Raw genomic sequence first — 67,803 nt, 5'->3', positions numbered from 1 at the left:
ATACGGAGGTGACGAACTCAATTTTCCACCAGTGGGGATGGCCATTGATAGACCTCTTTGCTTCTACCCAGAACACCAAATGTCCCCAGTTCTGCTCACGTGCGGGGCTTGGCAAACACTCTCTGGGGGATGCCTTCCTAATCAAATGGACAGCCCCCCTACACTACGCCTTCCCTCCCATACCACTCATCCCAAGAGTCCTGCGCAAGATCCTGAGAGACAAAGCCCTAGTCATCCTGATTGCGCCATCATGGTCTCGCCAAACCTGGTACCCATACCTTCACAGGCTAGTGGTCCAGCCTCCCTACCCACTACCGTACCGGATACATCTACTACCTCAGGACGACGGCAGGATATTGCATCCACAACTCAATACCCTGCATCTTCAGGCATGGCTTCTCTCTGGTTCTCGGAGGTAGAAGATCGCTGCTCCCAGCGAGTAAAAGACGTCCTCCTCCACAGCAGGAGACAGTCTACTCGGAAAACTTACCAACAGAAATGGACACGTTTCTGTCAGTGGTGTCAGCAAGCCAAAGTGGAGCCCCGTGCCTCACCACTAGATACCATCCTAGACTACATTCTGGACCTTAAAGCATCAGGACTGTCAATCTCCTCCCTAAGAGTACACCTCTCTGCAATAGCGGCATTTCATACGTCAGTAGATGGCTTCTCCATTTTTAACCATCCTATTACAAAAAGATTCCTCAAGGGACTCCAGAATGTGTACCCACCACATAGGGCCCCACCCCCTTTGTGGGACCTAAATCTTGTTTTGAACTGCCTCACCAGACCTCCCTTTGAGCCACTGGCAACTGTACCAGTTCCTTTCCTTTTTATGAAGGTCTGTTTCCTCTTAGCCATCACCTCCGTCAGGAGGGTGAGCGAACTCGGAGCATTAATGTCAGAGCCTCCTTACACAGTTTTCACAAAGGATAGGGTCATACTTAGACTCCACCCCACGTTTTTGCCAAAGGTCTGTACAGAATTCCATCACAATGAACCGATCGTGTTACCTACCTTTTTCCGAAAACCGCATTCTTCGCAGACAGATGCCAGCCTGCACACTCTGGACATCCGGAGGGCTCTGGCCTTCTTCCTAGAAAGAACAAAACCATTTCGTAAATCTGAAAGACTTTTTAGCTCCATTGCTGAACGATCCAAAGGGACACCAATATCATTTCAACGAATCTCAAAGTGGATATCGACATGCATAATTAAGTGCCACTCTCTGGGCAATAGACCGCTGCTACGCCCACCACGAGCGCATTGTCCTCGAGCCACGGCTGCTTCTACAGCCTTTCTGGGCAATGTCCCCTTAAGAGACATTTACCAGGCAGCAACATGGTCTTCAGATCATACCTTTGCTAAACATTACGCTATTCTTCCACAACTTAAGAGTGACTCAGCAGTTGCCACGGCAGTGCTCTCCACCACTGCCAAACATTGACTCCGGCTCCCTCCAGCCATATACTGGATACTGCTTTGTAGTCACCTACAGTGGAGCACCCACGGGGACACTACTCGAAGAAGAAAAGGGAGTTACTCACCTTGTGCAGTAATGAGTGTTGTTCGAGATGTGTGTCCCCGTGGGTGCTCCACGACCCTCCCTGTCTCCCCTCTGCTCGGAGTCGAAATTACTTGGGCGGAGATGAGGAGGGGGTTGAGCCGCGCTCCTCAGGAGGCGGGAAGGGCTCGATACGCCTCCTGGGCATGCGTGGCTCAACAGGGGAAACTGCTATACAAAGCTCCGATCTGAGGCTCAGGGCGACCCTTCACCTACAGTGGAGCACCCACGGGGACACACATCTCGAAGAACACTCGTTACTGCACAAGGTGAGTAACTCCCTTATCCTAAATCTTACTTAAATCTGATTACAAACATCTGGTTTAGCAAATATAACTGATCACACCAGGCAGGGTCAGAAGGCTATAGCTAGAGATAGATAGCTCTCACCACGCACTGAAGCTTAAATCAATCCGCATTCCCAGGTGGGGGTGGTGGCTAAGGGTAAGGTATGCTTACGGGAATGCAGGGGCAAGATTAGAAAGGCAAAGGCACAAAATGAGATCAAACTAGCTACAGGCATAAAGGGAAACAAGAAGACCTTTTATAAATACATTAGAAGCAAGAGGAAGACCAAGGACAGGGTAGGCCCACTGCTTAGTGAGGAGGGAGAAGCAGTAACAGGAAACTTGGAAATGGCGGAGATGCTCAATGACTTCTTTGTTTCGGTCTTCACCGAGAAGTCTGGAGGTGTGCCTAACGTAGTGAATACAAGCAGAGAGAGGGAAAGTTTAGAAGATAGGATACACAAAGAACAAGTTAAAAATCACTTAGGAAAGTTAGATGTCAGCAAGTCACCAGGTCCTGATGAAATGCATCCCAGGATACTCAAGGAGCTGATAGAGGAGGTATCTGAGCCTTTAGCTATGATCTTTGAAAAATCATGGCAGACAGGGGAGATTCCAGAAGACTGGAAAAGGGCAAATATTGTGCCCATCTATAAAAAGGGGAATAAGAACAACCCAGGAAACTATAGACCGGTCAGTTTAACGTCTGTCCCAGGGAAGATAATGGAGCAGGTAATTAAGGAAATCATATGCAAACACTTGGAAGGTAATAAAGTGATAGGGAATAGCCAGCATGGGTTTGTGAAGAACAAGTCATGCCAAACTAATCTGATAGCTTTCTTTGATAAGATAACGAGCCTTGTGGATAAGGGAGAAGCGGTGGATGTCATATACCTAGACTTTAGTAAGGCATTTGATACGGTCTCGCATGATATTCTTATTGATAAACTAGGCAAATATAACTTAGATAGGGCCACGATAAGGTGGGTGCATAATTGGCTGGATAACCGTAGTCAGAGAGTGGTTGTTAACGGTTCTAAATCCTGCTGGAAAGGGATAACAAGTGGAGTTCCTCAAGGGTCTGTTTTGGGACCCATACTGTTCAATATCTTCATCAATGATGTAGATATTGGGATAGAGAGTACGCTTATTAAGTTTGCAGATGATACCAAACTGGGTGGGGTTGCGACTTCTTTGGAGGATAGGGACATAATTCAGAATGACCTTAGCAAGTTAGAGAAATGGTCGGAGGTAAACAGGATGAGGTTTAATAGAGAGAAATGCAAAGTGCTCCACTTAGGAAGGAACAATCAGTTCCATACATACAAGATGGGAAGCGACTGTCTAGGAAGGAGCATGGCAGAAAGGGATCTAGGGGTCATAGTGGACCACAAGTTGAATATGAGTCAACAGTGTGATGCTGTTGCAAAAAAAGCAAATATGATTCTAGGTTGTATTAACAGGTGTGTTGTAAGCAAAACTCGTGAAGTCATTCTGCCGCTCTACTCTGCACTAGTTAGGCCTCAGCTGGAGTACTGTGTCCAGTTCTGGGCGCCACATTTCAAGAAAGATGTGGAGAAATTGGAAAGGGTACAGAGAAGAGCGACAAGAATGATTAAAGGTTTAGAGAACATGACCTATGAAGCCAGGCTTCATGAACTGGGCTTGTTTAGTTTGGAAAAAAGAAGATTAAGGGGGGACATGATAGCGGCTTTCAAATATCTAAAAGGGTGTCACAAGGAGGAAGGAGAAAATTTGTTCCTCTTGGTTTCTGAGGACAGGACAAGGAGTAATGGGCTTAAAGTGCAGCAGGGGAGGTTTAGATTGGACATTAGGAAAAAATTCCTAACTGTCAGGGTGGTCAAATATTGGAATAAATTGCCAAGGGAGGTGGTGGAATCTCCCTCTCTGGAGATATTTAAGAACAGGTTAGATAGACATCTGTCAGGGATGGTGTAGACAGAGCTTGATCCTGCCTTGAGGGCAGGGGGCTGGACTCGATGACCTCTCGAGGTCCCTTCCAGTCCTATGATTCTATGATTCTATGATTCTATGCTGGAGACGGCAGAGCCCTCAACAGGATCAGTCAGAAAGTAATGAAGTCCCAATGGAACTGACGCAGATGTTTGATCCAGGTATTAGATCTCTTTCTAGAGCATGAATAGGGTTTGTTTTTAATGGGGAAACAATAATGGTTCCAGGAAGAACAATAGGTTTGTTTATGGGTAAGCTCATGGCTCATAAGCATATATCAAAATTGTTTTGTTCAGGGTAGACAATAGGAACTGATCTTCCCTGGCTATGGGTGGTAGTCCTTCAAGAATGCTTGCAATGCAATTAGGCAGCTTATGTATTTGGAATACCAATAATTAGAGGGTGCAGGCTTGCAGAAATTTTGGTGGTGCCCAGAATGCCCAGAGCCCGCATCCCTCTCCCACTTACATTCTCCCTCCACACACACACACACACACACACACACACACACACACACACACACACACACACACACACACACACACACACACACACACACACACACACACACACACACACACACACACACACACACACACACACCTTCCTAAAGCTCTGGGAGGGAGTTTGGGTGCAGGTAAAGGTCTGGGGTACAGCCTGTGGGAGTTCGGTGCAAGAGGAGATCTGGGGTGCAAGCTCCGGAAGGAACAGTGGATACAGGAATGGTAAAGTCTGGGTGCTGGTTCTGGTCTGGGGCAGGGGGTTGGGAGCCTTTGTGCAGGATCTGGGAGGGCATTTGGTGGCTGGATGGGGAAGAGGGTGCAGGCTTTGGAGGGAGTGGGGTGCACAAGGAGGTGGGGGGGGTGCTGTACTTACCTGGGGCATCTCCCTCTGGCAGTGGTTCACAGGTGGAGGGCTGGGTCTCTGGGCCCTCCTGCTGCCCACCTGCTGCCCCTGTATGATACTCTCTTGTGGCCCACGGTGATTCTCCATGCACTGCTCTAGCTGCTGGGAACAGCACATGGTACAGGGACGCACATGCCAACAGCCACAGGGAGCGAGCAGCAGGAAGCCACTCTAACCCCACTGTCAGTGGCATTTTAAGTCACCCAGGGTAGCAGGTGGGTCTGGGGGATATAGGGAGCAGCAGGCAGTAAGTGTTGTGGAGCTTACCCCTGGTCCGGGAATATTCCTGGTGTTTGGACATCATGGGTCCATATAACTTATCTCCTATGCCACTAGAGGATTTATTACTAGAATTAGTCTGATAATTATTGAGCTGGGTGTGTGCAGTGATGGTTTCATTGACATCTACAGCAGATACTCCCCATCATACAATGCTTCCTTGCATTCCTGGTCCCAGTATGCAGTGCAGTTCTTGTCTTGGAATCTCTGTTCTTCATTCTGTAAGGTAACAGAGGTATCTCCTGGTTGCATCTTTGATACAAATGAGGCAAGGAGTTTCCTTAATCCTGTCACCATTGTTTGGAGAGGTTTAGGTGCATGTCTCACTGCTTTTTCATTAAAAAACAGCAAAAGGTCTGGTGGTACTTTATAGACAAAATCTTATCTACCAGGCTTTTTTGGGGATAAAATCTCTGCTTCCACCACCCAAATATTAATAAAGCAACCAGGGAGAGACTACTTGGGAAATCTCACCCCTAAAGTACAAACCAGGACACAAAAATTAACCACTACCAGGTTAATGATAAAAGTTCTCTTTTCTTTTTACCACAATATTCCCATTGCAAGCATAATGACTAGATGGAACAGTAACAAAATAATAAATTCATGGAGGAGAAATTTACCATGGGCCAGGAACTTAGTTACAAAGGAGAGCAAAACCCATTTTAAATGCACAGATGAGATCCCATTTACCAAACCATAAAACAATAAAACCTAATGGATTTATCTAAACTTTATCCTACTTACAGACTGTGAAGAATATTTTCTTAGAGGGAACAAAATACAGGACTATGTAGCACTTTAAAGACTAACGATGGTTTATTAGGTGATGAGCTTTCGTGGGCCAGACCCACTTCCTCAGATCAAATAGTGGAAGAAAATTGTCACAACCATCTATACCAAAGGATACAATTAAAAAAAAAAGAACACATATGAAAAAGACAAATCAAATTTCAGAACAGAAAGGGGATGGGGGGAGGGGAGATAAATGTCCGTGAGCTAATGATATTCGAGGTGATAATTGGGGAAGCTATCTTTGTAATGGGTAAGATAATTAGATTCTTTATTCAGACTCAGGTGTAAAGTGTCGAATTTAAGCATAACAACAGTTCAGAGGATTCTCTTTCAAGTGCAGTCTTAAAAGGCTTTTGAAGCAGGATGCAGGTATTAAGTCATTGAGACAATGTCCTTTCTGGCTGAAATGGCAAGAAACTGTTTTTTCTTTGTGATTCTGTCCAATATCTGTTTTGTGGGCATTGAGCCTTTGGTGAAGTGTCTGAGACGTTTGTCCAATGTACATAGCAGACGGACACTTTCGGCACATGATAGCATAGATTATATTTCTGGATGCGCAGGAATATGTGTTCTTGATCTTATAACTCGGTTAGGTCCAATAATGGTATCAGCAGAGTGAATATGTGGACAAAGCTGGCAATGGGGTTTGTTGCAAGGGAAGGTACCAGGGTTGGTATTAGTGTGGTATGTTCTGTGGTTGTTGGTAAGAATCATCTTGAGGTTAGGAGACTATATGGTTGTGACAGTTTTCTTCCACTCTTTGATATGAGGAAGTGGGTCTGGCCCACGAAAGCTCATCACCTAATAAATCATCTTGTTAGTCTTTAAAGTGCTACATAGTCCTGTATTTTGTTTCAGCTACACCAGACTAACACGGCTACATTTCTATCGCTATTCTTAGAGGGAGACATCCTGTCCCTTTCAATAGCTTCAGAGAGACTACACAGGACAAAGGAGAAGAAAAAAAACAAAAATTCTTTTGTCTCAGTTTGAAATTCCTACCTACATTTCTATTGGCTGCCTGCCACCTGGTTTCGGTAAGGAACTTAGTTAACCCCTTATGATCATGACATGCCCCCCAAATCATAAACGGTGCTGGACAGCTTCTGGCCACACTGGCTGTGATTTCTTCCTGGAGGTCTGAGATAAAACATAGTAAATAAGTACATGTCACCTTAATATACCATTGAATACATGAAAAAAACAAAATTCTTTCAAATCTGTGGAGTACCATGACAGAAGAAGTCTAAACAGAAAGAAGGCTAATACATGAACTGTGTAGCAGTAGATATACTCACATTTCAGTGTATTCTAGTAAAAAAAAAAAAAAAAAAAAAAAAAAGCAATTAGATTCACTTAGGCTACATCTAGACTGCAGGCTTCTTGCCCAATAAGCTTTTTGCGGAAGAGATCTTCCACAAAAACTTCTTACGCAAGAGTGCGTCCACACTGCATGGATGCTCTCACAAGGAAGCTCTGCTTGCCACTAATAGAATGGCCACCAGGGCACCTGTGCTTCTTTCGATAGGCTTTTTTTGCACAAAAAAACCCGTTTCCCGTCCACACACACCTTTTTGCACAAGAGCTCTTGCGCAAAAAGGCTTATTCCTCGTAGAAAGAGGAATAACTATTGCGCAAAAACCCTTCTCTTCTGATTTACTGTAAATTTACTTGTGCAAAAACATGCTTGCAGTGTGGACGCTCTGAATTTTTGTGCAAAAACAACTGTTTTTGCGCAAAAACTTTGCAGTCTAGATATAGCCTTACTGTTTTAAGATACTTCAAACTCTGGGGAACAGTATTTGCTGTTAAAACACTAGAGGGTGCCCCAGTGCTATTATCGAATAATTTCAGGATGAAGAATTATTTGGGTACTTATCTGGTTAAATGAGTTGAATTAAATTGAGATCCTTAGCTTTGTATCCCCAGTGACGATGATTTTATATTTCAGGGGAGCAAGATCAATTTTATAAAAACTACTCTTCTACTAAATTCTGTGGAGGTTTTTTCCCTTCTTGACTTTTCCCTCTAACTAACCAGAGAAGAGCATTTGTGGAGCACTGAAGAGCTGTGATGATTGATATTTACATGTTGCTCAAGAAAAATTAGAATTCTGATTGATTCATAGATTGTTACCCTTCAAGTCTGAAATGTTAATGGAAGGCACCCCAGAGCACACACATATTCTAAAAGGTGAATCCTCTGGACATGCTGTGTCTGTTTCAAGTGCCTGCACAAAACATTGAAGCAGGAGATTGTTATATTGACTTATTCAAATATAGAGTGTTTTCCTTGTGACTGGAGATACTACACTGCCATGTGTGTACTACATTCTGCAGTTCAGTGGTGCTATGGCAGGATCAGTAGTGATTCCACAGTCCTATCTTGTACTCAAAACAGGGATTCAAAATCTTTGTTTTTTTTTTTTTTTTTTTTTTTTTTTTTTTTTTTTTTTTGAAAAATAGAAAATACTTTCTCAAAATTTGTATCATTTGTCTCCTTTGGGCACAAAATATATATTTTGATTATTTGCAAATAAATCTAAGTTTCGGTTAAAATTAATTAAAAACAGATTCCTTTAATATGTGTAACACTTAGCATTCTTTTTGTCCCGAATGATCTTAACAGAATAACACACACACTCCACACGTTCCATGTAGTTAAAATGCAGTTAACTGAAATCTTCTGCATAGGCTATATTCGAAGAAACTAGGTTATAATTAATCAAATTACTGTATCTAATAGCTGATTTGCATTACCGTATTTCCTAGGGGCCCTGGTCATTAACCAGGATTCCATTGTGCTAGGGATGCCCAGAGAGGTGACAGGGTCAAAGCAATGGGCTAGAAAAATGATCTTTGAAGCAATATTCTGAGTGGATACAGAAGATAGCATCTGTCAAGGCCAAAGAAAAAGATACTGCAGTAATCAAGACATGAGAATGAGCACCTGAAAGAGAGTTTTAGCTGCATGGATGGATAGGAAAAGTCATATCTTAGAGATGTCATGCTGAAAGAATCATTGCAATTCAGATATAACTTCAATGTGCAGACCTATAGATGTCTTGAGTCAAAGATGATGCCCAGGTTATGGGTTCATGAGAGGTGAAATGATATCTAGTCCACAGTGATAGAGAAAGGAGATAGGTGTGTATGTGGGGGATAATGGTTTTTTGGGGATGGGGCATGGAGATAAGGTTAAGGTTTTAGCCATGTTGAGCTTTGGCTGCTAGACGTCCATAGGGAAGTGTCAGAGACACAAGCCTAGCTTTTAGTTTAGACAGAAGAATCTAGGTCTACAATAGAGAGTTAGATATGCTGTGTAGTTGAATTAGTATTTGCCAGTTACCCAGAGATAAGGTGTATATGGAGAGGAGCCCTGTGGAATAGAGCCCTGTGGAAACCTGACTGAAAATTGAAGGGGAGATGAGGAGGATCCTTGGAAGAAGTGATTAGAGAGATAGCAGAAGAACCAGGAGAGGACAGTCATAGAAACCAAGGGAGTATTTGTATCCTAAGATCACTCTGAGAGGCTCAGGTAATTCTAAAGGGTGGCACTGTGACATTAGAACTCAACCAATGACCACCCTTCTTTAGAGCTAATCGGCATGCAAAACGTGGCGGTAATGATTCAATGGTATGAGACAGGATGTCACTAGTAGATGACTTGCCCAAATGTCATTGTTCTTTAAAGATTCTGTGGCTGCACATTAGCATGGACATGTGTCCTTGGAAAGCTCCCTACCACACTGCTCTCAAAGGCAGATATGCAGGGGAGTCCTTAAAATGCAGAACCACTGGGACATGCACTTTTGGCTCTCCTTGCTCATCCTGCACCTGTACATGGCCCTGTAAACCAATAAACCAATTGCAAATTAAGGGCCAGAGTCACCACTATTTTTGGCAGCCTTGTTCTGCTCTAGTCTAGTGCTGTAATTCAGCTGTTAAGCATTATGTGACATTTATTCTAATAATTAAAAAATGGTATGGTCACATTCTTTTTAGATTATTTGCTCAATGTTTGTGTATTACACTTTTAATTAAAACAAAGAAATTCCCAAATTACACTTAGGGTATGTCTACACTACCCCGCTAGTTCGAACTAGCGGGGTAATGTAGGCATACCGCACTTGCAAATGAAGCCCAGGAAATTCAAATCCCGGGCTTCATTTGCAAGTGCGGTATGCCTACATTACCCTCCTAGTTCGAACTAGGAGGGTAGTGTAGACATACCCTAAGAAAGGTAAGTTTGAAAGTGTGAATCAGAAATTTGAGTTAAAGAATACAGGTATGATTTAGTAATAGAGATGTAGCCGTGTTAGTCTGGTCTTGCTGAAACAAAAGACAAGACTATGCAACACTTTAAAGACTAACAAGATGGTTTATTTGGTGATGAGCTTTCGTGGGCCAGGATGTGGGTCTGGCCCACGAAAGCTCATCACCTAATAAACCATCTTGTTAGTCTTTAAAGTGCTGCATCATCCTGTCTTTTGTTTCAGGTATGATTTAGTTCTCCCCAAACCATTACAAATTGAGGAAATTTAGAATTAAGGTTCCACTTAAAGGAAATTCAGACATGTTTGGTACTTCACCTGTGCATTTCTTGCCCTAGCATCCTTAATTCCACTGGTAGTGATGCCATCAGAAGGAAAAAATATGAAAAAAGTCAAATCTTTAAAAATCAGTTTTATCTAATGGCATTGCAAATAAATCTAGTTCAGAAAATTTTGAATCATTTCATCAGAAAACGTTGGTTTGTTTAAATTGAAACTTTTCATAGGAAGATACCAGTTTCAATGAAACTTTACTTAGGAAAGGCTTCTCAGATACAGGATGTATTTTCAAAGGGAAGAGGAAAGAGCTCTCCAACCCAACATGTTTTGGGACTGGAAGCTGTTTTCTGTTTTTTTTTTGAAAGAACCCGTACTCCTGAAAAAAATGAGTACAGGTTTTTTCGAAAAAGGGTTGGTTTTTTTCCCCCAAAAGGATGGTCTCTAGACTGCACTTTCACTTTTGAAAAACTCTTTTAAAAAAAAAAAAGTGCTCGGACGCGAATATGCAAATGAAGCACAGGATATTTAAATCTGCGCTCCATTTGCACTTTCGATTTGCCTCGTTTACATTCCTCTTTCGACAGAGGAATGTAGTTTAGACGTGCCCGGAGATTCCACCACCTCCATAGGCAACCTATTCCAGTGCTTCAATACCCTCCTAGTAAAGTACTTTTTCCTAATATCCAACCTAGATCTCTCTCACTGCAGCTTGAGACCATTGCTCCTCATTCTTTCATCTGTCAACTTACGTCACTCAGGGGTGTGAAGAAAACATCATCCCTGAACAACATAAGCTACACTGACAGAAACACGGGTGTGCAGAGCACTATGTTAGTGGGAGAACGTCTCACAATATGGGTCAGCCCCCTCTATAAGAAACAAGGTCTATTTCCATGTTAGAACAACCAAGGACAGAACAACGTTGTTTCCTAATGTTGTTTTTATCTATTTTATCCCTCCATAGCTCATTGTATACCCTTAGCTCTCTCCTGCCCTTTAATATTTAGTGATTTTTTTCTCTTTTCTTCACAATCTACACCCCACTCTTATTTAGTTTCCCTTGTTCGTTGCTTGTTTCTCCTTTTTTCTTGAATTTAAAAACAAACACATTAGCAAAGATTGCAGTTTAGATCAGTTTATGTTGCTAAGCAACAACCTGCCTTTCAGTGCAACCTACTTTCCATATAAGCTCCCCTGTGTTGTATCGTGATCCATGCTCCTCATCTATAGTTATGTAGCAGTCTTACATGTCAGTTTCACTTGCCTGTTTTCAGATGGTGTCCATGGAGCTGGGTGAGAATTTGCGGACGGGGCAGGAATCTTTCATTTATGCTGCTGATTCACTTTTGAAGTTTTATGACCCTCTTAGGTGCAGACATTGGGGCTGGGTGACTTCATAAGAATCTTCTGAGAAAGCAAACATGCCATGAACATTAGTACAAACCTCTCTGCCAGTATTTGCTCTGGAAATGCTTTTTCATCTCTTCACAAAAAAAACCCCTCTTTTGGCTTGCATTATAGGTTTGTCAAACAACTAAACTGTTCACAGGCAACTTGTGACCAGAAAGAGGAGACTCTTGTTTACAAAACATAAGCAGTCTGAATCTGGAAAGAGACAGAACCACAGGATTTAAGATACCACTTATACCGCACAAATTGTGAAAACTCCTAGGGGAAGCATAGATCAGAACTTACTATGGCAAATTATTTTACCAATTTGATCATTAGTCTCCATTGTTTAAAATTACCTGTTTACAAGTGGAGAGGGGGAAACTTAAATGGAGATAAAATACTTGCAAATTTGATGAGTCCTGGTCACCAACATCTGCTGAGGAATCCTTACCTTACTAAAATACATAAAATGAGTCCCTTTATGTTTAGGATTTGACCCAAAGAATTAACCCCAGAAATCTCATGCTGCCTTGTGCATACAAATGTGATCATGGCACACAGTATTATAGTTACGTGGGGTATAGTAAAATATCACTTAGCAGCCCCCCTCAAAAACTGCTAGATGTGTACAGGAAAGGTTGAGTTTCTAATTGTGGGTATGTCTACACTACCCTCCTAGTTCGAACTAGGAGGGTAATGTATGCATACCGCACTTGCTAATGAAGCCCGGGATTTGAATTTCCCGGGCTTCATTAGCATAAGCGGGGAGCCGCCATTTTTAAATCCCCGCTGCTTCGAACCCCGTGCAGCGCGGCTACACGGGGCTCGAACTAGGTAGTTCGGACTAGGGTGCCTATTCCGAACTACCGGTACACCTCGTTTCACGAGGAGTAACGGTAGTTCGGAATAGGCACCTAGTCCGAACTACCTAGTTCGAGCCCCGTGTAGCCGCGCTGCACGGGGTTTGAAGCAGCGGGGATTTAAAAATGGCGGCTCCCCGCTTATGCTCATGAAGCCCGGGAAATTCAAATCCCGGGCTTCATTAGCAAGTGCGGTATGCATACATTACCCCGCTAGTTCGAACTAGCGGGGTAGTGTAGACATACCCTGTTTGAGGAAATAACAGGCTTTCTCTCAGAAACCAAGGAGGAAAGTCTGTATAGCTGGAGCAAGGAAAGACAGGTGGCTTCACACTATGTACTAAGCTACATGCCACCTAATGAGAAAGATTTAGTCTGATTGTTTTACCAAAACAGGAGTAGTAAAAATAGACTATCAAGGACACCTTCAAAGCCTTGTAGACTTTTTAAAAAGGGAAATTTTTCCTCATGGAAAATTTAATGGGAAGAAGAAAAGCCTGGTTTTAAACAATCTCCCTTTAAAAATGCATATAATTTAACAGATAATGATATCCTTTCTATAGAAAGCTAGAGTATGGATAGAATTAGATCCTAAATTCAGGTCCTTATTAGCTTGCCAATCAAGTAGTGTGCACATTGAGTTATGGTATTGTCAGTGACCGTTCAACATGACAATCTTGAATTACTACGCACTCTTGGCAAAATATGTCCATATCAACTCGTGTACTTTTACAACAGGGCATTGATAAGCTGACCCAAGGGTACAAGGATGATTTCCAAACTGTCTGAGCCAAGGTCATGTGGTAGCCAGAGTCATGTTGTGGAGCTCTTGGATGCAGTAGATTCTGTTTCCAGGGCAATGGCTACAAAAATCACAATGCACTGCTTTTCCTGGTTGGCTTTGGTAGGCAGGAATTACAAATGACAATGAAGGGACCTCCCTTGTGAGGAGTGCTCACTCTTTCATGAGAAGACTGATGAGGTGGCCAGGAGATCCCTCAAAGATTCCAGAGCAACACTCAGATCCCTTGGTATCTACACCCTGGTCTCCAGATAAAGCTATTTCAGATCCCATTTCTATCACCAGCAGACATTCTTTCAGTAAAGACTACCTGAACCACTAGGTCCCAAGCAGAGGGAAGAGAATAAAATCCAAGGAGTGGGTCTACCTTCTCTCATCACTGATTTGACTTTGACCAGGCAGTAAAATGTGATTTTTCACTCGAGGCCGAATACCTTTCATTCCATGTTATTCACTCTTTTCAGCAATTTCTGGCTCACTTTCAGTGCACCCACCTGGTCCAACATCACCTCAGACTGCTGGGTCTTGGTTGTGGACTAGAGAAGCTATGCTATGCAATTCCGCTACCCTTCCCCCAACCACTACCCTTCCTTGTCCCTCTTCAGAGACCACTCCCACAAGATTCTACTTCAATGAGAAATGCAGTCTCTCCTTGCTTTCGGCACTGTAAAGGAAGAAAGAAGTTTCTAGTCACAGTATTCCCTCACCCTAAAAAATACTGGGGGATTTCACCCTATGTTCTACAACTGACCCCATAACACTTAATTCAAGATGGTCTCCCTTACATCTATCATATCCTCCCTGGACCACAAAGACTGGTATACTGACTGCAGTGACGCACATTCCATATTGTGATAAGCTCAATAAGTTTGTGTTGAACAACCCCTTCTATATTGGGTTTTGCCCTTCAGACTTTTGACATTATGCTGGGTATCCACAAAGTATCTTGCAGTTGGGCAGCATACCTCAGAAGATGGGCATCTGTGTTTTATTATACTTATGTAACTGACTGTTTAGGGGCTCTTTGCAAATGCAAGTCCAAGCCATCGGTGTGTCCATCTTTCAGCTTTTCACATGTCTGGGCCTGCTAGTGAACGAGAACAAATTCCCATTGATCTCTATGTGGTAATAGAATTAGTCAGGTTCCAAACATGGAGGCAGCGACTGCCTACCTACCAGGGGCAGATGACTGTTTTGCAGGGCCCCCCTTTGCCACAGCGCATGCGCCGTGACGCCATGCGCATGCGCGGTGGCGCCACGGCGCATGTGCAGGGCTTTTTTAAGTGCGGGGGCCAGGGCAGCCGCCCCATTCCACCCTATATCCGCCCCTGCTACCTACCACTTGCCAGGTTTCATACAAAACAAGATCTCTGTTCCCACAAATGGCCCAACCCCATGATGTGCGTGAGAACTTGTCCCACCCTTGCAGAGTCACATGGCAACTATACATTTGTCATCCCATTTGTGGGGTATTGGTCCAATTGCTATCAAAGATAAGGGATTGGCCCATGAAATTTACTTGTTGCCATATGTCTTAACAATTTCCTAAATTATTCCAATGGAAATTGCAGGGTATCTGTCCAGTGCTACCAAATTGTGTCAAAAAGACCTAGAAAATCTTTAGATCCTTTTATTGGCCTTATGAAAAAGGTGTCAAACAAGGAGGGAAGACATTTAGGGCAGAATTGTGCACTGGAGCTCTAAGATCTGATCTACCTCCCATAGGACTTCTGCTACTGAAAAACGGGGGTTTCCGCCCATCCTCCTGAGTTCTGCAATGAAAAAGAGGCACCAGGTGACAAACAGAGACATTTCAAAATTATTAGGGATTCTTTCATGTATCTTGTACATGGGGAGTACAATGTTAAAAACATGCACCCAGCATCATCATACACAGAAGGCTAAGGAGGAAGGAATAGATAATGTGCTGGGACAGAAATGGATAACAGAAGTATGTTTTGATACTGATGCAAATGCTGGTGAGTGACACTGATGAGTCAGCACAGTGGGTGGAAGTAATTTTTATATAATAACAGTATCATCCTTTTTCTTCTACTGCAGTGTCACACAGAAGCAAACACAGGCACTGTACAGCAACCAGTGAGTCAGATCCTGTGTACCAAACTGAAATAGATGAAACCAAAATATTTACAGATATTTCCTATATTTTGTGCAGTAAAGAATTAGTAGTTAGTTCCAAGGGACCTCCACCTCCTGCTTTCCTATGAGCTGACCACATAGCAACCAGAGCTTGTGTGGAAATATCACAGAACAGATGCTGTGGATTCAGCCAGTGTTCAGAGAGAGAGAGAAAGGAGAAATTATTGAAGCTTAAGGGAAACAAAGGCTATTCCTTCATCAGGTGGTGTTTGTTCTTTAACAGCAGTGAGAATCACTACAGTATAGTAAGTCCCCAATTCCATCTACCCTTCCCCCCCTCCCATCCCCACACACCTGTTAAAAGAAGCAATAGATTGCAAGGTGAAGCACTTTAGACAGCAGGAAATACCAAATTAAGGTTTTATCTGCAGCTAGTGCCTTATTCCTTATGCACCTGATGGTTAATGGAGCTATGCTGACTACACTCACAGAGGCTCTGATGCCATACATTTCCTTCAGAAATAAAATTTTCACTCAGGAATGCAATAACGAGAAATAATGCATTGAAACAACAAATCCGACATAACTTTTAGTTTAAAATATGTGCATAAATAAAGTCTATTTTTAAACCATTAGATTGTAAGGCCTGAAGGGATCCATAGGCTGTCTAGTTTCTCTTCCTGCATATCCTTGTACCATAGAATTCCATCTAGGGATGCCAGGCCTGTAACTACTGATGGAGCTAATGCATGACTTTTATAAAGACATCCCACTTGCTGCAGACTCCTAAGTTAAACAAATCTGTTAAATCCTAATGGATCTTCACTAATCACAGACCCTAGGTTTGGCCAAACCACTGAAACACTAGAGCGGCTCAAAAAAAAAAAAGGTTGCACATTTCTTTTTAAGCGCACTGTTGTTTTGTTTTCCTTCTCTTGTATTCAGAACTGGGTTTACTCAAACTTTCAAAAAACCTCACCTTCAAGTAGAGACTGGTCCTGGAAAAAATTCAGTCATAAAAGTGAAAGTTTCAGAAAAGACTTCAGAATGACAATCCCTAATGATACCTGGTCACGATTTTTCAGAAGTAACTAGTGATAGGGGTGATTATATTTTGGTACCCAATCTGAAATACCTTAAAGGAGGGAAGCTGATTTTCAGAATATGTGGAGCATCTGAATAACAGAGCATCTTTAAGAATCTCAAGAAGGGAGATGAAAGAATTGAGTTGTCCAGAACCAACAGTATACACTCAACCTATAATTAAAGCAGCACAGTTACTTGGATTGATGTAGGAGATTGTAGAAGCCTTGTGATGTTTGTCACATACTAGACTAAAACCAAGACACAAACAAGCATCCTTTTGTTTCACAAAGTGACCAAAAGAGTTACAATGTTTTTGAATTATTTTAATTGGAAAAAACCACTCTGCTAATACAATATTAAATCCACCACAGAGTCAAGGGGAAAAAATGGTCTTGAGAAGGGGAACCACACAGCCAGGAAGTTCATGCAAGGGTCCAAAATCTGCCTTAGCCTTCTTGAATATATGCAGCACGTTAGGGTCTTTTCAATACATTATCACCGATGTGACATACTGACATACTACTGATTAAATACAATTTGCAATGGAAATAGAACTGGCTGAGATAATGGAGTATGGATCCAAAGATAGTTTAGGTTAATATTTCTTTTCCAGATTAAATGAAAACTAAGAATCATAGAATCATAGAGCTGGAAGAGACCTCAGGAGGTCATCAAACCAGCCCTCTGCCCAAGGCAGGACCAATCCCAACTAAATCAACCCAGCCATGGCTTTGTCAAGCCAAGACTTAAAAACCTGTAGGGATGGAGATTCCACCACCTCCCTTGGTAACCCATTCCAGTACTTCACCACCCTCCTAGTGAAATAGTTTTTCCTAATATTCAACTTGGACCTCTCCCACTGTAACTTGAGACCATTGTGCCTCGTTCTGCCATCCATCACTACTGTGATCAGCCTTTCTCTATCCTCTTTGGAACCTCCCTTCGGAAAGCTGAACGCTGCTGTCAAATTCCCCTTCACGGTTTTCTTCTGCAGACTAAACAAACCCAAATTCTTCAGTCGCTCCTCATAGGTCTTGCGCTACAGCTCCCTAATCATTTTGGTTGCCCTCCGCTAGATCCTCTCCAATGCGTCCACATCCTTTCTATAGTGGGGGGGGGGGGGGGGGCCAGAACTGGACACAATACTCCAGATGTGGTCTCACCAGAGTCAAATAAAGGGGAATAATCACTTCTCTAGATCTGCTGGCAATGCTCCTCCTAATGCACCCTAACATACCATTAGCTTTCTTGGCTACAAGGGCACACTGTTGACTCACATCCAGCTTCTCATCCACTGTAATTCCCAGGTCCTTTTCTGCAGAACTGCTACTTAGTCGGTCCCCAGTCTGTAACTATGCTTGGGATTCTTCTGTCCCAAGTGCAGGACTCTACACTTGTCCTTGTTGAACTTCATCAGATTTCTTTTGGCCCAATCCTTTAATCTGTCTAGGTTATTCTGGACCCTATCCCTGACCTCCAGCATATCTACCTCTCCCCCTAGCTGAGTGTCATCTGCAAACTTGCTGAAGGTGCATTCCATCCCCTCATCCAGGCTATTAATAAAGATGTTGAACAAAAGCAGTCCTAGAACAGATCCTTAGGGCACTCCGCTAGAAATCGCCCGCCAACCTGATATCGAGCCGTTGATCACTACCCATTGGATCTGACGGTCTAGCCAGCTTTCTATCCATCTTACAGTCCATTTATCCAATCCATGCTCTCTTAACTTGCTGGCAAGAATATTGTGGGAGACAGTATCAAAAGCTTTGCTAAAGTCAAGGTATAGCACATCCACTGACTTTCCTATATCCACAGAGTCAGTTACCTCATCATAGAAGATAATCAGATTAGTCAGGCATGACTTGCCCTTTGTGAATCCATGTTGTCTATTCCTGATCACTTTCCCCTCTTCCAAGTGCTTCAAAATGGATTCCTTGAGGATCCCCTCCATGTTTTTTCCAGGGACTGAGGTAAGGCTGACTGGTCTGTAGTTCCCTGGATGATCCTTCTTCCTTTTTTTTAAAGATGGGCACTACATTTGCCTTTTTCCAATCATCCGGGATCTCTTCCAATCTCCAGATAATGGCCAAAGGCTCTGCAATGACATTTGCCAACTCCCTCAGTACCCTCGGATGCATTACATCCAGACCCATTGATTTGTGTATGTTTAGCTTTTCTAAATAGTTTCTAACTTTTTCCTTGCTTGTAGTACTATAACCCGCTCAGAGCCTTAGTTGTGGAAGAGGACCCATTGTCCTAGATGCAGTATAAGGGCTTACACTTACAATTGAATTATAAGACAAGTGACACCTGATGAATCCAGACAAACAGAGTATTACAAAGAAATGATGAGACAATATTTGGCAGCATAAAAGGAGTGATCTCAGATCCCTATAATTTAAGAATTGTCAAGTTTTGGTAGGCATTATGGCAAAAGAGAATGTTAAGGAGGGATCTGAAGGAGCTTGAGGTAGTGAAGGTTGACAGGGAGCTCCTTACAAGGAGAATAGTGATAGAGATGCAGCCGTGTTAGTCTGGTGTAGCTGAAACAAAAGACAGAACTATGTAGCACTTTAAAGACTAACAAGATGGTTAATCTTGGCAAGACCCACTTCCTCAGATCAATATGTGGAAGAAAATCGACACCACCATATATACCAAAGTGATACAATAAAAAAAAGAACACATGTGAGATTGACAAATCAAATTTTAGAACAGAGTGGGTGTGAGGGGGGAAGGTTAGTTTCTGTGAGGTAATGACATGGGGTGATCTTAAGATAGCTTCCCCAGTTATCACACCTAATGTCATAAAAGCAGGACCAACCCCAACTAAACCACCCCAGCCTGGACTTTGTCAAGCTGGGACTTAAAAACCTTTAGGGATGGAGATTCCAGCACCTCACTAGGTAACCCATTCCAGTGCTTCACCACCCTCCTACTGAAATAGTAAAACAGTCAAGCCTGCATGAGCACGGCCATGACCATGGATTTCCCCACACCTAACTGGTTCCCCACAGAGTGGTAGCTATCCAGCATGGCAAGCTTCCAGAGCACAATAGCGATGCACTTCTGCAGGGGCATGGCAGGTTGCACACAGGTGTCCTGTCACCTGAGGGCAGGAGCGAACCACTTGCAGAGCTCCAGGAAGGTAGCCTTCCGCATGCAGAAGTTCTGGAGTCACTGCAAGTCATCCCACCATTGCAGGACAATGTGGTCCCACCAGTCAAAACTGGTGTCCCTCCACCAGAAATGGTGTTCCATGGTGTGCACAGGATGGAGGAGAAATTGGTGCATCAGGAGCGCTAGGGCCTGGGTGAAGTGGTTCCCCGGTCCGGGCTGGTCATCGTGGTCCTGAAACACCACATGGGTAGCCTGCATGAACTGCACCATGAGGCACAGCATGAGGCCCAAGAGCCTAGCACTGCTTTGCAGCAGCTCTGGCTCCATGGTGTCAGTGCTGTGGCATCCGCAAGGGTGTAGGCAGTTGAGAAGTGGAGTGTGAGATGCGGCTGTAGAGAGGAGCCCCTTTAAGCATGAGTCTCAGATAGCCTCAGAAAGCAGCTACAGGAAGTGAGTGCTCTCCTGATGCCCTCCCCGGAGTGCTTCCAGGGAGCTTTAAATGCATTTCAGGCTCCAATTGGTGTGGATGCACTAGTTCTAAATTATTCTGTGTTATTTCGATGGTGCCTTGTAGTGAGGATACTCTATTTCAAAATACTTATTTTGAGAGTTATTTCAAAATAGGTTATTTCTAAATAATTTCCCAGTGTAGAAATGCCCAAAGAAACTATATATTGCTTCCAAGGGCTCCTGAAGAGAGAAAGGGCCCTGCTAAGACATCTCTGGGCATAAGGTAGTGCCTGCAAAATGGCACCTGTGCTACAGCAGAGAGTTGAACAGGAAGCATAAACACATATGGCTAAAAGGCTATGAAGATCAGATTAGTGTGCAGTATATGAGATGGACTTGTGCTAATGGCTCTGAGAAAGAAAACACAATATACTTCTGCAATAGCCTCCTAGTAGCATGACAACAGGATGACAAATGAAATGTGAAAATGAGAAAATTTTACATTCTCGATTTCACTTTCTGGTCTGTTAAAACACCTGGGGCACTGAAGCAAGGAGAGAAAACAAGCTGTGAGCTTTCTCCACCACTCTTCTATATTCATGAGAGTCTCCATTCTTTTTATGCTGCCCACCTCTTTACAGTGGGTCAGTGGGTCCACTCCATGAATCTGGCTCTATATTCAAGCAGACTCTCTTTTTATGATAACAGTGCATCTCCTTTCTCCATTAATACAATTGTGATAAATGCTCTTACTTCAGAAGTGCGAGTTTGAATGTATAAGGTAATTCTAGAGGACTAACTCACTTGTCCCATTTATCACACTATCACCTTTTCCTTTTTTACATAATACAAAAGTTATTTTCCCACACTTCTCAAGATAGTTAGGATTATTTTAGTACTTGTTTTTCAGGCTGGAATAAAATAAATGTTCTTGTATTGTCTTATTAAGTATCATTAAACTTTGTCATTATGCTATGTCTCAATCAACTAAAAGACTACATTTGCTTTTGATATGTTTCTGTGCTTTCCAGCCATGATCATGGACTACTCAGAAAGCTGTATTTATCTCATGGATTAAATCAGAGGTGCATACAGTGGAAGTTCTGTTTTAGTTCCTTCCTATGGGCCAGAAGTATGATTTTTGCCAGATTTTTTTTTCCTTGCCCAATAAGAAATGAGTTTTGATACAGAGGTGCTTGATTCCTATAAGTCAGTTTATTAAAAGAAGGCTACTGCTGAATGTACAAAACTTAACATGTTATTTATCTTATTTAACAGAGTTAGTGAATGCAAGTTGTTAGCTAAGGTTGTCTAAGTTTTTCCATTTCAATTTTTTTAACTGTTTATGATAACCAAATTTTCATCGTTTAGTCTGAAAGTTAGCAGGTCTTGTCTGTCTTGTTTTTTCTTTTTAAATTTGGGGTAAAACTACTTAGACTTGTGAGTTGGCGGGCAGTGAGAGGAAAATACACTTTTACATTATAAAAGAAGTCTGAGGGGGTATCCCTGTTAGTCTGTAACTTTAAAAACAACACAGTCCTGTGGTACCTTAGAGACTAACAAGCATAAATAGTCATGAGCTTTCATGGGTAAAACCCACTTCATCAGATGAATTGGAGTGGAAATAACGTAGATCGATATAGATATAGATATATATCAGCAGAAGAAGTACCTCTCAATTGTAGGACCAATGCTAATGAGGCTAATTAAGTGAACTGGAAGTATCCAATATTTAGCTTTTAATGTAAAAATGCAGTGTTAAAGGCAAGGGAGACTGGCTTTATAATGTGACATCCAGATAATGTATTTGTTCAACCAGAGAAACTGTCAAATTTGCAGATGAATACCAATTCGGCACTTTCTCTCTGTAGTTGGCTGGTAAAAGTCCTTTGTAGAAGAATGGTTACTTTTAAATCCATGATTGAGTACCCAGGCAGGTTAAAATATTCACCTGCAGGTTTATGTGCTTTACCATTTCTGATGTCTGATCTGTGTCCATTTATGTTTTGTTGTAGAGATTGTCGGGTTTGGCCAATATACCTGGCAGACGGGCATTGCTGGCACTTGATGGTATGTATCACATTAGATGAGGTGCAGTTCTATGAGTCCCTCATGTTGTGGCTTATGTGGTTAGGTTCTGGGAAGGGGTCGCTTATATAGATATGTGGACAGAGTTGGAAATGGGGTTTATTGCAGGGGGTAGGTTCCTGGGTGAGTGTGTCTGAGGTGTGATGTATGGCTGCTGGAAAGAATTTGCTTCAGGTTGGGGGGTTGTCTGTAGGTAAGGATTGACCTGTCTCCCAAAGCCTGTGAGAGTGAGGGATGGTTTTCCAGGATAGGTTGTAGAACTGTCAATAATGCACTGGAGGTTTTAAGTTGGAGGCTGTAGATGATGACCAGTGCTATTCCGTTATTTTTCTTGTTGGGCCTGTCTTGAAGTAGTTACTTTCTGGGTACTTGTCTGGCTCTGTCAATCTGTTTTCTCATTTTCCCAAGTGGGTATTTAAATTTTAAGAATGTATTTTAAGTTTTAAGAAAAATGCAGACGTTTTTAAAAATAGCTTCACAGACTTAATAAGGGATGGTAGAAATCTGCAACAGAGTAAGGCACCTTTAAGTGGTCCAGTGAAAATTCATTTTGATATGACCAAGTCATAACAATTAGAAACCTACTCCACATATACACACTAATTCTACCCTAAAACAATTTTTGTTTGTTTTTAAATAGCCTTAGCTCTGTCCTGTCACTGATTCTTTTGTGTTGGCAAACTGAGTGAAAAAATCAGCCTTGGAAGAAACATATAGAATAAGGATGATTGAACACACTATGGAATGAGCTAGGGATGGAAGATGTTTGAAGGTGAATATGGAATAAGGCAGGACTTACAAAAGATTTTACCTCAGTGTGCACCTTGTTCAGGACCCAGCACTCTACTGCTGTCTAGAAAGTAATTCCACCTGAGCGGAAACAAGATTAAAATCCACTGTTTTGCACAAATTTTCATCCAAAATCTTGAACATTTCCCCAAGGAGCCTTTCCCTGGAACTTCCTGGTTAGTTACTGGACTTCACTATTCTGGATAGCTAACCTGAACCACAGGCTAAGACAATGAGTGAAAGGGGTCCTCTTTAATGGTACCTGCTGGAAACAGAAATGTCTGCAATGACATCCTGTATCAGATCTCATGAGTTAAGCAGGACTGTAATGAGTCAGTACTTGGATGAGAACTTGCTAAGTGGTTGGCTTCAACTGGGACAGTTGTGTGTGATTCAGTGGTGCTCTTCATTCTGAGTCACTTCTAAAGCAGAAGGCACTGTTGGAGGAGATGTAAAATTGAATTCTTTAGTTTATTTAAGAGCTCATACCACAGTTTGAGAGCTGCTAAATTAAGTGGTTTTGTGTGTCTAATTCCAAATGTTAATTATATTCTGGTGACCTAAATTTCCCCAGTTTTTATTGAAGATATACCTTTGCCTACAATTGTGTAGCTTTTCTGAGTGCATTTAAAAGGTAGCTCCCCCTGCATTTCTATAGTGGATGAAGTGATCCCTGTGAATAATTTGCACACCCTCTTATTAAGATTGTTAGAAGAAAAGGTGATCTTTAAATATAAGAGTATCCTATGCCTGGCTTTCAGTCCTGTACTGATAAATCGTTATGCAACAGATACATTATCTAGGGCCATACCGTCCAACACTTTAGCCACTAGCCACAGGTAGCTATTTGACCAGTTGAGTGTGGCTAGCTGGCTCACAAAATTATTTACATTTTCAGAATGTGCCTAGTTCACTATAGCTTCAGAAATGGTGGATACAAGTGTTTTTTGTATCTAGGGCAAAGACGGTTCTCTCCTAAAGCTCCCCACACAATGGGGCATCTGAGAGCTGTAATATAAACATCAAATAACAATCATGAGCCAGAAACATATTACTTTCAGCAGTCCCCTCCTTTGTCAGTATTCACTATGGCAGATTTTCTTTCTGGCTGCTGTCAGTGAAAGTCTTAATGGCCTTTATTCATGAGTGTAGTGGCTTGTTCTCCACTGCTTTGAGAGCAATGGGTTAAAGTGTACATTCCAGTACACGCAGGAGCTGTGGAGGGGTGGCTGGCATTACAGGGCTAAATAGTGTGGGCTGAATTACAAACGGTGGCCGTTCAAGAGCAGCACCAGAGTTAATGCAGCAAGCCGGAGCCAGTCGCTGTTGCCCTCGCACTGTAGGAAAATGAGGGGGCCGGCGGGTTTATGAAATGGGCCGCCGGAACGGGCCAGATTTGCCCTCAAATATTAACGCTGCCTCACCTGTGAACGTAGGGACCCGGCAACTCGGGGACCGCTTCCTCCGCTCTGCCCTCAAATGTGGGCGATTGCTGCTCTCTCCCCGCCCCGGCCGCGCTGGAGGCTGAGGACTTGCGCGGGTCAGACAAGTCGCTGAGGAGCTTTTTCCACAGGCGCCCTCGCAGGCTGTGGCGGGCGGGCAGGGCTGCGCTAGCGAGTCTCCCGCCAGTAGCTCCGGGGCAGAGCGAGGAGGGGCAGGGACCGGACTCGCGGAGGCAGCGGGGCGGGAGAGCGCAGGGCCGAGCAGCGGCAGGGGGAGGCGAGGAAGGGAGACGCAGCCGCCCGGCAGGGGGCACAGCGGGGAGGACGGGAGCGGCGCCCCCGGACCCCTGGCTGACCGGGAGGCGGGATGCAGCGCTGGCAGTGAGCAGCCGGGCGGTCCGGGTGCCGGCGGCAGGATGGGCTGCGGGGGGAGCCGAGCCGATGCCATCGAGCCGCGCTACTACGAGAGCTGGACCCGCGAGACCGAGTCCACCTGGCTGACGAACACGGACACCGAGCCCCCGCCGCCGGCCTGCGGCCACGAGAGCGCCCGCGCCGAGGCCGGGCTGCGGGAGCAGAGCGCGCCGCCCCCGGGTGAGTGATGGGCTGGGAGGGGGTCCGCGGGGCCGCAGCCAGAGCCCCTCATCCCCCGCCGGCTCTGAGCTGGGCCGGAGGGCTCCCACCCCCCAGCCCAGGAGCAGGCGCAGCCCTGGGCCCGTGAGCCGCAGCCCCCGAGCCGCCAGGACAGCCGGCTTTCAAACAGCGGCGCCGACTGCTTTGCTGGGAATCTGGCTGGCAAACAGCGCCTGCTGGAGCTCGCCATGAAACATGCGAGGGGTCGGGGAGATGTAGTGATGTGCGAGTGGCCCTTTCTGTCCCTCCTTACTACGCCGCGGCGCTCGGCCCCGCGCGGCTGGGGGCGTACAGAAAATGTCCTCATATGTGAAGCAGCAGGCATTTGAGTCCACTACCCCCGCGATGGACGGACATGCCTATCTGAATCTCTTTATTCTCTTAGGAGTTCAATCAAACGCGTGAACACGGGATTGTGATTAGCACCAAGTCACTAGTATAGGTTGCCTATTTCTTTTTTTCCCGGGAAACGATTTTTCCCCCCAGCTATTAAGAAATGCAGGCATCTAAGTCTGTACTTTAAAACTTGTTGGTTACAGCAGCACTGCACCTCTCATAAAAAAAAAACCCAAACAAAATCAACCAAACAAACAAATGCTTCACGGGTCCCATAATATGCTTTCTTGTAGTTCTTGTGGACATGCATAACTAGGAACTTTCACATCCCTGCGCTCTTATTAGAAAAGAAGCTTGTTCTTTACCTATCATAATAGTTTTTTTAGGGAGAACATATAAATAGCATTAGTTTTGTGATAATCTCACTGGAAAAAAATGTGGCTTTTTGGTTTCTTGATGCAGAATAAATAGCCTTGCAAAACAATGGATAAGAAGTAGCACCAAATAGCCAAGCCTCCCCCACCCCAAACTGCTCATGAAAATAAAATTCTATGGACCATGACATTGCAGAAAATGAAATCGACCAGATCCAACTGTGTGAAGTAAAACAAATAGCCTAAAATTTTGACTTTTTTATGCTTGTCACATTGTTAACCAGCAATGAATCTAAGAATTTACAGTGGGGAAAAAGAGTGTGAGATTCCAAATGCAAGTGTTAGATAAATTTGATTCTGAAGGCATTTCAATCTGCCTATAGATCATAGAGAGAAAAGAGAAAACAGTTAAATTATTGCTTCTGTTTTTCTGGCAGATTGGGATTGTTCTTCCATTTGTTTGCATTGTTGGGACTGTGTTGGTCCAAGGATATTAGTGAAACGAAGTAGGTGGGGTAACATCTCTTATTGGATCAATGAAAAAAGCTTTCAATCTACATGGAGCTCCTCTTCAAGTCAACTATAATTTCACCCATCTTGTCTCTCTAATACATATGTTCTTGTGTTTCTTCCACTCACGTTTTTAAATACTCCAGATGATGGAAATGCCTAGTATGATGGTCAATATTTCAGGGTGGTCAAATATTGGAATAAATTGCCAAGGGAGGTGGTGGAATCTCCCTCTCTGGAGATATTTAAGAACAGGTTAGATAGACATCTGTCAGGGATGGTGTAGGTGGAGCTTGGTCCTGCCTTGAGGGCGGGGGGCTAGACTCGATGACCTCTTGAGGTCCCTTCCAGTCCATATTCTATGATTCTATGATCAGATGTCATGTTTTTAAAGGGCCAGTCCCATACATGAGCCCTCCTGCAGGTGTCCTGTCTTTTTCTTTAAAAGGGGCAAATTGTCCCATATTTTCTGTCTCCTCCCCCTGCCCCTTACCAGTACTGGCAGGTCCTGCTTCTGGCCAGATCCTTACCAGCCACCTGCCCTCTAGCAGTGAGTGAGGTGAGAGTCCAGTGGCCAGCCATGAGAATAGGTGTGCAAGGCTGGTGGCAGGGTAAAGACACAGTGCATGGGCCAGATGTTTCCCCACTGGTCCATCAGTGGAGCCTCTGCTGTGTGCGTGCTCTCAGTCAACAGGGTCCTGTCCTCCGTCCTGTTTCTAGCTGGCACTGGCTGTTCACCACTGCTGCACATCCATCAGCCCTTTATGTGCTTCCCTTCTCACTGTCCTTTCCCTGCTTTGCCCCTCCAGACTCCTCCACCAGCCCTGCTACTCTTCCATATCCCTGCTAGGGATGTTAAGTAGCGCTTCATTTGCTAGTTGAGTAGTCAATGGAATTTCTATTAACTACTCGACTAGTCGATAAGCACTTCCACATTCCACCTTTGAAATGTACAAGAGCCCTAGCAGGGATGCCGCGGGGACTTGGAGTGCTGCGTGAGCCCAGGGTCAGTGGGAAGCACATAAGGCTTCATCATGCAACTCCTTGGTTCTCTTCACTTGAGTTGTGTCACTGATTTCAGTGGAACTACTAGTACGAGTAAGGGTTTAGAACAGGAGTGGCAAATATTTTCAGAATATTCGCACATCTTTTCTCTCTGCCAGTATATTTAAGTCTGTTTGTGTACTTGCACTAGAAATAAATATGTGTGTAGCCAAGCCTATGGTATTTCATAACATTTTGGTGTAACTTTTTATGAAATAGAATTGCAATACAGTACTTTATGTCTAATTTCATCTTCCATCTCCCTCCATATTTCATCTTTCATTTCTTCCTGTTTTAGTTTCTTTTCTTTAGATTATTTCAGTCTTTTACTTCTTTTTAGCTTGAATGTTTAAAGAAATTAAAAATTTAAACATCTCTGTACTTTTCCCAAGAGTACACATAGAATAAGACTAATTGTTATAAACCAGTAAGTGAAATGTTGAAACTGTAAAAGAACAGATCTTTGACCAGGATCATAACAGAAGTAAAATATACTTACTAAGTAATTCATTGAAGTCCAAAACTGAGCCTTTGATAGCACCAAACAGCCCTGCATATTGAAGAGAGAGAGATGAAAATACAGGCAGCATTATGAAGCATTGCAGGTGGTGAAATTGAAAGAGACCTTTTTAGATAAGTTTGTCTTTTAACTTAGTATGAGTGATTTCTAAGAGTGAGAAATTAGATTTTCTAGCAGAACACTGATAAAAGCCTCCATTTCCTTTTAAACTGAGAACTTGTCACAATCTTTTTTTCCCAAGTTTTTGCTCAGGTTATAGTTGGGCATAATAATAGTGTTATTTTTCCTTAGAAGCATATAAGGCTTCATCATGCAACTCCTTGGTTCTCCTCACTTGAGTTATGTCACTGATTTCAGTGGAACTACTAGTATGAGTAAGGGTTGAGAACAGGGGTGGCAAACCTAAGGCACGGAGGCCAGATGTCACCCCTGGGTTGCCTGGATCTGGCCCCTAGGCTTAGGGCCTCCTCCAGCATTAGGGAGCCCATGCTGGCACTCCAACCTCCCTGCCACCTCCCCACAACTCTTGGCTCCTGACTGATTTTTCTGTGGGTCAGCAGCCACCGACCCAAAAAAGGTTCCCCACCCCCAGTTTAGAAGATCAGACAGTCTCCAGTAGGCTAATCCCCCACAAAAAAAGCTACAGGATAAATATTTTTCAAATAACTACTAAAACCGTAATGTGTCAGTTCATATTTATTTATAATTTGCTGCAAAAAATTTGATACACATCTAGTGTAAATGTAAACAGTCTATTAATTGCAAAACATTACTCTACATCAAAAACCATTAAGAGCTCCATTACCTAAATTGTATCTGAAAGCCAAACTCAGTATTTATTGCTCAGAGGTAGCTTCTTTTAATTCATTCTATGTCCACTCTCTCTGAAGTCAGCTGCCATGTTAAACTCAGATTTTGTTTATTTCAGAAACTGACTTTGATTGCTGAAACAAAATGCTGACTTATTTAAAAGGTCATGTAGTCTCTCCCTTTTGACTGACAGCTTCTCAGAGCACAGAATGTCTCTTATTATGCATTGTTAGAGCATCTTGCATGATGGGATCTACATCTTGCTTTAGGGTGCTGCCTCATTATAAATAATAATTCATATTTTAATTATCAAGAAGGTAAGTTAAGAGGATGCTGTAGTTAGTTAAGACCTAAAAGTAGGTTAAGAGCTAAAAAGTTGCATATTGATTGGCTCAGTACTTCAACTAGTTAAACACTATGGCTACGTCTACACTGGCCCCTTTTCCGAAAGGGGCATGCTAATTTTAAACTTCGTAATAGGGAAATCCGCGGGGGATTTAAATATCCCCCGCGGGATTTAAATAAAGATGTCCGCCGCTTTTTTCCGGCTTGTAGAAAAGCCGGAAAAGAGCGTCTAGACTGGCACTCTTATTCAAAGTAGGAATAAGAGATCCTCCGGAATAGGGCTTTATTCCGGAGGATCGGGCCAGTCTAGACGCACTTTTCCGGCTTTTCTACAAGCCGGAAAAAAGCGGCGGACATCTTTATTTAAATCCCGCGGGGGATATTTAAATCCCCCGCGGATTTCCCTATTACGAAGTTTAAAATTAGCATGCCCCTTTCGGAAAAGGGGCCAGTGTAGACGTAGCCTATTTCTTGATACAGTTAAGATTTCTTTTTTAATAACTTGAGTAATTTTGTTGTTTGACTTGAAAAAACAAACCTTTTTGTATTAGTTTTTATATACTTCACAATTGTAGCATATCAAAGAACATTAGCCTTAGTCTCTGAGGGATAGTACACCTGTATCTGTAGTCTGTATCTGCAAAAACAAGAAGGAGTTGTACGGAACCTTAAAAACTAACATATTTATTTGGGCATACATTTTCTTGGCTAAAAAACACTTCATCAGACACAATACATTTGTCAGTTTTTAATGTGCCATAAGACTCTTCATTGTATTAGCCACGCTATAATTTATGCAAATCAAGGTCAGCTAACCAACAATATCAGGCTGATATTTGGCATAATTGCTTCTATGTAGATGCATTTGTGTGTGCTTATGAAAAAATAGTTTTGTTCTGTTGATTTACTTGAGTAAAATACTGACTAAAGAATGATGATGTTCTACAAATGTGTGATTACTCACAGCGCCGGGAGAGGTTGAGAGATATATCTCTTTGGCATTTAGGCAGAAGATTCCTGATCAAGAATCAGCATACTTGAAATAAAATAAATAAGTTCAAAGCACTGGCCAAATTTTCTGTGGAAGTTTCTGAAAGTTGGCCTTCCCTTTTGTGTTGCTTTACAGCAGGAGAGACTGAAAGGAGATGTAGAAAACCAGGGTAGTTTGAACATTAGTTGCTATAACAACAGAGAGCAATATTGGTATTAACCACAGCTGCAATCATCTGCTGTTCCTTTCACCAGGTAAACATGAAATTAAAAGTTTAACATAAGGGAATAAATGACAATGAGGGTGCAAATGAAAATCTCATCTGGTGAAAAAGAAACATGTTTTATTAAATCATGTCTTTAAATATAATTTACAATAAACAATTTCTGCCAAAAAGCCCATTAATGCAATTGACAGGTTAGATAATATATAATAAGAACATGTTTATGACTTGCTCTATGTTTTTATATCTGTCTCCCCCCCCCCATCTCAATATGTTCATTTAAACTCTGGACTATATAGATAATGTGTCTATAAAGTTCCAGAGTTCATTTAAACTCTGGAATATATAGAATAATTATTCTAGTGTGTAATTGTTTAATAATAAGGAGCATTGTAGTGTCCAGCAAATAATTAGGACATCCTTACTGAGTGTAGATATATTCCAGAATTTTGTATAAATATTTAATGTTCTATTGTATTTTTAGATAATATGGCCCATTCTTTATTTTCAGTGGATTTTATTCTACACACTCAACATCCATTACCCATAACTTCTGCTGGAATATATTGTATTAAATATGTTAAGTTCTCAGCAATGAATAAGAGAGTAAAAGGGAGGAAGAAGAAGAGATGGCAGGAAAATGTCTAGTTTTCAGAAGTTTCAGAGGGGTAGCCATGTTAGTCTGTATCTTTAAAAAAACAATGAGTAGTCCTGGGGGCGGGGGCGGGGAGTGCCTGTCAATTGTAGTGCCAGAGTTAATAAGGCTAATTAAGTGGGCAGGAAGTGTCCCATACTTAGCTTTTGATGTCATTTGGGTGTGGAATGTAAGGATCCATTCAGTTTATGTCTTTGTTCAGGCCATGAGAGAGAGTGTCAAATTTGCATATGAAGGCCAGTTACAGTTTCTCTCTATTGATAGTTTTTGAAATTCCTTTGTAGAAGAATGGCTACTTTTAAATCCATTAATGAGTGCCCAGGTAGGTTATAATGTTCTCCTACAGGTTTTTGTGTATTACCATTTCTGATATCTGATTTGTGTCCATTCCTTTGTCGTAGAGACTGTCCAGTTTGGCCAATATACATGGCAGAGGGGCATTGCTGGCAACTGATGGCATAGATCACATGAGAAAGTGGCCTCTTTATGCAAAGTTGAGCAGACACTCTTTTCAAGCATCAGTATCTGTGCATGCAGGTGATGTATGAAACCACACATTTATTTGTACAGTGGGTTAGTGCAGATGCTGATGCATGCATAAAAGGATAGGTTGGGATAATGCCTGGGTTGAGACTACTTTACTGATCATGATTTGATGGGGATATTCTCCATGTAGGCTTTGAATGGCAGCAGGGCTTACAGAATACTCAGTACCCAGAAAAGAACATATAAATAAACCTCTGTGGCACCAGTACTTACATTACAAACAATATTAAATGTAAAAGCAAGTCAAAAGCAATCTGAAAAAGTGTAAGACACTGCTGCTTCAGAGGAATTAATCTGAACATGTAATTCATATATACCTCATAGTCCAGTGACAGCAAATTCAATTTTTCACAGACTGTCCACCAAAAGATTGATGGGATGTACTGTAGGGGCCACAAGGAAATAACACTCATGCACAGCATAACTACCTTTCTCCTTCAGTTTTCATGCCAAAAACAAGCTTCAGTTCAGCCTGTGAAGCAGGGAATTATAAATAATTATTCTTTTCATCTGCTGCTATTGAGGGTAAACAGGATATTTTGTGTAAAAGTGAAGGGAGCAAACCCACTGGAATTGAAACTACATTAAATATTTGCATTCATAACATCACAGCACAACACAACACATAATACATAACTTGAAATCCACTTAAGGTTTCCACTTTGTTACCTAAACTTTTATTTACAAAACATCAGCTTTAAATTAGACGTTGACCTAGCAGATAAAGAGGAACTGATCACAGAAGTAAAAGTTAATGATAGCTTAGGCACAAATGAACTTGATTTTATTATATTTATAATGTGCAAACATAATAAAGTTCACACCAGTAATGCAACATAACTCCTTCCTCTCCACACACATTGCTTTAATAGGACCAATTTCACAAAGCTGTGAGGAAGAATTTACTTAGAATCATAGAATCATAGAATAATAGGACTGGAAGGGACCTCAAGAGGTCATCGAGTCCAGCCCTCCGCCCTCAAGGCAGGACCAAGCTCCGTCTACACCATCCCTGACAGATGTCTATCTAACCTGTTCTTAAATATCTCCAGAGAGGGAGATTCCACCACCTCCCTTGGCAATTTATTCTAATATTTGACCACCCTGACAGTTAGGAATTTTTTCCTAATGTCCAATCTAAACCTCCCCTGCCGCACTTTAAGCCCATTACTCCTTGTCCTGTCCTCAGAAACCAAGAGGAACAAATTTTCTCCTTCCTCCTTGTGACACCCTTTTAGATATTTGAAAACCACTATCATGTTCCCCCCTTAATCTTCTTTTTTCCAAACTAAACAAGCCCAGTTCATGAAGCCTGGCTTCATAGGTCATGTTCTCTAAACCTTTAATCATTCTTGTCGCTCTTCTCTGTACTCCTGTACGTGAGAGATAATTTGGCTGGGGCTGGTGTGCATAAGACCCTGGGCTGGGGCCACACCATGCTGCCTGTCTGTCCGTCTGGCACTGGGGGTACTGCACTGCCTGCTCAGTGCTCTGGGGCTGAGCATGTTCTGTATGCTGGGGCTCTCGGGCTGTCCTGCCTGTCCAGTGTGCAGGGGCTGGAGGCACATGGCAGGGAGGCAGCAGCCGTGGGGTTGTATGCACCAGGCTCCAGTGTGTGTGTGTGTGTGTGGGGGGGGGCTCAGGTAGAAAGAGGCACGGCTCACCTCCCTCAAGGGTGCATTCACCTGTCATCCATCCTGGTTGTGGGACCCGATCTTGGGAAGCAGTGAATTAAGAAGATTTGGGGTGTCCTGATCAGTAATCAGCTGAACGTGAGCTGACTGCCCTAACCCCACCTCGTCCACCCGAGGCGGGGCACTGCCCCGGTACCAGTGAATTCTGTCACCATCCCTGGCTAATGCAGTTCTGGAACACACAATCAGGGAATCTTGAATAGGATTAAAGAAGTTATTTTGTCTCTCTTTAGCACTGATACAGCTAGAGCTAAAATGTTGTGTCTAGTTCTGGTGTCTGCAGTTTAAGAATGATGTTGATAAATTGGAGATGGTTCACTGAATAGCCATGGGAATGATTAAAGGATAGACTTAGGAAAATAAGAATGGCCATACTGGGTCAGACTAATTCTCCATCTCGCTAATATCCTGTCTTCTAACAGTTGCCAGTGCCAGCTGCTTCAGAAGCAATGAGCAGAAAAGGGTTATTTTGAGTGATCCATAAAAGTCCAAGCTTTTGGCAATTGGACGTTAAGAACTCATAGATCTCAGTCTACTTAACAAAGAGATAGTTAAGATGTGACTTGATTCCAGTCTATAAGTATCTATAAGTGAAACTAATTTTTAATACAATGAAAGCTTGGTTATCCAGCACGCATAGGAAATGCTGGTTGCAGGTTACTTTAATGTGCCATTTATTCAAGCAAAGGGTTAGGTATACTCCGAAGGCAAAGGCAGCTTGAGGCAGGCTGAGGGGGAAGGAGGCGCTTGCTGATGATGTCAGCCAGTAGTCCCAGCTGTCAGAAACCCTGCAACAACCAGTGGTGTCAAGTCGTCTGACTGGACAGGTGGGAGTCAGGCTCGCACACACCTGAAGACATGGCAGCATTGTGGCTGGGGGGAAATGCTGGTTAACAAAGTTTTCTGGTTAACAAAGTGCCGGATAACAAAGCTTTCACTGTAATGGGTTCTTCAGTCTAGCAGAAAAAGGTTTAACTCAATCCAATGGCTGAAAATAAGCATTACTTTTTAACAGTTAGGGTTATTAGCCATTGAAACAATTTACAAGGATCATACATTCTCAATCATTGACAATTTTTCAATCAAGATAGAAAAACATCCAGAGAGATATGTTCCAGAAATTATTTTGGGGAAGTTCTATGGACTGTGCTGTATCAAAAGTCAGACAATGGTTTCTTCTAGTCTTGCTTATTAAGTATGTGAATAGTTTATAAAGTCAATGTATTGCTGGCCATAAAGGGAAAACCTTCATCCAGTTCTACAGATATTGTATAACAATTTTTCATGCCACTTTCGGCACTATCCTTCCAGCGATCAGACTAACACCACCATCTCTGTGAAATTAAGATGGCATTATATTAATGACCTACATTAGAAGCTGGAAATTTGTAGATCAGGAAAAATAACAGTAATATCTCAGTTGAGGAGTAAGGACAGTATTTTAGCAATATTTACTTGGTAAATCCAGTTTTTTCTAACAAGCTTTTATATTGGTTTGATTTATTTATAGCTTCATAGATTCCGAGGCCAAAAGAGGCCACTTTGATCATCTAATCTGACCTCTTATAAAACAGGCTAAAGAGCTTCCCCACATCTTCCAGCCTTTAATCTTCTTTTTGTTAAATTAGTTGAGCTCCTTGAGTCTAGCATTCTAAAGCATGTTTCTAATCCACCAGTCATTCTTGTGGATCTTCTCTGAACCCTCTCCAATTTGCCAACTTAATTCTTGAATTGCAGGCACCAGAACTAGATTCCAGCTCTGACTGCAGCAATGCCAAGTTTAGAAGTGAAATAATTTCTCTACTCCTACTCAAGACTCCACTGTTCATGCATCTCAGGATTGCATTTGCTCTGTGCCTGTAATGCAGCATTATATTATGTTTATGATACTGTATTGCTTAATTATAAAGCAACATAGGAATTGCTGTACTGGATCAGACCTATGGTCCATCTACTCTAGTATCCTGTCTTTATGGATAGCACCAGATACTTCAGAGAAAGGTTTAAAAACCTTGTATTAGGTAGATGTGAGATAACCGGAGCTCAAAACGTTCTCATCCTAATTTCTAATAGTTAGAGATTTAAACTCAGAAGCATTAAGTTGAGAACATCACTTTGGGAGCTCATGTTCAGTTGATTATTAGCAAGACCCCCAATTTTTTTCAGAGACATTGCTTCACAGGATTGATCCTGTAAGTGTGGCCTACATTCTTTATTCCTAGATGTAAATGTTACAATCAAATTGTGTATTGTTTGCTTGCACCAAGTTTACCAAGCCATTCGGATGACTTTTTATCAATAACTTGATCTCTTGTTTACCACTCCTTCAATTTGTGTCATCTGCAAACTTTTCCAGTTATGAGTTTGTTTTCTTGTAGGTCATTGATAAAAATGTTAACTTGCATAGCACCAAGTCCCTCTAGAACAGTGTTTTTTAAACGTTTTAAGACTGAGGAACACCAATCGATAACTTTTTTTATAAGGAACACCAAGGATATTTTGTTGAGAAAAAAAAAGTCAGGGGAAAAGTTATTGAAGAAAAAAAGTCGCCTGCCCCTTTAAGGGTGGCCATTTTTAATTCTGTTGTTCTCTGCAGCACACCTCCAACTGCCTCGTGACACACTGGTGTACCATGGAACACAGTTTAAGAAACACTCCTCTAGAAACACAACTGTTCAATTTTCATTTCAGTTATATTGAGATGTCAGCCAGTTTCCAATCCATTTAATGTGTGCCATGTTAATTTTGTATTCTAATTTTTAATCAGAATACAATGTGATATCAAGTCAAAGGCTTTGCAGTGGTCTATTAATTTACACCATTACCTTTATCAACCAAAACTGCACTCTCATTATATAAAGATAACAAGTTATTTTGACTTGCTCTATTTTCCTTAAATCTTTGTTGGTTGGCATTACAGTAAAACTCCCAATTATCTGCCATCCAGTGGTCCGGCACTCCCAATAGTCCAGCACCAACTGGAACCCATAAGTGCTCCAGCCAGCTGGACAATTGGAGCTGCTTCACGCCACTTCCTCAAGTCCGCTGCTGCCGCTGCTGAAACTGACCAGCTGCGGACCTGGGGAAGCGGTGCGGAGAAGAGCAGCTGGGGTGCTGCTGCGTTGGTCCCTCAGCACTGCCCCTCACCCCCCTGCTCAGCGCCCGGCAGCACCCCAGCTGCTCTGCCCCACAGCTTCCCCATGTCCAACGCTGCTGAAACTGACGAGTGGTGGACTTGGGGAAGCCCTGGGGCAGAACAACTGAGGTGCTGCTTGGTTGGTCCCGTAGCGCTGCTCAGGTGAGGGGTGGTGCTGGGGGACCAACCCGGCAGCACCCCAGCTGCTCTGCCCCACAGCTTCCCCAAGTTTGCCTCTGCTGAAACTGACCAGCAGCGGACTTGGGGAAGCCCTGGGGCAGAGCAGCTGGGGTGCTGCTGGGTTGGTCCCGCAGTGCTGCCGGGTTGGTCCTGCAGTCCTGCCCCTCATCAGCACCTGGTTCGCCCCATGCCGCGCCATTCCCCACCCTCCTCCCAATCCCCTCACAGCATCCCAGCCGGATACTCCGACATCTCCAATAATCTGGCACCCCATGGATCCCAAAGGTGCCGGATTATCGGAAGTCTGCTGTAGTTATATTACACTCCTTTAATTCTTCATCAGTCAAGTTCTACATCAACCTCTCCATTATCTTGCCTGGGATTTATGTCAGGCTACCAAACTATAATTACCTAGGTCATCCATTGAAATCAGAGACTACACATATGCTTAAAATTAAGCACATGTTAAACACCTAGGCCATGTGTACATTAGGAAACTATTTAGAAATTAGTAAATTTGACTTAAACTCCCAATTTAGCAAATTTGAACTAGAGTGTCCTCACTACAGGGAAGCATCAAAATTAATCCGAGGCAGGCTATGTTAACGTGGACATGCTACCTTGGACTTAGAGCCCCAGGAAGCACTGGGGAATAATTAGTTCAAATTACTTTCGTGAGTAATTATTTCAAAATAGCAGCACCGGAGCATCCACACTGCCGTTATTCCAAAATAACTATTTCAGAATCAGTGTTATTCCCAATGAAAAGCAGGAGTACAGATTTCTAATTCCATGGCCCATTATTTTGAATAGTAGTGTGGATGCTCTGCTTATAAATTCAACCTTGGGGAAGGGGTATTTTCAAATAAAGTCCTAGTGTAGACCAGGGACTAGTACGTAGCCTGTATTGGAAGCAGATGTTGCAGGCAAATGCAAATGTGGCAGGGTTGATGAGTAAGGAAAGTGGATGGCCGTATAGTATTTTTTACATGTTGGGATATTGTTTCTTTTGAATACTGGTTCATTTAAATATATATTTGTCAAACACCTAGAGTATGCTGATGGGTTCCTCTAAATAAAAAACATTCCTCTATCCCCTCCAAAATATTGATTTATTTTTGGGGTAAACCAATACCAGAAACCCTGAATGAATAAATCATAATATAAATATTTGACATAATTGAGGGAAGGGAAATTTTATTTACAGCTACACAACCTAATCAAGTCTCACACTAAGCATGGCTGGATCTTTTCAGGGTGAGAGATGCTCAAGGAATACCCATGTATGCATGAAGTGAGGCTTATAGCAGTAGGTGGTATTTTCCCCTAAGTCAGTAGTCTTGTATTGAGCTACTGTGCTGCCAGAGGTGGGGACTTTAGGATGGGCTGTATAAACAAAATGCCACATGATATCATTTGTGGTTTATCAAAGGACCTTGTCATTTTTAATAAAATCCCAGATGAATTCCAGTTTGTATAATTACAGTCTGCCTCCCTAAATTCTCTCTCCAATTCAAAGCAGATGGAGTAGAACTGATTCTACATGGCTTTCCACCTTGTGTAGTCATTTGCACCTTGGGAAAACAAATTCACTGTATGTGTCTTTTGTATGGGCCCTCAGCTGAGGGCATTCCTCACTGTCTCGGTGTCTCCAGGAAAGAGGTGACTAGGTCCTGAACATTTAGGGTATATATAGATAAAAATACCTAAAATTGCATTTGGAAATGTAATGTAAGTTAGTCCCAATCATAGTGTGTAGGTGTAATGTGTTTCATATGTAAACACAGTTTAAAACGCAGGCTGCTGTAGTCTGCACTACTGAAACTTTCTAATGGTATTTAGGGATAGCCTCACGTTGAGCACATAATTATAATCCAGTCTCAAGGTAAGAGAAGTTTGTATACCTGTAACAAGATCAGCAATACAGATGAAGGACTGTCATCATAATAACCTTCCTAGTCCCACTTTCAGGCCTCGTCTGCACTATCACTGGGCCATCCATCTAAGTTACACACTTTTAGCTATGTGAATAACATACCTTAACCACCTGAAGAAAAGTGAAGCTAATGTGAGGACTCGTAACAACTTTCTAAGCAAATTGGCCAAGACTTCCTGGGCAGCAAACCCACAAACTTGCTACATGGGCAGCAAGAAGGACCCATGAGCATCAGGGCCAATCAAAGCTGGGTGTATACATAGTCCAGTCAGTTATAGGAGAGTGGATTCTGACATCAGCGGCAGACTATTCTTCATGCCACATCAATATCACTGAGAAATCTGGGCAAGGCAAGTGGGTCTACAATGGATGCTTTGAAGACTTGTGCTTGTATGGTGATAGGTGTGGTTTTGCCCTGGTCTTCTCAATCATTGAGGCTGTAGCATCCTTACAACAGATATGGGGTTTAGTGGCTTACCTTGGGAAGCCATAGTGCTGCTGTGGATGGAATCATCCCAGTTACAATATTCATGTCAACTGACTTGATGTGAGACAAATGAAGCCAAACCAGAGTACAGCTGCAGAGTATCGGAGAGCTAACTCAGAAGATCAGAGAGTTTGTGGGTTTGCTGCCCAGGAAGTCTTGGCCAATTTGCTTAGAAAGTTGTTACGAGTCCTCACATTAGCTGCGTTTTTCTTCAGGTGGTTAAGATATATAAGAAATTATGCCAAGGCAGTTTGGGCAGGATTCATATTTCAAGTGATGAGAAAAATGTTCAGCATTTTCATGCAGCCCATGAGTACCCAGTTCATACTAGGGAAACTGATGATCCAATCAACAGACAGCATTGTAAGTCTTTTTTAGAACTGAATCTTGGTCATTTGTCAGCCAATATTCCTGATGTAAATCTGCCCCGGAACGTTCAAGCCTTTGAACTAACCCTGAGAATATTGCAACTCAACTTTGAGGGATTGTTGACAGCTAAACACAGCATTTGCAGCAATTATACAGACAATGCTATGTACTGTGAGTGCATGTAAATTTCCCACCAATGGACTTGCATGGAAATGATGGCTTGTCTCTTTTTTGTACAGTAATCAGTATTGTACTCTTGTCCAACAATTTTTGCCAGTTGGCTCAAGTCTTTATTAAGTCTTTAGCATCTAAAACCTATTTTGCCATTTTTCTATTATCAGTAACAGTGTAAGCTTTTAAAACAGGAAATGGATAAATGAAGGTGCTATTTTGTACTGAGGGAGTTTGTAACTGTAAACTTCACTGCAGGAGGTAGGGTTGTTTTCTTTTAAAAAAAGGTTGTTGGATTTAAAAATATATATATCCCTCTAGTCAGTTGATTGATAAGTTCAGTTTTCTGTTTTGCACTCTGCTGGTTAAGTCGAAGTCTTATGTACTTCATCAAGCAAAAGTTATCTTGAGTCTCTTGGTCTTCCTGGAAGATCGCGGATCCTGATTGTGTTGCAGGGCAACCTATCCAAGGGAAAGACTGGCCATCTGCAGCAGTGCAAAATAATTTCTCCGTTTTTATTTTTGACTCTCCATTTTCCCAGCAATATATTGTTGTGTTTCTGTTCCTGCAACCACTAATGTTAACACTTTATTTGTTTTTTCCCACTCCTAGTTCTGTGCCTCCCACCCTGCTGGTCCTAGGGACTGACTTATTTTTAGCACTCCATAAAAATGCTTCCTAACGAGTCATTTCTGGAATTCCCACAAACTTTAACCCACATCAATTGCCTTCCTTTTCTTTTTTACCAAACCTTTCACAGTGTGTCTATTGCATCAATGGACTTCCTATCAGGAAGATCTGACTCTCAGCCTCAAAGAAAAATGATAGCACTCTGTATCTCGCAAATTTCTAGCACAATAAGGTAGTTGGGGCTACCTAATGGTATGGGGTAGCATAGTGTAGTAGTGTGCAATGAATCAGGATTCATATACATTCTCTGGGACCTGAGCTGAAAGCACTGAAAAGGCAACACACTTAGCTGCCAAGAAGATCGACTGCTAATGCCAATTACTTCAATTTATCATTCCTGTATTGGGTGGTGTTGTGATTAACTAACATGTCACGTCATATATAATCATTGAATGCTAAATTGATTTAAATTGGAGGATTATAGAAATATAAAATTGATCAGTAATCAGAAGGAGTAAGAATGCCTTAGGTATCTAAGTAGGTAGGGTTGAAACTTAAGGCCTATAGGTGGAGACATGTAGAATGTCAGCTGGCCTTACTAGCCATTAGGCTTAAGAAATGCTTGACCTAAGTAAGTGACCAAAGAATCATCCTCTGCTACAAGATTACAGGAAAAGATATGTCAATGACTTAATAATTAACTGTAAGAGTAATTTTGACTACAAAATACCTGGTAGTCACATTGTTTTAACACGGACCCTAACTGCAGGGTATACATTGTGCAGAAAAATAAATGGAACTATAACTAACTTATGAAAAATAAAGTTCACCGTTATTGGTACAGAGTATAGTCAGAATCGTGAAAGAGGGGTCCCAAATGGATTAAAATGAATTCCTTGCATGAAAACTCCAAGAGGAACCATCCCACTACTGATTATTAATTGTCAAGGCATCCATCAGGCACTAAGAATACTGTTAAGGACATGCATATGACTAAATGTGTAGCTTTGCATAGATAGTTACATAATTTCTATATGCATGGGCAATCATAGCTTTAATTGCAATTTTAATAAAACTTGAAAAACAGACTAGACCTTGTACATGTGAAAATAGGCATGCTCACTGGCCTGTGTCCTTATGTATCCCTAGAGAGCCTAAATCAGAAGCAAGTAACAGTGGCGACTTTTACTCTGTTGAGCTGGAAACTAGCCACCAGAGCTGAATCTGCAGTGGTGTAATACTGCATTACTAAATTCACTTTAAATCAAGTAAAAGGTTACAGTCACCTTACAGAGCTTTCTGGTGGGTGTATCACATTCAGAAATCATGTTTATGGGCTCCAGAAAAGGGTCTAACACATGATTGAAGAGGAGGAGAGTCAGAAAGGGGAAATATGTGAGGGGATGTTGTGGTAACCCTTGTAGAACTCTGAGAGAATATCTAAAATCACCAATTTGTGTGTGATTTTAGATATTGTTTATTTAAGAAAATAATTGTTTACTGCCCTCTCTAAACAGGAATTAATTGCCTGTTTGCTGTTCTCTAGCAGAGTAAAATAATGGATTCGACATATGGATGTGCAGAATGTAAATACAACATTAATCCAGGATTATATGTACACTATTATTAGAAAACTGTTCTGTGGCAACAAGTGGAGATATGTTATCTCTGATCATGTAAATACATTTTCCAGTGGCTGAATAATGAAAATGGACCCTCTTTTGTTTGCCTGTGGGTTATTTCCAGAGAAGTCACGATAGGAAGTCCTTGATATGAGTTGTTGATTGAAGTGTGAGAGCTAAAAGGATTTCAGCAAGATAAGAAATGAAAGTTAATGTTATATTCTGGTACTTCTGTAACCAGAAACAAGAAAAATCATCATCTCCAAAGTTACATTAAAATTGTTTTAACCCTTGGATAATACAGAAGGAATACTGAATCCCTAGCTACTTTAGACAAACATGTTTTCACCATAGCAACCAAGGAACATATCAGCTGAGTCATTCAGAAGCACTGTCTCCATTCAAAGTAGTGTAATTTTTCATCACTAATTGACTTATTATTGCAGAACCATTTGTGTTGCTGTATTTAGTCTTTGAAAACAATATTGCTGAAACCCTGTGGGAGAGCTCAGAAAAGTTAATAAAGCCGAACACTGTTAAATGTTTCTGATCTCCCTCTTTGCACTGTGGAATCCAGTTTCACTCTTCTAAAGTGCTTCCAGAGGACACTCTCCAGAGGAGGAAGCCATAGAGAACTGGGAGACAAAGAGACACCAGGCTGCCATGCAGGAGGCCCTGGCTTTCTTACTCTTTCTCTCAGAGGATCTATTGAGTGTGGGAGATTGAACCCCTGTTCTGCTAGGAGGAAAAAGTCAAGGCAAATCCTACCCCACAAGGGAAGAATCAGGAGGAAGCTGTTTTTATTTCTTTCTTCTTTACTCTTTTGATTGTGGGACAAGAAGCCAGAAGATCATGGTAGGATCGAGTCCTGTCTGTCACTGGATACCTCTCTGGTTTTGGTAAAAAATCAATGAAGGTTTCATCAGTCAGGCATCCTGATGGGTTCCTGACAGGTCTGCTCTATCAATGATGATAAACTTTTGGCTGCGTGCTTCCCTGTCTAATGTATTAACAATGCGCAATTAGTCAACGTGACAGACTCTGAGAGAGCTCTCAGAGATCACAAATCAGATAAGGATCAAAAGCACCCAGCCAGGTTTATTGCCAACCAACGTACAGTAATAGTTGTCAGTGAAACCTTGCTGCTGCACTACCATGCATATGTACACCATGACAATGGACTAACACTGAATCAATACTATGGATTCAGCATTTTCCCCACTGTCAGCCGACAACCACACTTTGGGTTGCACTTTTATACACAGGTATAGACAGGTTCCACATCACTCGTGACGCATGAAGTTACCACCCCTTACCTCACAGAAGGGAGGTTTCAGTTACTATCCATCATACTGTCACTTTAGACTCAGTCCTGAACCTGGGTTGGTATATATATTATTTGTGAGGTGTGTTTTGGTACCAAGATATTTCTTAATGAGGTGTTCTGTTACGACCCCTCTGGAATGTACTTACAGTCTGTGTTTCTGTAATATCAGCCCTGTTCTTGCCAACTTCTGTGAGCAAGCCCTGCCTCTTGCTCACAGCTTAACTCTGCTTTATATTAACAAAGGTTGGACCATTGCTGTCTATGCCTCATGCCCAGCCAATGCCCTGGGGCAGACAGGGTTGTGGGTTCAAGTCCCGCCTCCCCTGAGTTGGAACTGCCAAAACCAGTTGGCCCTGGGGCAGAAGGGATAAGCTTATGTTTCAGACCCTCATCTTACTACAGAAAGTAGTAAGCTGCGTCTACACTGGCATGATTTTCCGAAAATGCTTTTAATGGAAAAGTTTTCCGTTAAAGCATTTTTGGAAAAGCACGTCTAGATTGGCAGGATGCTTTTGCGGAAAAGCACTTTTTGCGGAAAAGCGTCCGTGGCCAATCTAGATGCGGTTTTCCGCAAAAAAGCCCCGATTGCCATTTTTGCGATCGGGGCTTTTTTGCAGAAAACAGTACTGTGCTGTTTACACTGGCCCTCTTGCGCAAATGATTTGCGCAAGAGGGCTTTTGCCCGAATGGGAGCAGCACAGTATTTCCGCAAGAACACTGACGATCTTACATGAGATCGTCAGTGTTCTTGCGGAAATTCAAACGGCCAGTGTAGGCAGCTGGCAAGTTTTTCCGCAAAATCAAATGATTTTGCAGAAAAACTGGCCAGTCTAGACACAGCCGTAATGTTTACCAAACTCCCAAAGGTGTTGAAAGTGTATGCACAGTTCATTAATGACATAAACCACTTAAGTACTAAGTACTTATTATTTAAGGCCTAATAAAAAGACTGTTGTCAGGTCTGACTAGCACCAGTTTAAACTTTGAAATATGTTTTTTTTTTTTAAAGTTTTACTGCTCTCCTGAACTTGGAAATTCCTTCTGTAACCCAAACGCCTAGGCTAGGTCTGCACTGGACCTGGAAGGTTGGCTTAAGGTATGCAATTATAGCTATGCAAAATGCATATCTGGAATCGGCTTACTTTAAGCCAAGTTGTATGGCATCCACACTGTGGGAGGCCAATGTGATCAAACATTCCCATTGGCTTCTCTTACTCTTCAGAAAAGGAAGAGTACTGTATACCAGTGGAAGCTACCCTAAGCATTTGAATGCTAGAAGAATGCCTTTCAGAGTGTCGATCTTGTGGTAAATATAGATGTGCCCCTTCTGGGTGTGGTTCACTGTCCCAGGAAGTGGCACTGAGAACACTTACAGAGAGAAAGAATGAGTTTGCTCTACAGCCTTAGCTGAGAGCCTGCTGGCTTTTAGCTCAAATGATAGAGGCTCATGCACTAAGTTCCAGATATTCTAGGTTCAGTTCTGCCTGTAGGTATTATACTGACACTCCTTAAAACGAAGACTATAACTTAACATTCAAATTTCAGTGCTAGATGATTAGACAAGTTTTAAACCTGTTACTTTGTGTGGGTGTGGAGGTTGGGGGATAGTGGTTACTGGCATGTTAAGTTTGGTATCATCTGTATTTTCCTTCCAGAACAAATATACCATGATATTTGCCTCTATTTCATGATGGTGCATTGGTGCTTGGGAGTATGTAATGGGATGGTGCCAACTTCTTGTGAGTGTTCCCAGGCCAGGTATGCAGCTGCTGCACTGTCAGTCTGTGGTGACTCGACAGTGGCTTCTCGAGCAGTCTTCAGGGACTCAGCCCTCTGACTGAGTGACACAGTTGGTGTACAAAGAAAAGCAAATCCTTTCTGGGGCATACAGTCCAACCAGGCCTATTTCAGGGCCCTCAATAATATCTTACAGCCCTCCCCAGGCTCAGAGTATGTTAGTCTTTACCTGACCTGGGTATTGAGGCTTCCCAAGGCTTCATCCCCAGAGGCAATAGTTTTGCCCTCTCCAGCCCAAACTTTCCACTGGGCAACGAAGCAGTTAATTCCCCCTTCTTGGGATATGTCACATTTCAATACTCAGGCCACTTCTCTGTGTCTAAGGCTATGTCTAGACTGCAAGCTTCTTTCGGAAGAAGCTTTTCCCAAAGAGATCTTCTGAAAAAGCTTACTTTGAAAGAGAGCATCCCCACAGCAAAAGCGCAACAAAAAAGTGATGTGCTTTTTCGAAAGATAGTGTCCACATTGATTTGATTGGACGCTATCTCGCTTTTTAGTTGTGGTTATTATTTAGTTGTCGTAGAAAGAGGTTTACTGCCATCGGAAAAACCTCTCCATCTTTGAACTTTCTTTCGAAAGAACTCAATGGCAGTGTGGACGCAAGTATTTTTTTCCTGGAAAAACAGCCATTTCCCCAGAAAAACATTGCAGTGTTGACGCACCCTAAATGGCGGAGGGGACTCAGGCACACACACTACTCCTGGTCCCAGTCCAGAGACCCTATGAATAGCAGCCATGTGCCACTGTGTCCTCTTTAAATTTCTCTTTCTGCATCCACAGCTACACTCATTAAATTAAGAGTAGGTGTATGATCCACAGTTAATGTTACTTGGAGCAGGAGAAGCGTATAATATGTATGTACCACTCCAGTCCTCATTGCAGCAGCTCTGTAAAGTTTTCCTAACCATTAATAGCTTCTCAGAGAAACAAGGGGAGGGGGAAATAGAATTTCCACTTGATAACACAAACTCCTCTTGTTGTCACTAAAATAATCTTAATCTTGATGGAAACTGCCTATGGCTATGTCTACACTACAGAGGTGGTTTTTTGGAATAACAGCCGTTTAAAAAAAAACAACAACAAAAAACCTTCACTTAGTCCACACTGCAATCGCGTTCTTTCGAAGAAAAAAACCCCCAAAAGAACAGAGGGGGTTTTCCAATATTGGTAAACCTCTTTCTACAAGGAGGAAGCCTTTTTCCAAAAGAGCTCTTTCGGAAAAAGGCGTGTGTGGATGGGGAAGAGGGAGTTCTTTCGAAAGAAGAGGAAAGAGGAAAAAGCACAGGTGCCCTGATGGCCACTCCATCCATAGTAATCACAACTTAAATGCGAGATAGCGTCCATTCAGTGTGCTAAGGAGAAGTGCTAAGGAGGACAAGTTTTAGTTTTGCGCGCACACACACACACACTCACACACACACAAGGTTGGGGGGAAGTTGAGAAAAAAAGTTTCCTGCCCCTTTAAGGGTGGCCATTTTGAATTTGGTTCTCCACAGCACACCTCCAACTGCCTCGTGACACACTGGTGTGCCACAGCACACAGTTTAAGAAACACTGCTGTAGATATTCCTGGAGATTTATAATCTGGACCAGAAACCTCTTAAAATGTGATTTAGAACATAGTGTTTCCCCCAGCGTGCTGATCAAGCCCACCTTCTTGCCATCTGGGGTTCCCTACCCCCTTGTCCTGCAGGGCCAGAAGCTCACAGTCAAGGCACAGAGTTGGGGTAACCATCCCCCAGCAGAGGAACACAGACACTGAACCATCTCAGCTTTGGGAGAACTCAGCTACAAGTTTGTTGGCAGCATCCAGCAACCCAACCCAGAAAAGGAACCAAAACCCCAGATAGATTTCATCTCATTCTGTGAGAGTTTTACACAGAAAACACTCAAAGATGTCTACCTTTATTAATGAAAAAGGGATATGCACAGTAGTTGCCCCCCAGCCTATGACAATTATTTACACTGGGCCTGATGATAAACAAAAAAGTATAAAAAGTAGGATTTAAATGATTGCGTGTGAAATCAGACAGATCAGAATTACTAAGCCAAAATAAACAAATAATGCCAGCTAATTCTAATACACTGATAGACTTTTTGCATGCAAATTCTTACCCTAGTCATTTTTATCTCAGGCCAGAATTGACTTTTTCTGGTCTGGGCCCAGCAGTTTTGTCTTCACCTTTTTTACTACAGTTCTTTATTTCCAGGTCTCCTCACGTATATCCTCTGAGGGTGGGAAGGCAATTTCAAAAGCCAGCTGAAGACAAAGACCTGATTGCTTTCTGTTCCTTAAATAGATTTCCCCCAAGGTGGGAACCCTTTGTTTAGTCTCCCCACCACCATAGAAAAATACTAGATTCAAGAAGGATTCCAGTACTAGGTGGCCTGGTCACATGTCTTTTTCTAGGACCAACCACAATTTGGGCTTACAGGAAAAATAAAACCATTGAGTACTGAGCCATTAAGTTCTAAAGTATCACTAATAGTCCTCATTAGCACATTTAGAATTAAAACCAGATTCACACTTCCTATTCTAACTTCAAATTCAAGAACCAAAATAGGATATACAGATTCAGCAAAAGTGATATGTTACATTACCTGTTTTGCATAAATCATCTTTGAGTTATGCATATTCATATGCCAATTTTCATGAAACATGGGAGGGAGGTATGATGCATCTTGCAACTTCCAGATGGTGAGAAAAGAAAAAAAGTGTAACCAGTCATTCCTTTATTTGTGACATGGCAGTATTCTATTTGTCTTATAACACTGCCAAATGCTTGCCATCTGGAGAGCAAGATGTTCAGTGTTGGTCCTTTAAGATCTTGTCTGCTCTCTAATCAGGATTCATATATGAATTAATGAAATAGCCAGCATCTAAATTATGTTTCATTTTCTGATTTGTCAACAGAATCTTGAGTTATAGCTTCCATTCCAATGGATTGTTGTTTTGATCATGTCTCACTGGTGATATATGAAGAGGATTGTGTCTGGATCTTCTTTCACATAAGGTGTCACTCAGGCATGGGCAGCATGTATCAAGGGCAGGGGAAGGCTGAACCTCCCCAAAGAGTTGTGGCCCCACCCATGCTGTGTCCCCAGGCCCATTCCTGCTCCCCAACACTGTGTTGCAGAAGGCTCTTTTCGTTCTGCCCAGGCTCCAGGCTGGGACTAATGGGGGCCAGCCCCTGCTCCCGTCTGGGAGTATGCCACCCACCTAGTGCACCACAGCAAGGGGGATACCAACTGCTCAACACTCCAGGGCACCCACCTGAGGCTCTAGGGTGGGAGAAAGAGACTGTGCCACCTGCCCAGCACACTGAAGAGCATGCCATCTGCCTGGTTCTCAGGGCTGGGGGAAGCTGCTCCACCCATTCGCTCTGTACAGTGGGGAGGAACATCTGGGCATCCTGGGGCATGAGAGGGCTGGTGGCTGCACAGGAGGTGCACTCTGGGCTTCAGTGGGAGAGGTGGGCCTTTGGGCAGAAGGGATGGAGTGGGCCAGAAGCTTGCCTGAACCCAGGATTCACCCGCCACCCATACACTCAGGGTTTGTTGTGGCTGCTTAAAATGTGTCTTTAGCCTTCGGACTTCTCAGACATTTCTTCAGCAGCTGTCACTTCCAGACAGTTCCTCCTAGGTAACAGCCTGCTGCCTGAAAGTGTCTTTCATAGGATTACAACCAGCTCAGCAAATCATTCCATTGTTGCTGAACAAGAGTTCTAAAACAGTTACTTACTTTTAGAAAAGCAAACATAATAGCATCCAACTAAAACAAGCATAAAGCCTGCAGTACATCAGTAGATCCTGATAATGGCAATATAACTGATAGCTGGGCTCAATTGAAAGAGAATGGAACTGATATTTGCAGTCCCAGATGGTGACAATTGGTTCATTTCAGATAAGTATTAGACAAAATGTTTAATCTCAGTACAGTATGGCACTCAAGCAGTGAATTCATAGAGGACACAAATGAACCAAGTCTAGCATTTCCATTGTTTATTATCTCCCACAATTCCAAGAAAGATACCTCTCTGCAAAAAAATCTGTTCCATGAAAAACAGAAAGTGGCAGCATACTCAGCTAGTGAATGGATAAAATAACTGTGCCTAATATTGCTACAGTAATACAAATCAATAAAACTGCTTTTTCATAACAGCTCGGACACAATAAAACTGTATTATTATGGGCTCAAAATCCAAAGAGTTGCATGTTGAAAGTAGTGTAGGAGGATAAACCCACAGAAGAAAAAAATCTGATAACTCATGAGTCATGGGGCAGTCCACTCACCAATGGAGCATCTTCTTTTGGCTGCATCTGAAAATTAGCTGTCAGTCTGACACCCCTCTTACAGTCATTCACTCCATCACTCAGTCTCACTGTCTTAGGACTCACCTATTCTTGCTTCATGTGTTGGCCCTCCAATCAGATCATTGTAGTTCTCCCTTTGTGGGTATCAATGTCTCTTAGGACCCACTGTCCCGGGTAGTCTTGCTGTCCACTGCCTCTTAATGGCACCACTGCTCAGGGACTGGTAGGGGAACCCAGATCCATCTTCTATACTGGGTTCCAGTCTAGGGACCCTACAACAATCAGTCAAGATTTGTACAGACCGTTACAGCTGTCTCCCTGAGATGCTTCCTACCTTGCGTTCTCTCATCCTGAGAGTGACTGTAGCTTCTCTCTCTTTGGTCTCCTAGGCTATGTCTAGACTGCAGGCTTCTTTCGAAAGAGGCTCTTTCGAAAGCATCTTTCGAAAGAGCCTCTTTCGAAAGAGAGCGTCTAGACTGCACGGAGAAATTTCGAAAAAGCGGCTTGCTTTTTCGAAAGAAAGCATCCAGTGAGTCTGGATGCTCTCTTTTGAAGAAGCCCTATTTACATTGAAGAACGCCTTCTTTCAAAAGAGGAACTTTCGAAAGAAGGCGTTCTTCCTCGTAAATTGAGGTTTACCGCCATCGAAAGAAAAGCCGCGCTCTTTCGAATTAATTTCGAAAGAACGCGGCTTGAGTCTGGACGCAGGGGAAGTTTTTTCGGGAAAAGGCTACTTTTCCCGAAAAAACCCCTGAGTCTGGACACAGCCCTACTCTCAGCTCCTGAGCTTTATGCAGGCCCCTCCTGTTCCTTCCAGCTGAGCTTCCTCTTTAATTAACTCTCCTTATGCCCTACCTCCTCCTCCAGGTGGAGCCTGGGCAGATAATTGTGCCACCTCGCTACCTTAACTCCTGCAGGCCTTATGTGGGGTGGCTATCCGATTACACTAGGGCTATGTCTAGACTCTCCCCTCTTGCGCAAAGAATATGCAAATGAGGTGAAGCGTCTACACGGCTCCTTTTTGCACAAAAGCCCCCTCTTGCACAAGAGCTGTTCTTCTTGAAAAAAATGCAGAAGAATACCTCTAGCACAAGAGGGGGTTTTTTGCACAAAAAGGAGCCATGTAAACGGCTCCTTTTTGTGCAAAAGCCTCTTGCGCAAAAACAGTCTCGTTAATTATGCAAATGAAGCCCATGCTTCGCCTCATTTGCATGTTTCTTGCACCAAATGGGAGCAGTACAGACATAGCATATGTGTTTGAAATGTCCAAATGCAGTCGTTAACCCTTAACGCTTACAGCACTGTGCATCTTCAAAGCGCTATAGTAGCTCACGCTCATAACACCCCTGGCAGGAAACCAAGTAAGTATTCTTATCTCTGTTTTCAGATGAGGCAATTGAAACAGGGAGTAGAACCAATTTACATAAGTCCATATTAAATCAGTACCAGAGGGAGGCATAGACACAGCAGTGCCTGCCAAGCCTGCATTTGTTCTTGTAAGGAGGCTATGCCATGATAAATACATAAAGGCTATGTCTAGACTGGCATGATTTTCCGGAAATGCTTTTAACGGAAAAGTTTTCCGTTAAAAGCACTTTCAGAAAAGAGTGTCTAGATTGGCATGGACGCTTTTCCGCAAAAGCACTTTTTGCAGAAAAGCGGCCGTGGCCAATCTAGATGCGCTTTTGCGCAAAAAAGCCCCGATCGCCATTTTCGCGATCGGGGCTTTTTTGCGCAAAACAAATCTCAGCTGTCTACACTGGCCCTTTTGCGCAAAAGTTTTGTGCAAAAGGGACTTTTGCCTGAACGGGAGCAGCATAGTATTTCCGCAAAAAGCACTGATTTCTTACAGTAGGAAGTCAGTGCTTTTGTGGAAATTCAAGCGGCCAGTGTAGACAGCTGGCAAGTTTTTCCGGAAAAGTGGCTGATTTTCTGGAAAAACTGGCCAGTCTAGACACAGCCAAACAGTACTTGAGCCCTTGTTCCTAAATAACTAACTGGCTTCCTGTGTCACTTCCTGCAAATCATCTGAATGTGCAACAGTAGTCAAGATTTCTTTATAATCCTGTCCCATGCCAGGTGACTGGGACCAAGAAAAAAAGAGTAGCCTTATTACTATTACTCTGCTGTACACCTTTGTCTGGAGAGCAGCAGGGAGGTGAGAGATTTAAACTGCAAGCTGCTGAAGTAGACTTCCTGATGGTGCAGGAGATGAGGGGAAGTATCAATGCACTACACTGTGCCAGAACATGGTTCATCTTGGCCAGTATCTTCAGGCCAACAGTGACTCATACCAAATGTTCTCAGGGAGTGCACAGAACCAGGCAACTACGGAGTGATCCCCCCGTGTCTCTCACTCCTGGCTTCTGAGGGCCAGAATTTATGGCTGTCCTGAACATAGAGTTGCATCCTTGACCATCTTGGGGTGGACAAGAGGCTGCCAGCGGGTCAAATCTGGCCTACCAAGCCACCGGACCCGGCCTACAGCTGCCTTGCCGGAATCCTTAGGTAGAGAGGGGCTCACACTTTAAAAAGCCAGCTGCTCTCCACTGTGGACGGCTGGAGAGGGAGGGGCGAGACTCTCACATGCTGTTCCTCCCCCCCAGCAAAATATCTTAGCTCCCATTGGCCAATCTCTTAGTTTCTGGCTGAGAGCTGAGAATTTTTTCTGGGAGCAGGGCAATGTGAGAAGGCTTCTCTCTCCCTTCCCCCCCCTCCCCCATGCAGAGCGGAGCCACCTGGAGCAGCGAGTAGCCAGCTGCAAACAGTCTGCCTCAGGTTTCTGCAGGTAAGCGCTTCCCAACCAGAGCCTGCCTCTGGCATCCCACCCCCTCTTTCCCTTCTGACTGCCTGCCCCAGGCTACAACTCAAACCCGCTGTACCCCTTTTTCCACTTCTGCCGTGTCACAACCCCCCCCCCCCCCGACCTTCCATCCCTTCCTACACTCCTTCCCCATGAAAGAATCCTCTCCTGCACTTATACACCCTCCCTGACCCTGCACCCCATTCCACTGCCTCAGGTTACCACCCAAAGCCTCTGCACCCCCTTCACCCATCATCACAACTCCTTCCCAGACCTTACATCCCCTCCTAGAGCCCCTCCCCCAGGGCAAAAGCCTCTCCTGCACCTATACCTCCTACTGGACTGTGCACCCCAAACCCCTGCCCCAGATCACAGCCTCCACCTTCACCTAAACTCCCTCTCAGACCTCTGACCCACTCTTACATCCCAGTCCCCTATCTCTATCCCACACTGCACACTCCCTCCACATAAGTGTGTCCCTTGACCACTTGTCAAAATCTTGGAGTGGCCCTCCAGTAAAAATTGTTGCTCACCCCGATCTTGACTAACAACCATTGATGAACTTAGCCGGGTCTTTTGTCAACCCATCTATACTGACCATCACAGCATCCCAGGGGAATAAGTTCCACGGGTTAATTGGGTGTTGTGTAAAAAGTATTTCTTCTTATTTTTAATAAACCTGCTGCCTATGAATTTCTTCAGGTTTTTGTATTGTGTGAAAGGGTAAATAACACTTTTCCATTCCGTTTTTCTAAACCATTCATGATTTTGTAGACTTTGATCATATCCCACTTAGAAAAAATAACTAAGATTAATCACCTTAATCTTTTAAATCTCTCCTTGAAGCTATTCCATACCCTTTATCATCTTTGTTGCCCTTCTATGATTTTTTTCCAATTCCACTAAATTTTTTTTGAGAGGCAGGAACCAGAACTGGACCCAGAGTTCAAGGTGCGGGCATACCAGGGATATTATATTAGGGGTATTTTCTGTCTTACTTTCTATCCCTTTCCTAATAGTTGGTAGAGTACTGTTAGCATTTTTTACCACTGCTACATAGTGACTCTACAGCTACACTGCTGGTTTTTTGCGGAAGAGAATATGCAAATCACACTCATTTGCCTATCTTCCGATTCTTTTTGCAAAAGAGGTTTTGATGATAAAAAGCCCTGTGTAAATAGGGCCATTTGTCAGGAAAAAAAACCCTTTTTTGCAAGATCCCTTGTTCCTCAGAAATGGAGGTTTACAGGATCTTGCGAAAAACTTATTCTGCAAAAAGAATGGAAAGATATGCAGATGAGAGAGCAATTTGGATAGCCTCTTCCACAGAACAACAGCAGTGTAGCCAGAATGTATGTTTTCAGAGAACTAGCCTAGTGACTCACAGATCTCTTGGTTGGGTGGTAACAGCTAATTTAGAACCTGTCGTAAATAATGGGGATTATTTTTTCCAATGTACATTACTTTGAATTTATCTGTGATTAATTTATTCTGCCATTTTTGCCAAGATCCCTCTGTAATGCCTCACAGTCTGCTTTGGACTTACCGTAACTATCTTGAATAATTTTGTGTCTTCTGCAAACTTTGCCACTTCATTTTTAACCCTCTTTTTCAGATCTTTAACAAATATGTTGAACAGCACAGGTCCTCCTACTCCTGATCCTGGGGGTGCCCACTCTTAACTTCTCTGAATAGTCAATGATAAAACTGGCCATTTCATAGAATCATAGAAGATTAGGGTTAGAAGAGAGGTCATCTAGTCCAACCCTCTGCTCAAACCAGAACCAATCCCAAATAACTCATTTATTCCTCTTACCTTTTGTTTCCTGTCTTTCAACTAGTTTTTGATCCATGAGACGGCCTTCCCTCTTATCCCAATTGGAACTTAGTTTCTATAAGAGCCTTTGATGAGAATCTTGTCAAAGATTTTCTCAAAATCCAAGTATGCTGGCTTAAGCATCTTATGTACATGCTTGTTGACTCCCTCAAAGAATTCTAAGAGGCATGACTTCCCTTTACAAAATCTGTGTTGACTGTCCCCGACAAATCATATTAATCTATGTGTCTGATAATTCTGTTCTTTACTTTTGTTTCTATCAATGTGCCCTATATTGAAGTCAGGCTTACCTGTCTGTAATTTCCAGGATTGCCTCTGAAGTTCTTTGTTACCGATATATGCAGAAATGAGAGACACACCAATTTTTACCTCTCACAGAAAATGACAACTTCTAAGCATTAGGGACTTTAACTTTTTTTTACATAAATGGCAATATTAATGTTAAAAAAGCCAATTCCATGTTTTATTTATACAAACCAAGATTATTTGGATTTTTCTGATTTGTTTTTTCAGAGGACAGTCCTACAGAGAAACTGGTACATGGAAGTTCTAGTTCCATCTGCTGGCAGTTTAGAAAAATGCAATACAATATATTTTTATTAACATTTCTCACGCATTATGCCACTTTCATCACAAAGACTGGAAATGTGGGTGGGACTTTTTCTTCCAGCTTGGACAACTATTTTGATTTGTCCTTCTGTTGCTATTTCAGTTGCTTTTACTTCTCACAGTCATTTCCTTTCACCAAATTAAATTAATAGGCAGCAGGTTTAAAAACAAGCAAAAGGAAGTTTTTCTTCATTCAGCACACAGTCAACCTTTGGAACTCCTTGCCAGATTATGCAGTGAAGGCTAGGAATTTAACAGGATTAAAAAAAGAGTTAGATAGATTCATGGAGGCTAGGTCCATCAATGGCTATTAGCCAGGATGGGTAGGAATGATATCCTAGCCTCTGTTTATCTGGAAATGAGTAACAGGGGAGGGATCACGTGAGGATTACCTGTTGTGTTCCTTCCTTCTGGAGCATCTGGCATCGGCCTCTGTTGGCAGACAGGATGCTGGGCTAGATGGACTGTTGACCCAGTATAGCCATTCTTATGTTCCTTTGGAAACCTGCTACTGAAAATTCTTTCTGTTGATGATGCAGCTTTTCCTGTCAGGTTTATTCCCTGCAGATTTCTGGGCAAGAATACAGAGCTACTTCTCCTTATTTGTCGTATTCTTAATGCTGCACTTGAATTCATATCGGATTTATAACAGTGGGTTTGGTGATGCAATGCATAGTTCAAATAGTAATGTTTTATGGATAGTTCTTCACAATTATTTTCCCTTTATATCTGTGTACACACTCTTACTTCTCTAACTAGGGACCACAGCATTTGTAAAGCCATAAAATAAGATTTTTTTCCTCTTGCCATGTAAGCAAGCCTCTTTATAAATAGAATTGGTTAAGCATTTTTGAACGAAAGTTACAGTAGCCAAAGTGACATATCTAGCCTTATTCTCCCTGCCCCTTGTTATAACTTTTGCCAGAGCCATAAATCAGATTTGAGACCCAGAATTGCAACTAGAAGTTTAATGAAGTGGGCTTATTATAAATGATCATTTAGTTCTGTTAATGGACTGTTTCCTTTAAGCCAACCTGTATCATTTTGTTCTGTTTGCTTTGCAGTACATTCAATTGATCTGAAATAAATTGATTAATAATTTGACTACACATGGGCAAATGTTTTGATCAAATGTGTTTGTGATTATTATGCAATAAGTCCTCAGAAATTAAGGGTACCCTTAAATACATACATATATTTTATTGGAACATTTTCTAGCTACCATTTTTATAAGTAACCCCTAAGATTACTATAACTAAAAGGGATTCAAGGTGACTCCAAGAGATGTTTCTAGTTTTTTTTCCCCAAAGTCTTCCTTTTTATGAATTTGATAGTACTTTCTGTACGGTCAGGATCTTTGTTTCCTTGTACAGTCAGTTAGACTTGTAAGTCACTCTGCATGGCCAAACTCCTGTCCCCATGAAGTCAACAGGACTCTAAAGTGAAAGAAAGGTCAGTGGCTTATAGGATCAGGGCCCCTGTAAGCTCATATCCTCTTTGTCACTGTGTGAAAGACCCACAGAAACATATGATGGGAGAAGCAATGTTAAGACAGGGAAATGTTAAGGTAAAACTCACAAAACTAGGAGGGAGTCACAGGCAGCTTTGCTCTTTAAAACTACTTTTAACTCCTTGTTTTATATAAACTAGGTTTCAAGCTGCAAGTGTTCTTTTGTTAAAAGTTATGTAATAGTTATATAATGCAAAAGATTATCTGTCGTTAGTGTAAACACTTGTTGTAAGGTTCAGTTTGTGATTGTGTGTGTTCTTCTTACTAGGTATGCTGGAGGATGAAAAATCAACTCAGACCTGTATCCCCATGTCTTCAACTGCAAGTGGAATAATTAACACTGAGAAGAAAACTAGCTGTGGTACTCAGTGTACAAAACCTATGGCCCATGCCTCTGGAACTGTAACACAGAAACAGAATGGCTTCAGAACAACAGAGGTATAAAGTTATGTTCCATGATTTTTAGAGCTAGCTTCAATGGTACTAGGATTATTTGTGTGACAGTTCTCCATTTTACAATTAAACCCCATTTAGCATCTCAGAATATGATAAAATACACCTCAGCCACAGCATATTGTCTGAGAAGCTGTAGTTCTGAGGAGAGGCAGATTCTGAAGCTACATTTTCTGACTGGGTGCTTAACTGTGGACAGGGGACAGATCCAGAGCCCCTTACCCCACTGTACAGTAGGATCATCAGACAGGTTCTCTCATATATTTACCTTTGAGATGAGATCTCAAATGAAATTTGAGAAAACACCGAGCACCTGGAAAGGGGAATTTAGAATGGAAGCCACATCTCAACCTTAACTATTGTTTCTTTACCAGCAAACACAATAGTATGTGTGTGTTTATTTTAAGCCTCCTTGTACTATATTATTCCTCATTCACTGCTTCCGCAGCATGGATATATTCCCGTGACCTACACATCCCGTTGTGTCTTTCCATTTAGGTATTGCAGTAGCAGGGCTACAGGAGCACATTCCATGTCAATATGATTTCAAGAGCCACAGGAGGATTGCTGAAAATGAAAAATGCAAATGCTTATCATAATCATGAGTTCATGGAGAAAATCTAACAAATAGAGGATGGTGTAACAGAATCAGTGTAATTATAACATCCACTCTGTAAGAGTGGGCAGAATTTCAGAATTCTATTCTACAAATGATAGAACTGATTTATTATTCTTATTTTTTTTATAAGCAAGAATACAGACATATCAAGAAGAGCTTAATGTAAGCTTGAAAGTTTTTCACCAACAGAAGTTAATACAGTAAAAGTATTACTCACTCATGTCATCTTTCATTTTATTTAGTGCTACTAGAGATAATAGACCAATTCCTGCAACCCTTCAATCATGTGACTTCAATGAGGCTACTCAAATAAGTATGGATTATTGAATAGGGCCCTCTGTCATTGGCTTGAAATGCATTCAATCTTCAACCTTTTTCTGGGAAATAAAGATGCATGCAATCAGATCTTGTTATATCCAAGTGCATAGAGTTTTACACTAAGATGGTTTATACTAAGTCAAATCTTGCTCATCCTACTTAAAAGATTCTATCTCTATTGAGAGGTCATGTTATCTAGTGTACAGCACTGAAGAGGGCTCAGGACACTTGGGTTATATTGTTGGGTGTCACTTGCTCATGCCATGACTCAATTTCCCCATCTGTAAAATCAGAATAAGTCTCATTGAGATGACAAGCAGTGTTCCCTCTAAACTGTGCAGCCCCACAGCTGCTTAATGATCCCTACCCTGCAGGTAGAGAGGGGATATATCCCTGCTGGCTAGGCGTGACTCGCTGTTCTGTCCTCAGCAAAGAACTGCACAAGTCCTGTGCCCCTGGCTGGGCAGGGCTCATTAAACAGCTGTGGGGCTGTGCTGCCATGCACCTTAGAGGGAACACTGATGATAATTGCTAAGTGAAGTATTCGTATTTTTTCAAATATCTATTCTTCTGTTGTCTTGCTGAAACAACTGTAGTACCAGCAAAGGTGTATGTGAATAAAATGAAAAGGATATGGGCTTAAAATGATATTAAACATTAATAATAATGAAGAAAATACAACAGTTGGATACTTAAGGGGTTAATATTGGTTCCAGGATTGATTATATTGAATGAAAGATCCAGAGAAAGTGCGTTGGGAGTTGAAGTTTGCTGATTGACATTAAGTTTCTTTAATTAATTAAATAATCAAATTATAAGAAATACCAGATGGGTGTGAACACATTAGATAAATATAATGTACATTGGCAAAGCTAAGGGCCAAATTTTGTCCTCAATTCCATGGATGTAACTGTCACTGGCTTCCAAAGTAGTTACACTTGTGGAAATGAAGGCAACATTGGGCTAATATAAATAACCTGCAGGAAGAGGATTTCAGCTTCATTAGCCATTCAACAAATGAAATGTTTGCCAGGTTCATAGCAACATTTGAAAAGGCAAATAAGTGAATTAAAACAGAGATAATATAATAAGACCATTTCAAACACTGGTGTGCCCTCATTTATTTTGTCCAGATAGATCACATCACACCTTAAGAAAGGTAACATGAGGATATTATATAGTCTGAAAAGACAGAAAAAGACTTGAATTATTCAAATTAAGGGCAGAATAACGATTTCATAAAACACAAGAAACAAATCATTGAAAATAATGCACAGTAAATTTCCTGCCTATGGAATCAACTACTAGAGTAGCTCAGTGAGGCAACTGCTATCACTAGTTTTCCCAAAAGATAAACCTCTATTTTGCATGGGGAATATATATACAGGCAGTCCCTGGGTTACGTACAAGATAGGGACTGTAGGTTTGTTCTTAAGTTGAATCTGTATGTAAGTCGGAACTGGCATCCAGATTCAGCCACTGCTGAAACTGATCAGTTTCAACAGCGGCTGAATCTGGACACCAATTCCGACTTACATACAGATTCAACTTAAGAACCCCAGGCATCCCCAAGTCAGCTGCTGCTGAAACTGATCAGCAGCTGATTCCAGGAAGCCGGGGCAGAGCAACTCTGCCTCGGGCTTCCTGTAGTCAGCCGCTGGTCAGTTTCAGCAGCGGCTAACTTGGGGACGCCTGGGGCAGAGCAGCTGGGGTGCTGCCAGGTTGGTCCAGTAGCGCCAAGGAGCGGTGCTGCGGGACCAACCGGCAGCGCCCTACCTGCTCTACCACAGGCCCCGGGCTTTGCTCCATGTCTCCCCGGTCTGCTGGGGGGGGGGCACTAGCTGCGTCCCCCCCCCCCCAGCAGACCAGGGAGACGCGGAGCAAAGCGGCGGAGGACCCGGGCTGGACCTGCGGCGCTTCCAGCTGATCTGGAAGCGCCGCGGGTCCGGCCCAGGTCCTCTGCGGCTTTGCTCAGCGTCTCCCTGGTCTGCTGGCTCCCCCAGCAGACCAGGGAGATGGGGAGCAGCTTTTCTCGCCCCGGAGGAAGCAGGTGGCGGGACCAGGCGTCCCGCCGCTCCAGTCCTCCGGGGCGAGAAAATCCTTGTTCGTAACTGCGGATCCGACATAAGTCGGATCCGCGTAACTCAGGGACTGCCTGTACAGTACTCATCCATAGTATATACTGTATTTAAATCTCACCTTGAGGGAAAAGCCCATAACTTCTCCTGTTAAAATAATCAGATTAATATACATGAGCAGAGGTTAATAGAGAAGGATCTCTAATGGGACACATGCTTCACCTTTCTTTGTTCACCACAGAAAGTGCTCAGACTATATAATTTATTCAAGGCCCTCCAGCCAACACTTGTACAGTAGAACATTTCTAATTCAGTAGAATAGCAGTTCTCAAACTTTTTGGTCTCCGGATAAATAAAAATGTATGCGGCACCCCAGCGGTCCACTGATTGTATGTGTTGTACCTATCAAAGTTTCCAGTTTATCAACTTCACTGAGCCCCTGGAGATGTCTCACGGAGCTCTGGGGCTCCACAAAGCAGTTTGAGAAACACTACAGTAGAACATTTCTAATTCCTGTAGTACTATTACCCTCAGGCTGTGTCTACATTGGCATGCTTTTGCGCAAAAGAGACATTGTGTCCCAATGGGTTTACAGACTGCCTGTCTTTATCTATCTGTTGTCTCTTGTTTTATACCAAGATTATAAACTCATTAGGGCAGGGATTGACTTCTTGTTCCATGTTATAGCACAGCAAGTACCATGACAATGGCTCCAGGATGTTATAGTAATATAGATAATTGCTAATCATCATCATCCTCCAAGACAAGAGGCAGAGAGACGGAGGAGCATAAGGAATTAATGTGAGAATATTGGTCATAAGCACATAAGAATGACCATACTGGGATAGACTAAAGATCAACAAGGACTTTACACCTTCACGGGTTGGCCAGCAGAGCTGATTGGATGCAAGAGGAGAATGCTACTGCATCTTGTAAAAGGCAGCTTGCAGCATGCTCCTGGAAAAGAGAGCTTTGACTGAGGTGTGCTCATAGTGGTGTCTAAGATATAGCTTTTTCCTTGTGCAGTCCCATATTCTGGGCTGATCCAGAAGAACTAGGACACCATCAGAAGTACCCATATAACGTTTATTAGCAAAAAGCTCTCATTGACAAAGAAAGTTTGCCCGTTCACTTTAAGGGGATCAAACCTCTTGTTAAGGGACAATTGGTATTACCAGGATCAGATTTGTTGCTAGCAAATAAAATAAATTATTTATGTATTCTGACTTTTAAAATGGAGTGACTTTTCTTTATTGAGGACTGTATTGTAAAGTTCTGTATTCTTTGGAAGTGATTTGGTACAGTTCTGTATCATGTATATTGGACTTAATTCTCTTTTTATACAAATCTAAACTAATTCTGAAAAAACCTATTCTGGTTTAAGACCAGCAGAAACCTAGACAAAACTAAGGTCAAATTCTGTCTCGAACAAAATTTGCTCAACTGCCATATTCTCCAATGGGAGCCCCCCCAGTGCCATCCATGGGCTAAAACTAGTCCCATTGTTGAGGGGGAGACATTTTTCAATCAATGCACAGCAGCATTAATGTTGGTCAAAATGATTTATTGGCTTGGTCCAGTGCCCACTGACAAAGGGAATGTTTCTCTTTATGTCAATCAACTTTGGATGAGGCCAGATAGATCTGCTGTGCGTAATTAAAAATGTATGCCAGATTACAAAAATGGGTGAACACTTGGTCTTTCTGTGTATTTAGCATATTTATTTTGTTAAAACTCAGATAGCTGTTGTAAATGTCACAGTTTGCTGACAGTGTCAAGCTCACTATATTGTTTCAAACTTTTTAACAGGCTAAATGGGACACCAAGAAAATGCCCACAAAAGAAGTTACCATTAATGTTACAAAAAGCATCAGACAAATTGACAGCGACAGAAGAATCACAAAAAATTGTGTCAATTAATGAATTAAAGCGAAGATGGACCTGACAATACTTTGCTGCACTTTAACTGTGACTGATCACTTAAAATTTGAAGATGTTCTGTGTTGAATACAATGGGCAACGGCTGTTGAGTGCCTTGAGACACATTGTCTTAACTAGCAGTAAACAGCTGTGAACACTGTTGGATGTTCAGCCATGAATTTCTCTTGCAATGGCACTGTACAAAAATATAGCAAAATGTGTGCCATTCATGTTTCTCTTTCCCAGTCCTCTGCTATCTAACTGTAGTTTTTCTATGCTGCATTGCTGTTAGAATGAGATTGGACAATTAGAGCTGCAGTTCATCTCACTTTGAAACAGAGAAAGAATTAATCTATGTTATTAGTAAGTAGCCTGAAATGTGTTATCTTCAGTTTTACCAAGTTAAATATCTGACTTTCATTAAAAAAAAAAAAAACCTCAACTCCAGACATCTCAGAAGTAAACACAAATGGCTTCCAATTTTAAACTATGTGTGTGATTCACGAGTCTTACTGTGTTCTGATTAAATTACCTTGTTTGAAGTTAGCTTCTATATCAGAAGAGTTTAGGTCTTGAAAGCAATAATTGTCATGTTGTTACCAATCTAATGACTCTGAAGTTCCCAGTTTCAGCTTATGGGTAACGTCCTCGTTACATTCTGTCGTGACTCTTGCTCAATTCTCCCTTCAGAAAGTACAAACTGAGAATTGTTTAATCAGATTTTGTAACACTCTTCACTTTTCAACTTTAAATATAGATAATCAGACTTCCCCAAATAATTTCTTAATTATGATAATTGCAAGAAGATGATCTTTGATAATTAAATATAATTGATTTGACTATGTCTAAAGAACATGGTCTAGAGAACATGACCTCTGAAGGAAGGCTGAAAGAATTGGGTTTGTTTAGTTTAGAAAAGAGAAGATTGAGGGGGGACATGATAGCAGTTTTCAAGTACAGGCAGTCCTCGGGTTACATCAATCCAACTTACGTCGGATCCCTAGTTACAAACGGGGGGGGGGGAGGGGCACAGCTAGTACGGGGTGCCTCCCACACTGTTGCCACCTCCAGCGGTGCGGGGGGCACTTCCCCCCAGCAGACCAGGGAGACGCGGAGCTGGCGCTCCCCCCCCAGCAGACCAGGGAGACGCAGAGCGGCTTTTCTCACCGTGGAGGACATGGGTCTGCTGGGGGGAACAAGACACCAGCCAAAAGGTGGCACCCCAGAGTGGAAAAATTAATTTCCTAGGGAACAGCAGGAGCAGCAGGTAGTGAGACATTGTGTTATAGTCCCCACCTTGGGAGCAACAGCTCTTTCCCTCTTCAGCACTAGAGCTGCAAGTATCTTGTTAGCATCACGTGAAATTAACAAGTCCCTTCCAACTTGGCAGAGGTGAAGCTGAAAAATTACCCAGTGGTGTTGGTGGGCTAGAATGGGGAGGAGCAGGGCAGAAGGGAAGAGGGGATAAGCCCCAACCCCACACCCTGGCTGGAGCGGAGCAGGGTAAGCCCGGAGGGGATGGGTCTGGTTGCAAAGTGGGTGAGTGGACAATGAGGACCCACCTGTGGCTAAACTCCTGTTCCCAACACAGAATTTTTCTTTAAAATTAATCCTGTGGATAAATTCACACACACACTTCACAGGAAGGGATTTCCATTTTCTGCTCAGCAGAATACAACAACAGCTTTGATTGTATCAATATTTCACTGTGCTCTCCAATGACTATTGATTATACTTAATACCCATTTCACTGAACCATCTGTAGCAAATTCTATTTGGAACAGTAATATGCATTGAATAAACTTTTTTTAGTTATAAAAAACAAAGATTCTGACTATTAAATGAATAACTGGGATCTTTCAGGTACCCCAAAAGGAAGATTTGGATATAGCATGAAACTTATGATCAATTTTTAATTAAAATATCAACCAAAAAAACCATATCAAAACAGTGTGTGTTTTTCTTAGAATAAGGAAGTTGTATGAGAATCAGGGTCTTTTCCACCTAACTCCAGCTCCCCGTCCCCCCCCAAAATATGTACCAGTTCCAACTTACATACAAATTCAACTTAAGAACAAACCTATAGTCCCTATCTTGTACGTAACCCGGGGACTGCCTGTATCTAAAAGGGTGTCATAAGGAGGAGGGAGGAAACTTGTTCTGTCTTCAGAGACCAAGATGAACAAGAAGCAATGGGCTTAAACTGCAGCAAGGGAGGTTTAGGTTAGGAACTTTTTCCTAATGTCCAACTGTCAGGGTGGTTAAACAGTGGAATAAATTGCCCAGGGAGATTATGGAATCTCCATCGCTGGAGATATTTAAGAGTAGGTTAGATAAACGTCTATCAGGGATGCATGGCGTCCTTTACAGCTGCCATCAGGTGCCGCTTGCCCAGCTCCCGCAGCGCTGGCCCCACGGCTCCGGCCAGCAGCGCCCTTCCCCCCATGGCTGCAGAGCCTTGCACGGCCTGGCGTGCGCACCAGCAGTGCTGGCCGTGGCTGGCCTACACGCCAGCGGCCGTGGCCAGCCCGTGCATGTGCCGTGCACCCCAGGGGCAGACCCGGGCAGCACGCCAGACGCCATGGCTGATCTGCGCATGCGCTGTACGCCCCAGGGGGACGCGCCCACGCATGCGCCACATGCCCGGGCCCAGGGCACCAAAAGGGCTCAGGCCGGCCTTGCATAGGACAGGAAGGGGTTGTGACCTGGGGTAGGGAACTGGGATGCAGAAGGAGGTATAGGGGTTTGGGTTGTGACCTAAAGCAGGAGGGGGTTGTGAGCTGGGGCAGAGGAATGGGGTGCAGGATTTGGGAGTGGTTATGGGTTCAGGAGGGGGCAGAAGGTTTGGGTTATGTGAGGTTGCAGTGGGTTGGGGGGAGGGAAGTTCTGGAGTGCCAGAAGCAGGTTCTGACTGGGAGGCTTACATGGGCCACTCCTTGCCAACAGCCCAGCACATTTCTCAGGCAGCCCCCTTGCCTCCCCTGCCCCCACACAAGCTGCAGGGGCCTCATGGGTCTGTGAATAAGAGGCTGAGGGGAGGGGAGAGTGCTGTTTTGTGCACTGCCTATTCTTCAAACAGGCAGCTCCCGTTGGCTAGAAACTCGCCAGTGGGATTGTTCTAAGGGCAGGGACAGTGCACGAAACCTCTTCCCCCTTCTTCTCCACAGCTGTGAAACACAAATGGCCGGCAGGCAGTCTTCTTGAGGCTTCCCGCTGTGTTCACGGGCCGGAAAACTCAGCTCACTGTTCTTGGATTATGTTTGGTTCTGCATTGCTAAGATGAATTTAAAATACTAAAAACATGCTTTTTATTAAAAAAAAAGATAAGCAACTATTGGCAAAGGAATCAGATGTGGGCACAATCATAGCTCCCCTCAAATGGCTTATACGCCAGACTTAAACCTAATATTCTTCATCCCATTAGTGTGCAATTCCTGGGACAGAACTAAGATGGGGCTTTTGGTTTATTGCCATTCCTATAGCATCCTGTGGTCCCTATTAAATTCACCAAGCTTTTCATTGTAGCGGAAGAGTCGTCAAGGGCTGCTTGTTCTGTGTTACTTCCCCCTCCCTGCTGTTGATGACTTTTTGATTAATTTGAGATCTCAAACCTAATAAAACTAGAGTCTCAACTTTAGAAGACTGGATCCAAACTGTATGGTCTGAATTTGTGTCTAATTACAGACAACTTGTAAGATCTCTTGATGTAGCATATTACAAGTCTTATGAAAAGAACCAACAGTATGCATTCAGTGGCAGCTCATCAATACAGGCAAACTAGGCAGTCACCTGGGGCATCAAGAAAAACGGCCATTGAGGGCTTTGGAGGCAGGAGCACTGATCACACATTTTGCCTAGCTCATCTAAGGCTGCTCCTATATGCATTTGCTTTCTCAAGCTAGCTGCATTAATTTTAGTGTAAATGTATGCAAAAGTTTTATTCTTTAGTGACTTATCCATACACATAAGCTGTGTCTAGACTGGCAAGTTTTTCCACAAAAGTGGCTGCTTTTGCAGAAAAACCTGCCAGTTGTCTACACTGGCCGCTTTGAATTTGCACAGGAACACTGATGATCTAATTTAAGATTGTCAGTGTTCTTTTGCAACTACAATGACTCCCCTTACTCTTCCCCCTTCACATGCCCGCTGGCTGCCTTATATAGCCCTCTGGCTAACAAGGCCCACAGCTGCTTCCATTACCCTTTCAGCCATGGGCTCATTCAGCTGGCTGCAATTGGCCTTTTCAGCCATGCTGTAGTGGCAGAGCGCTAGCTTAACCAGCAGTCTGTCAAAGGTACGTCTACACTACATGCTTCTTGAGCAAGAAGCCTTTTGTGCAAAAACTTCTTGTGCAAGAGCATGCCCACACCTCAAAGCACATCACAAAAGTGATGTGCTTTTGCACAAGAGCGTGTCCATACTGCTCAAAAGTAAAACTGGACACTCTGCCCTACGGTAGAAGCACTCTTACCTTAGAGCCTGGATGAGTGAAAATATTCCTTTCTCTCTTTTCTATGAGATCATAGGGGATGACCCTCCTGGAATTCAGCTTGTAGCTGTCCTGCTGAGCACTGTCTGGGAACAAGTGCTTTGGCTCTCTTATAAGAAACCAGCTGTTTCCTTTCCTTCCCATGGAACATATGTCTTTAGTTAGTTCGTTTTGCAAGCCTGCTCCAGCTTTAAGTTTCCTGCAGGCTGCTCCCTTGCTCCTTCTCACTCCTTTTTCTTTCTCACATGGTGGTTTCTAGGAGTCCTGATCATCCTTCAGTAAGGGCATGTCTACACTAGGAAATGATTCTGAAATAACTAAAATTGACATCATAACTCCCAAAATAACAAAATCAAAATAATGTGTCCCCACTACGGGGGAGCATAGAAATTAGTCACAGTTATTTTGAAATAACACATCCACGTTGATTGTAGCCTGCCTCCCAGGGAGAGAAACAAAGGAAGGAGGGGAGGCCAGCCCCTGGCTGGGGGGCAGGGCTGGAAGGGACTTTTTAGTTTCTGTCTGGAATCATGGAGGAGGCAGCCTAAGCAACGGGCTGGGATTTAGGGGCCCAGTATCGCCCATCTCAACGGGGGCTGAGGCATCCTAGGCCTGCCCTGTAACCGGATTACATCTTTGTTGTGCTGTATCCTGGAGAAGCAATAAACTCCCTCTATTCTACTGGCTTGTGGAGTCTGTTTGTGCTATTACGGGGGTGCAAGAGGCGGAGGAACCCCGACGCACCACCACAATTGCATTATTTAACTCTTGCTCTAAAAATTACCTGAAAATTCTTGGTGGTGACTCCTACTTTTGTCTCCTTTTTAATAGAACTGTGAATTGTTGAGATTTTTCCCTCTTCTGCCTGAAAAAGTTTCTGTAGCTAAAATATCATCTGGAACCTAATTGTCTATGCCTAGTGTGTACTTCGACAAGTAGCTTTTTCCTCTTTGATTCATAGCCAAGATGCTGATACAGCAACTGGTTTGTTTTCTGTTGAAAAGGAATAACAATAGAAAGAAATGGCTTTCAGATGTGCCAAAAATTAAGAATTCGGGGGTGGGAGGCACCTGCATTCAGCAGTTGGATGTGTAGCAGAACATGGGACCCGGAGAACAGAATGTTCTGAATATCTGGAGTCAGACTTTGTCCTGAGAGCAGAGCCCTGTGCTGTGAAGCAGTGTGACAGAAGGGGAGCCATTGTAGTGGAAGTCCTAGACAAAGTCAGGTTGAATGGATTCTGTTTAGAATTCCTCAGATGCCTCCCAAGGAGAGCATGGAGCATTAGCAGCTCCACCATGCCTTCAATAAGAGTATCATAGAATCATAGCAATGTATAGCCAGAAGGGAGCCTCGAGCCACTGCACACCTCTTTACCCCATTTAGGGAGGCTAGTGCAGAATAGCATGTGTATTCTCCCAGATACATTTTAGCTAGCTCCTACATAAAGGCATAAAATAAAAATGAAAATGTGTTTTCCCATACCTTGTGCCCCCATATAAGTCTATGTGCAGTCTAGCCCCTCTAAAATACTCGAACATAAAAAACAAACAAGAACCCCCCTGTTTTTGATGACAGTGAGTGTAATAATTTTTGTGAGTGTTCAGTGAGAGGTACTGGCTACTGGAGCGAGTCATCTCTGGGGAACCTCAGAAACTAACGTTCACTGTGATTGTTACTTGTAAGACAAGGTTAAAATGGGCAGAGTCTCAAGGAATTCACTGGTGAGATGGATGGACTGGTGTGACAGAGAGCTGAGACAATTCAAACCCCAACAAAACTCATTCTTGGCAAGGCAGAAGGGCAGGCCCTGGGACTTGGAGATTCTAAGGGGCCTGAGGCTCCCGGTAGAGCCCTGGGCCCCTTTGAGTTGCTGTCAGAGTGCTGGAGCACAAGGCTAGGTGGGCACTCCGCGGGGCTCTGAAAGCTGCAGGCGGCCCAGCGCCAGGGCCAAAATGGCACTGACGGCTGGCTACCTCGCCCCTGCCAAGTCTGCCCAAGAACCCCACTAGGGGTGTAGAGCTGAACCG

General features: G+C 42.8%; 1 protein-coding gene across 2 annotated transcripts; it reads left to right on the top strand.

Annotated features, from left to right (window-relative positions):
• Nucleotides 1–24,087: 24,087 nt before the first annotated feature.
• Nucleotides 24,088–61,771, top strand: BAALC (BAALC binder of MAP3K1 and KLF4). Of its 2 annotated transcripts, XR_012901277.1 has the most exons (4): nucleotides 24,088–25,080; nucleotides 56,165–56,334; nucleotides 60,052–60,345; nucleotides 61,174–61,771. XR_012901277.1 is itself a non-coding variant. In XM_006122398.4 (3 exons), exons 1-3 carry the CDS (start codon nucleotides 24,903–24,905, stop codon nucleotides 61,282–61,284), a joined length of 459 nt encoding a protein of 152 aa, XP_006122460.1. In that variant the 5' UTR covers nucleotides 24,111–24,902; the 3' UTR covers nucleotides 61,285–61,771. The 2 variants fall into 2 exon arrangements, 1 of the variants encoding a protein (XP_006122460.1); XM_006122398.4 differs by lacking the exon at nucleotides 60,052–60,345 and having other exon boundaries at nucleotides 24,111–25,080.
• Nucleotides 61,772–67,803: the final 6,032 nt, after the last annotated feature.

Source organism: Pelodiscus sinensis, chromosome 2 (assembly GCF_049634645.1).
Source record: "Pelodiscus sinensis isolate JC-2024 chromosome 2, ASM4963464v1, whole genome shotgun sequence".
In the NCBI taxonomy this organism is placed as follows: domain Eukaryota; kingdom Metazoa; phylum Chordata; order Testudines; family Trionychidae; genus Pelodiscus; species Pelodiscus sinensis.
The sequence above is the reverse complement of the archived record's forward strand: the minus strand, read 5'-3'. Positions and strand labels throughout refer to the sequence as shown.

What these genes read in the sequence shown, in the direction of transcription:
- BAALC (XM_006122398.4), top strand. Translation starts at nt 24,903, where the DNA reads ATGGGCTGCGGGGGGAGCCGAGCCGATGCCATCGAGCCGCGCTACTAC. An exon ending in GCAGAGCGCGCCGCCCCCGG is followed by an intron (nt 25,081 to 56,164) that starts GTGAGTGATGGG and finishes TCTTCTTACTAG; the next exon opens with GTATGCTGGAGGATGAAAAA. An exon ending in ATGGCTTCAGAACAACAGAG is followed by an intron (nt 56,335 to 61,173) that starts GTATAAAGTTAT and finishes ACTTTTTAACAG; the next exon opens with GCTAAATGGGACACCAAGAA.